Below are 72,089 nucleotides of genomic sequence, written 5' to 3'. Positions count from 1 at the left end.
CAGCACGCAAAAAACACACAGAGAGATCGCAAAGGTCGCACAAAACACTTCACAGAGATCGCGCAGCACGCACAAAACACTCAGAGAGATCGCAAGGCTCGAAAAAAAACCTCAGAGAGATCCCGCAGCACGCACAAACACACAGAGAGAGTGCAGCACGCACAAAACACACAGAGTGGTCGCAAAGCTCGCAAGAAAACCTCAGAGAGATCGCGCACCACGCACAAACACACAGAGAGATCGCAAAGCTCGCAAAAAAACCCTCAGAGAGATCGCAAAGCCCGCACAAAACACTCGAAGAGATCGTGCAGCACGCACAAAACACTCGGAGAGATCGCGCAGCACGCACAAAACACACAGAGAGATCACAAAGCTCGCAGAAAAACCCTCAGAGAGATCGCGCAGCCTGAACAAAACACTCAGAGAGATTGCAAAGCTCACAAAGAAAAACTTCAGAAACAGCGTGCAGTTTGCTGAAAAAAAGCTAATAAAAAAGCTCAGAGAGATCGCGCAGCACGCACAAAACACACAGAGTTCGCAAAGCTCGGAAAAAAACCCTCAGAGAGATCGCGCAGCACCCAAAAAACACTCAGAGAGATGGAGAAGCTCACATAGAAAACCTCAGAGAGATCGCGGAGCACGCACAAAACACTCAGAGAGATCGCGGAGCACGCACAAAACACTCAGAGAGAGCGCAAAACTTGCAAAAAAAAACTCAGAGAGATCGCGCAGCACGCACAAAACACACAGAGATCGCGCAGCATGCACAAAAAACACAGAGAGATCGCGCAGCATGCACAAAACACTAGGAGAGATCGCGCAGCACGCACAAAACACTCAGAGAGATCGAGAAGCTTACAAAGAAAACCTCAGAGAGATCGCGCAGCACGCACAAAACACACAGAGAGATCGCAAAGGTCGCACAAAACACTTCACAGAGATCCCGCAGCACGCACAAACACACAGAGAGAGTGCAGCACGCACAAAACACTCGGAGAGATCGCGCAGGGCGCACAAAACACTCAGAGAGATCGCGCAGCACGCACAAAACACACAGAGAGCGTGCAGCACACATAAAACACACAAAGAGATCGCGCACCACGCACAAAACACACAGAGAGATCGCAAAGCTCGCACAAAACACTTCACAGAGATCGCGCAGCACGCACAAAACACTCAGAGAGATCGGAAAGCTCGCAAGAAAACCTCAGACAGATCGCGCAGCCTGAACAAAACACTCAGAGAGATTGCAAATCTCACAAAAAAAAACTTCAGAAAGAGCGTGAAGTTTGCACAAAACACACAGAGAGATCGAGAAGCTCGCAAAAAAAATTCAGAGAGATCGCGCAGCGCGCACAAAACACTAGGAGAGATCGCGCAGCGCGCACAAAACACTCAGAGAGATCGCACAGCACGCACAAAACACACAGAGAGAGCGCAGCACGCAAAAAACACACAGAGAGTTCGCAAAGCTCGGAAAAAAACCCTCAGAGAGATCGCGCAGCACCCAAAAAACACTCAGAGAGATCGAGAAGCTCACAAAGAAAACCTCAGAGAGATCGCGCAGCACGCACAAAACACTCAGAGAGATCGCAAAGCACGCACAAAACACTCAGAGAGATCGCAAAGCACGCACAAAACACACAGAGAGGTCACAAAGCTCGCACAAAACACTTCACAGAGATCGCGCAGCACCCACAAAACACTCAGAGAGATCGCAAAGCTCGCAAGAAAACCTCAGAGAGATCGCGCAGCCCGCACAAAACACTCAGAGAGATCGCAAAGCTCGAAAAAAAACCTTAGAGAGATCCCGCAGCACGCACAAACACACAGAGAGATCGCAAAGCACGCACAAAACACACAGAGAGGTCGCAAAGCTCGCACAAAACACTTCACAGAGATCGCGCAGCACGCACAAAACACTCAGAGAGATCGCAAAGCTCGCAAGAAAACCTCAGAGAGATCGCGCAGCCCGCACAAAACACTCAGAGAGATCGCAAAGCTCGCAAGAAAACCTCAGAGAGATCGCGCACCACGCACAAACACACAGAGTGGTCGCAAAGCTCGCAAAAAAACCTCAGAGAGCTTGCAAAGCCCGCACAAAACACTCGAAGAGATCGCGCAGCACGCACAAAACACTCGGAGAGATCGCGCAGCATGCACAAAACACAGAGGGATCACAAAGCTCGCAGAAAAACCCTCAGAGAGATCGCGCAGCCTGAACAAAACACTCAGAGAGATTGCAAAGCTCACAAAAAAAAAACTTCAGAAAGAGCGTGCAGTTTGCACAAAACACACAGAGAGATCGAGAAGCTCGCAAAAAAACCTCAGAGAGATCGCGCAGCACGCACAAAACACTAGGAGAGATCGCGCAGCGCGCACAAAACACTCAGAGAGATCGCGGAGCACGCACAAAACACAGAGAGATTGCAAAGCTAGCAAAAAAAACCTCAGAGAGATCGCGCTTGCACGCACAAAACACACAGAGAGATCTCGCAAAAAAAAGCTCAGAGAGATCGCGCTGCACGCACAAAACACACAGAGAGAGCGCAGCACGCAAAAAACACACAGAGAGTTCGCAAAGCTCGGAAAAAAACCCTCAGAGAGATCGCGCAGCACCCAAAAAACACTCAGAGAGATCGAGAAGCTCACAAAGAAAACCTCAGAGAGATCGCGGAGCACGCACAAAACACTCAGAGAGATCGTGCAGCACGCACAAAACACTCAGAGAGAGCGCAAAGCTTGCAAGAAAAAACCTCAGAGAGATCACGCAGCACGCACAAAAAACACAGAAAGATCGCGCAGCACGCACAAAACACTAGGAGAGATCGCGCAGCGTGCACAAAACACTCAGAGAGATCGAGAAGCTCACAAAGAACACCTCAGAGAGATCGCGGAGCATGCACGAAAAACAGAGAGATCGCAAAGCTAGCAAAAAAAACCTCAGAGAGATCGCGCATGCACGCACAAAACACACAGAGAGATCGCAATTCTCGCAAAAAAAAGCTCAGAGAGATCGCGCAGCACGCACAAAACACACAGAGAGAGTGCAGCACGCACAAAACACTCGGAGAGATCGCGCAGCACGCACAAAACACTCGGAGAGATCGCGCAGCACGCACAAAACACTCGGAGAGATCATGCAGCACGCACAAAACACTCGGATAGATCGCGCAGCACGCACAAAACACACAAAGACATCGCAAATCTCGCATAAAAAACCTCAGAGAGAGCACGCAGTTTGCACAAAACACTCAGCGAGAGCGCGCAATTTGCACAAAACACTCAGCGAGAACGAGCAGTTTGCACAAAACACACAAAACACTCGGAGAGATCCCGCAGCACGCACAAAACACACAGAAAGATTGCAAAGCTCGCAAAGAAAAAAAAACTCAGAGAGATCGCACAGTACGCACAAAACACTCAGAGAGAGCGCGCAGCGCGCACAAAACACTCAGAGAGATTGCAAAGCTCGCAAAAAAAAAACCTCAGAGAGATGGCGCAGCACCCACAAAACATTCAGAGAGATTGCAAAACTCACAAAAAAACCTAAGTGAGATGGCGCAGCACGCACAAGTTACTCAGAGATCGCGGAGCACGCACAAAACACTCAGAGAGATCGAGAAGCTCACAAAGAAAACCTCAGAGAGATCACGAAGCACGCACAAAACACTCAGAGAGATCGCGGAGCACGCACAAAACACTCAGAGAGATCGAGAAGCTCACAAAGAAAACCTCAGAGAGATTGCGAAGCACGCACAAAACACTCAGAGAGATCGCGGAGCACGCACAAAACACACAGAGAGATCGCAAAGCTCGCAAAAAAAACCTCAGAGAGATCGCGCAGCACGCACAAAACACTCAGAGAGATCGCGCAGCACGCACAAAACACACAGAGAGATCGCAAAGCTCGCAAAAAAACCCTTAGAGAGATCGCGCAGCTCGCAAAAAAAAAACCTCAGAGAGATGGCGCAGCACCCACAAAACACTCAGAGAGATCGATAAGCTCACAAAAAAAACCTCAGAGAGATCGCGGAGCACGCACAAAACACTCAGGGAGATCGCAAAGCTCGCAAAAAAAACCTCAGAGTTGTAAAAGGCGCTATACAAATAAAGTTGATTTGATTAAAAACCAGTCTGAAGCATTAAATTCTTAAAGGAACCTACTGTACTCGTCTTTTCAAAGTTTATGTTTGGATGTCTTTTCAACTTTAATCCAGGTTTTATTGAATGACATTTATGTACGTGATTTCCACATTGAAATAACGGCTTTAAAAGGACGTCTTTAATGTGACTTTTTTAGTCGTCTTTTCAACGTCTGTGTTTCATTTTCAACCTTAAAAAAACGTTGATTAGACCACAGTCAAGTACGTTATTTCAACATTGAATCAACGGCTAAATGTTTACTGGGATTGCAGTTAGCACACTACACTGATCAGAGCATTTTATTAAACACATATGGAAACATTCAGATGCGTGTTGAAGGGAGGAGATTGTTATTTAAGGATCTACTATCTTAATTTTATTCAACTCTGAATCTACCTCAATCTCATAATATTCAGCAAGCTGGAGCAACTGAGGCTTCTTTAATTTTATCCAGTCCGTTGTCTGCAGATGGGCTTGGATAAAACTTTCCGGATCAAACTGAGACATTTTTGGGAAAAAATTAAAAAAATACCAAAAGCCCCCCAGCCGAAATGAGGACAGACCAGAGACCCCTAACTCTAAGGCTACTAAAATTCAAACACCAAGAGGTAACCTATATTCCCCTATTGGCCTAAAATCCCTAAGTACCACCAAAGTATGACTACAAAACTAAAAGTACTTGACAATTTTGGCCACCTTACCTCAAGTCCTCTCATGGGACTTCTGAAAGAACACATACAACTCAAGAAGCCCCAAGTAGGCCACAATTCCAAGGTTTCTTCCTCGTGTGCTGAGGGAGTTTTCCCTTGCCACTGTTGCCCCTGGCTCGCTCATAGGAGGCTTGGACCCTGATCTCTGTAAAGCTGCTTTGTGACGACTTTTTGTTGTGAAAAGCGCTATATAAATACAATTTGATTTGATTTGATTTGAATTAAATTTTAGTATTAAATAGCTGTTACAAACATTATAATAACAAGCTGAAGGGTCTGAAGATATTGCAGATGCTCATATTTCTTCCCTATGTGTTTTTTCTCCATTCAGTTGACTAGAATTTTAAAAGGCTTATATTAGTGATTTGTGCAAAAATATGTATGGTCTTGCTTAATGTAATTATTATACTGTCTAGATAAAGTTTTATACAGTTTCTTGTGTTGTCAAATACGCTTTTTTTTCAACACACTATATATAGCAGGAAGTTTAAAAAAAAACAGAAGTCTAAAAAAGTGCAGGAACATATGTTTGCAATCTGGAATAAATAATACAAAACATAAATTAATTGTTATACTGACACAATTCCCAAAGTTAAAAGTCTGCATATTAAATACCAAACACAATGTTATTTTCAAAACACACACAGTATATATATATATATATATATATGTCATAGCAAAACTAGCACTAAATGTTAATCCATATTTACAAGCACAATACTGGAGTTTTCTGTTCTTTTTTTTAAATGCTGAAGCAGTTACTTTTTGTTCTTGTTTCATCAGAAAATAACTGTCACTCTGTTTAAGGTGGAACAGGAGAAATTTTTACTGGATGCTAGCTAACATTAGCAGACGCTAACATACAAATATTCTGTAAAAAAAATTATAATAAAATAACAATTAAAATTTAAGCAGTACATTTCTTCGTAGATGTCTTTCAGTAACTGTAAAACATTTATTTAAATTATTTGCAATTTGCTAAGACCTTTACATCCTGAGGTAGTGATAGCTTACAACCTGGTCTCACACCTACTCGTGATATAGTCACATATATAGGAGACTGCAATTCATGCTGAAAATATGCGATATGTCACGAATTGCAGACTACTATATCACGAGTAGGTGTGAGACCGGGTTGTAGCTTAACATTACTGGCTGATGTAACTTTGCTAACTTTGCTGATTAAAACCAATATTTAACAAAAAATATATTCATTAAACACATGTAAAATGTTGTATTCTAATCCAATGATATTTAAAAGAGACCGTTACAAACTGGCTCCAATGGGAAAGCTCCATGGCTGGCGTTGCCAGCTCCCGCACAAGTTATGCACAGGGGCCATGTCTTCATTAATTCAGACTTATTATCCTGGATTTAAGTCCTTTATAGAGTATTTAGTTATTTTTTTATAACGTCTCTTCCTTACACACGTAAACAATCGTACACACACAAAAACGCGTGTATTTGTATAACTAAAAATGTGAGTCTGTAAACAAGTTTTAGTCCCCACACCGAGATTATATCCATCCACACACAGACAAAGAGAGAGTCCACCAGTTTCGCTACACTACACTTTGGTTGGGTTTTTATGTACTGTTTCTAATTCTATATTTTTGTTGTGATATCAGTTATAATTGAATATGTATTTTGTCTTGTTCACCAGTGAAATTTTTCAGTTACTGTAGTTAAAACAGCATTTAACTAATCCATACGGGCCTACTTACATATTCATGATAGGATTTACATCACACACTGTAGCTGACACGAAACATAAATCCTTTGTGAACGTAGTCATCTGAATTATTCATAACATAGTGAGTGAAGCACTGTCCTATGGCTGCGTTGAGCCCTACGTGAGCAGTGTGAAGACAGCAATACTAGTAAGCTGATCCCCATAGCAACTGGAAGTTTGTTTCACAATAAAAAACCTCTGGTGTTTAGTACCTTAAAATTTGTAAACATGCATATTATTATATAACTTCATTCATAACATGCTCTAAAGCTTTTCATAATTTTATATCAAACAAACATCACTATTCTCTCACACTATGTGTGACACATACTGAGATTTGACATTGATAAATTATGTGCATTATTTTAATAGCATACTGCTAAACAATACGGTGTCAATACAAACCCATGGTGAAATTAACTTTCCAGATCCTCCTCTTTCTGTAAACATGTATAATATGTTTAAAGATACATTAAATTACTTATGTTTTATTTAATTATGTGTATCTACTTCTATATACACATTAAGAGAGGATAAATCTCCTTCAAAATGAAATTGAACAAAACATTCTAAATTAAAAAAGGGTTTTTTCAGCAGTTCAGTGGTGGTTGAAGTGAGGGGTTTATATACATGTGTGTGTGTGTGTGTGTGTGTGTGTGTGCTTTTAAGTTTAAAAAAAACCAGAAGTCTAAAAAAGTGCAGGAACATATGTTTGCAATCTGGAATAAATAATACAAAACATAAATTAATAGTTATACTGACACAATTCCCAAAGTTTAAAGTCTGCATATTAAATACCAAACACAATGTTATTTTCAAAACACACACAGTGTATATATATATATATATATATATATATATATATATATATATATATATATATATATATATGTATATATATATATATATATATGCCATAGCAAAACTAGCACTAAATGTTAATCCATATTTATAAGCACAATACTGGAGTTTTCTGTTCTTTTTTAAATGCTGAAGCAGTTACTTTTTGTTCTTGTTTCATCAGAAAATAACTGTCACTCTGTTTAAGGTGGAACAGGAGAAATTTTAACTGGATGCTAGCTAACATTAGCAGACGCTAACATACAAATATACTGTAAAAAACATAATAATAAAATAACAATTAAAATTTAAGCAGTACATTTCTTCGTAGATGTCTTTCAGTAACTGTAAAACATTTATTTAAATTATTTGCAATTTGCTAAGACACATGGAAGACCTTTACATCCTGAGGTAGTGATAGCTTACAACCTGGTCTCACACCTACTCGTGATATAGTCACATATATAGGAGACTGCAATTCATGCTGAAAATATGCGATATGTCATGAATTGTAGACTACTATATCACGAGTAGGTGTGAGACCGGGCTGTAGCTTAACATTACTGGCTGATGTAACTTTGCTAACTGACAAAGCAACACATTTATGATTAAAACCAATATTTAACAAAAAATATATTCATTAAGCACATGTAAAATGTTGTATTCTAATGAAATGATATTTAAAAGAGACCGTAGCAAACTGGCTCCAATGGGAAAGCTCCATGGCTGGCGTTGCCAGCTCCCGCACGAGTTATGCACAGGGATATGTCTTCATTAATTCAGACTTATTATCCTGGATTTAAGTCCTTTATAGAGTATTTAATTATTTTTTTATAACGTCTCTTCCTTACACATGTAAACAATCGTACACACAAAAAAACGTGTGTATTTGTATAACTAAAAATGTGAGTCTGTAAACAAGTTTTAGTCCCCACACCGAGATTATATCCATCCACACACAGACAAAGAGAGAGTCCACCAGTTTCGCTACACTACACTTTGGTTGGGTTTTTATGTACGGTTTCTAATTCTATATTTTTGTTGTGATATCAGTTATATTTGAATATGTATTTTGTCTCGTTCACCAGTGATATTTTTCAGTTATTGTAGTTAAAACAGCATTTAACTAATCCATACGGGCCTACTTACATATTCATGATAGGATTTACATCACACACTGTAGCTGACACGAAACATAAATCCTTTGTGAACGTAGTCCCTACGTTTCATCTGAATTATTCATAACATAGTGAGTGAAGCACTGTCCTATGGCTACGTTGAGCCCTACGTGAGCAGTGTGAAGACAGCAATATTAGTAAGCTGATCCCCATAGCAACTAGAAGTTTATTTACAATAAAAAACCTCTAGTGTTTAGTACCTTAAAATTTGTAAACATGCATAATATTATATAACTTCATTCATAACATGCTCTAAAGCTTTTCATAATTTTATATCAAACAAACATCACTATTCTCTCACACTATGTGTGACACATACTGAGATTTGACATTGATAAATTATGTGCATTCTTTTAATAGCATACTGCTAAACAATACAGTGTCAATACAAACCCATGGTGAAATTAACTTTCCAGATCCTCCTCTTTCTGTAAACATGTATATGTTAAAATATACATTAAATTACTTATGTTTTGTTTAATTATGTGTATCTACTTCTATATATACATTAAGAGAGGATAAATCTCCTTCAAAATGAAATTGAACAAAAAATTCTAAATTAAAAATGGGCTTTTTCAGCAGTTCAGTGGTGGTTGAAATGAGGGGTTTATATATATATATATATATATATATGTGTGTGTGTGTGTGTGTGCGTGCGTGCTTTTAAAATATATAAATAATATATGTATAATGTTTATACAAAATCTCATAAAAAAACATGGTCAAATCCAACACGCTTAGAGACCAACGGCATTCCATACACCTGGACCCCCATGACTACTGACGAAGAACACTCCCAGCTCTGTTTTCTGACTGTGACTCTGAGCCGAGTGTAGTCAATTCACAAAAAAACATTATAAGAACGCAGTACCAAAGCATGGCCCACTGAATTTACTGCTGAAAAAAGATCTTTTTTAATTCAGATTTTTTTTGTTCAATTTAATTTTGAAGGAGATTTATCCTCTCTTAACATATATAAGTATATACACATAATTAAATAACACATGAGTAAATTAATGTATATTTAAACATAGTATACATGTTTACAGAAAGAGGAGGATCTGGAAAGTTAATTTCACTATGGGTTTGTATTGACACCGTATTGTTTAGCAGTATGCTATTAAAATAATGCACATAATTAATCAATGTGAATGAATTACGCCTCAGTATGTGTCACATCCATATGAATAGTGAATAGTGATGTTTGTTTGTTATAAAATTATGGAAAGCTTTAGAGCATGTTATGAATGAAGTTATATAATAATATGCATGTTTACAAATTTTAAGGTACTAAACACCAGTTTTTTTATTGTGAAACATAAACTTCCAGTTGCTATGGGGATCAGCTTACTAATATTGCTGTCTTCACACTGCTCATGTAGGGCTCAACGTAGCCACAGGTCAGTGCTTAGCTCACTATGTTATGAATAATTCAGATGAAACGTAGGGACTACGTTCACAAAGGATTTATGTTTCGTGTCAGCTACAGGGTGTGATGTAAATCATATCATGAATATGTAAGTACGCCCGGATTTGAGGCCTCCCATTGGCGAAAACCTTAAGAAGCGTGTAAACGTGTCAATTTTGGTCACGTTATCACGACAAAATTTTACGTGTCAACACGCAAATTTTTAATAACGTGTTAACGAGCATGTGTTCACACGTTTAGAGCCCAACGGCGTTCTATAAGAGACCAACGCCATTCCATACACCTGGACCCCCATGACTGCTGACGAAGTGACACTGAGCCTGCTGTGGGCCAGCGCTGTTTTCTGACTGTGACTCTGAGTGTAGTCAATTCACAAAAAACATAAGAACGCAGTACCAAAGCATGGCTCAATGTTGCATGTAGGTATTTTAGTATTGAATTCCTCTGTTTTTTCTTACATTTGTTTTAAATTATGCTTCAAAGGAATACATCTACAAATGAGTATGTGCAAGTGTGTAAAGCTCTGATATTTAAGTACCCTTTTCTGAAGGAAAATGAGGGGAATGGATGTGTGAGTTAATTCTAATAGTGAAAATTACTTTATTATTGTTTTTATACTTGTTCTTGTATAATTCAATTTGGAAACAGGTTATTTTCATTTTAAATGGCTTGGCCTGCTCTATAAGTGTGTAGAATTACATGAGGTTTCATAGTTACGGCTGGTAAAATGTAACGCGGATAAGTCCGTTGCAGTGGGCAGACAAGGTGCACTATATTCTGAAGCAACTTTGCGGTTTTATAAGGGTTGTAATTTTGGTTGTACACAAGGGACCAAAACTTGCTATATGTTGCTGAACAGCTTTTGATTTGCTCTACAACATTTCTTGTCGACTTTTCTTAGTAAGATAGGGATATCCAAACTCAGATATTTCTGTAATGGTAATTTTTATGTGTCTCTGTTGAAAGAACTTGTCTGCTTGTTTGTCTGTATATTCATTTCTAATCATCAACAGAACTCACAAACTAAGTGTATGTCAGGTCAGCTCAAGGTCAATGCTTTATTAGAACAAACCACATCTTGTATATCAAACAGATGTCTCTAAGGAAACTAAGCTTGCAGAAACATCGAGTGATTATCTTATGGTTATGACGTATAAACTACCTATATAAATATCTCTGTGAAAACATCTTCTTTGTCCACATTCACATAGTACTCTCTGCTATTGTATGTTGACCACCTTAAGGTTAAATAAACTACTTTCTGATTCCAAATGCTCTGTTAGATTTCAATTCTTAATACTTGTACTTATTTTCTCCATCACAATTTCAAAAATACATATCAAATTCAAATGTGTACACAGTACTCATTTTAAAATGCTTGTGACAATGATACATGTGTACGTTGAACGTTTTCAAATCTATGCCTTCTTTTTTGTACAAGACTCTGTGTATAATCAGTAATGTTGGAATTGAAATGTCCAAAATTGGAATAATCTGAAATATGTAACATGTAACAAGTACTAGCTGCCTGAGTACCATTTTCAAATGACCAATCATATGTTGCATTAACTTAATAAAAAATAAATAAAAAATACACTGACATACTACCATCTGGACACAAATGGGAGTATGTGTCCACAATTCCATTTAGACCTAACAGGTGGTGGTGGGGTCTTAGGTCCGAAAGGCCATTTAGTCGAGAAAATAGCAGTTGCTTACCTCTTCGTAGTACCACACCATCCCAATCCATATATATGATAAGCTGCTTGGTGGACCTTATCGTCCTAGCGCGCGGCGCACCCTAGACGATTTTTTTTGCAGAGCCTGGGGTCGGGTCCTGGGCACACGTGGTGGGAGCTAAAAATCCTCAAAGTTTGGGCCTTTTACCCGCAATTTTGCATCAATCCACCAGGTGGCTCCCGGAACGTCCCGATTCCAATATATTCCATTACATTCCATTACAGGCAAATATATTGAGATTGGGATGGCGTGTATATATATATATCATTCGTTGAAGTGTTTTGTAATGTTTTTAATACTTTTAACATGCCCAACATCCATAGACATTAACATTTTAAAGTGTTGGCTACTTTGATAAGGCAACACAAAAGTATTGTCACAAAGTTTCCAACTATCTTTGATATATTTATAATGCCAGTAAACCGACAAACACGTAACGACAGTGAGCCAGCCTGCCCTTCTGAAACTTTTGTCCGAACGCCTTACTTTCAAATTTTCAAGTTAGCTAACGTTACTGCTGCATTACTTAAGGTGGAAGCGAAAAATTTAAAAGCTTCTGAGCGAACACCAGTCAGAATCCGAATGTTAAACAATACACCTGCATATAGTCAGCACAAAAAGATTGCTCACACATTAAAATCATGCCCAAGATAATGGAACGATGACGTTCAGAAGTAAGTTATAATCCAGCGTCAGGTAATTTAATGTGGAAGCGAAGAGTTGCAATAGAGCTTCTGGGCAACCTCAATGTTAAGAATCAGTAGTTTAAAAGTATACAAGCACATACAGGTGCTGGTCATAAAATTTGAATGTATGCAAGACATGGGTTTCAGCTGTCAACTTTATTGTCATTGTGCAGAGTACAAGTACAGGGCCAATGAAATGTAGTTAGCATTTAACCAGAAGTGCAATATATAACATTATTTACATAAAGTGCAGTAGTGATATTATAGTGATTTTCTTGCCCTGCCCAGGCAGCGTTTATGGTAGATGTCCTCGAAGGAACTTGAAACTGGACACCTGATCCACTGCAGTTCCGTTGATGTAAATGGGGGCGTGAGCTTGATTCCTAGTCCGTCTAAAGTCCATGATGATCTCCTTTGTTTTGAGCATGTTTAGTACCAGGTTATTGTTTTGGCACCACAAGGACAGATGCTGTACTTCATCCCGGTAGGGCGTTTCATTATTGTCTGTAATCAAGCCTATCACCATGGTGTCATCTGTGAATTTGACTACGGTGTTTGAACCATAGGCATGTACACAGTCATGGGTGAAGAGAGAGTACAGAATCGGGCTAAGAACACAACCTTGTGGAACGCCATTGTTCAAGGTGATGGTTGATGAATGAAGGTTGCCTAATCTAACAGATTGGGGTCTGTTAGACAGGGAGTCTAAAATCCAGTGGCAGAGTGATGTGCTGATACCCAGATGGTTGAGTTTGGATATCAGCATAGACGGAATTACTGTGTTGAATGCAGAACTAAAATCGACGAACAGCATACTCACCTATGAGTTTTGACAGTCCAGTTGGGTTAGTGCAGTGTGTAGTGCTGCGTCCTCGGTGGATCTGTTGCTACGATAAGCAAACTGGTGTGGGTCCAGCGTAGCAGGCAGGCAGGATTTCAAGTGAGAAAGAACTAGTCTTTTAAAGCACTTGGAAATTATTGGGGTGAGTGCTACAGGTCGAAAGTCATTAAAGTCTGAAGCAGTAGAATGCTTAGGCACAGGCACAATGATGGCTGACTTAAAGATAGATGGTACAGCTGCCTGGGCAAGCGAAACATTAAAGATGTGAGTGAAGACACCTGCAAGTTCCACAGCACAAGCTCTTATGACACGGCCAGGTACACCATCAGGGCCAGCTGCCTTTCGTGCATTCACTCTGCTCAGCATGCGACTGACATCCGAAGTGGAAAGTACAAGTGGGTTGTCGTCGGTGGAAGATCGTTTATTGAAAATATCAATATCATCTGGTCAAAACGAGCGTAGAAGTTCAGGGAGTGAAGCACTGTTGGTTGATGGAACAAAGCTAGTTGGTTTATAGTCAGTCAGGGCGTGTATTCCCTGCCACGTACGCCGAGGGTCAGAGGAGGTAAAGTGCTCCTCAATCCGGCGTTTGTAGCAGTGCTTGGCTATAGCTATTAGTCTCTTCATATTGCCAGGAACCCCAGTGGGCGGTAAAAAGGACGCTTGTACCCTGAGCGCTTCTATGCTGAGGGATGCCATGGCAAGGACTCTCGGACCACCAGTCTTGTTTTTTTCCCCCTTCTTTTGTACGCATTAGGTTTTTCCATTTATGTGCATCTGCTTTTCTTTTTTTCTTTTTTCTGTGAATCAGGACCGGCGTTTGTAGCAGTGCTTGGCTATAGCTATTCCTCTTCTCAGGTTAGCTCTGGCCAAGCTGTATGCTTCCCGGCATCCTGATCTGAAGGCAGCATCTCTGGCTTTGAGCAGAGTGCGAACCTTTCTGTTCATCCAGAGATTCTGATTAGGGAATGTTAATTGTTATGGCAAACTTAAAATTAATGATTAAGTATCACCAGGAAGGAAGATCAATGCTCAAAGAATTCTTTGAGGAGAAGAGAGGAATAAGACAGACAGTCAAAGATTCTCTCTTATCTCTTGAGTTTCTTGAACAAATCCAAGCCATATATAGGACCCCAGTCACATACACCATTATTACATTATGTCTCGTTCCATCAACCCAAACATCCCCTTATTGGTGCCTCATTATCTTCATTTTTTTTTTTTTTAAATTTGCCATAACATTATTATTGTCTTTTGTGATAACACTCTGTCCACACAGTTGTTGAAGTGTTTCAGGACAGAGTTAGTGTAGGTGTCCAAGTGGATGTGGGTGGATGTGTGATGGCTCGGGCAGCATACTCACTCCAGTCGGTGTGCTGGAACTGTTGCTGAAGGAAGTAGTCAGCCCCATCTATCCAGATCTTTACAGTTCTGGTTGAAGGCTTAATCCTCTGCAAGACTGGAGTGTATTTGGGAAGCAGGAACAAAGAAAGATGATCGCAAAGTCCATGATGGGGGAGGGGTGTTGTTTTGAAGATGGTTAAAGTCGAACCGATGCGTGAATCCGGTGTTTGTGCAGTGAATGTTAATTTCCAAAAGTGTCTGTCTGTCGTATCTGTAGTTCGCAAGAGTTATTTGCGCAAGAAAACTGGAGATAGCTAAGTACAGAAGTATAACATCACTAAAACTGGTAAGACGCTGAGACTCGCAGTGTGATCGCGACGCCATCTTGGTCCTGGGAGACCAAGGACAATTTCCTATGGAAATCAAGGTCCCAGAATCTGGAGGAAGAGAGGAGAGGCACAGAATCCACGTTGCTCGAGGTACCCTGTAAAGTTTCCACAGTCAGTGGCGGTTTGTGGTCCCATGTCATCTGCTGGTGTGGGTCCACTTTATTTTCTGAAGTCCAAGGTCAACGCAGCCGCCTACCAGGGAGATTTAGATTACTTTATGGTTCGTCATGCTTCCAAGCGAGGTGGGTTAGTGCAGTGTGTAGTGCTGTTGAGATAGTGTCCTCGGTGGATCTGTTGCTACGATAAGCAAAGTGGTGTGGGTCCAGCATAGCAGGCAGGCAGGATTTCAAGTGAGAAAGAACTAGTCTTTTAAAGCACTTGGAAATTATTGGGGTGAGTGCTACAGGTCGAAAGTCATTAAAATCTGAAGTAGTAGAATGCTTAGGCACGGGCACAATAAAGGCTGACTTAAAGATAGATGGTACAGCTGCCTGGGCAAATGAAACATTAAAGATGTGAGCGATGTTGTAAAAAATAATTTTATTATTTTGTATTAGTGGACAAATGTCCTTAAATGATTAGTTAAAATTAAGCATTTATAATTGTGTGAAATCTTGTATCTTATATGTACTCATATGAATGATTAACCAGTATCTAGACATGCATTTAAACAGTTTAGAATCTGCACACTAACTGGCATGTTGACTCAGTATTAGCACCTTTCTAAATTCTTAGACTTCTAACATTGAACAGATCTGCACTTAGGAAACACATAAATTACAAGTGTTAGCCAAAAGGGGGAGTTGAACTTTAGGGCATCTCAGTGACCTTAAGTCCATTAGTGACCCCTCTGAATCTTGGTGACAGAAAAGGAGTGTGGGAAACAAAACCTACAGTGTCAGAAGGGCATGATGAGTGTTTTGGGGTCACAGGTGCATGTGAAACTTGCACGCGAGAAACCTGAGTACTAACATGTCTAATTATGCATATTAATATATGTTAATCAGCCAGTAACGCCTTGCCAGCAGGGTATACGTCATTTGGGGTATAAAACTGTGGAGTCAGATGCGATGAGTCAGAACTTTGCGTGGAAAGGGCACTTTGCGTTTCTTATGTATTAGTTCTCCTGGATCCAGTATTGTAATAAATACTTTGATTTGCTTCAAACTTCACTCGACTGGTCTTTGTGAAACTTCCAGAACGAGCACGCCTCCTGAGGAGGAAGGTTATATTCTGGATCTTTTGGAGATCTTCTAAATTTTAATTACTTTGGGAACGGTCCAAAAAGAACATTTGCACTCGCGGCCGCAATTTATTGAGGTGGGTGAGCAGACCCTGTTTTATTCAAATTCTGCATATTGGAATTTCTAAATCAGAGTGGTGCGGAGGCCTGAAGGCGGTCTGGAGTGAGGTAATGAGCAAATCAATTTATTTTAAATATGTTTTTATAATTTGTTATTGGTTTATACTTTTGGGGTTGCTTGGTTATGGAATTTAAAATAGAATAGATGGATGTTGTACCCATCATGGAATTTAAAATAGAATAGATGGATGTTGTACCCATCATGGAATTTAAAATGGAATAGATGGATGTTGTACCCATCTGAGACAGAGTGGTGGCGTCCTCAGCTCGGAACCTGACGAGGTTTCGTGTTAATTGCCTGGTCTAAGGGTAGGCCATGAGAGTTCGTCTCCTCAGAAGTATATTAATATTCACGGATGCTGTACCCGCGAGCGGAAGTTGTCCCCGCCACAGTTTGTTGTATATTTTAATGAAATTTGATTGTGTATTCATGTTTTATGTCTGTTTTGAATGCCTCTGTTATTCTTAGAGGCTGTTATGTGACTGTCGTGTATGTTTTTGCTCGCTAGAGGGCGATGGAGGAGTGTCTTGCTGTGTATGTGTATGTGTGTGTGTGTGTGTCAGCTGAAAGAATTTTTTTTTTGGGAGAAAAAGGAGAAAGTGGGGGACTGATCAACCCCCTTTTCTTCTGCGGTTGCCTTTGAGTGTGTGAATGTGGAGAACTCTCTATGTGCTGTAAAGAGCCATAAATTTTATGTGAGTGTGTTTAGAGAAAAGGGGGGAAGAACATCTCTGCCTAGAGAGTGTCTGAGAGAGAGTGTGTTTAAAGAGAACGGAAAATGTCATAAAGAGAGATTTAGAAATTAATAGGGAAATAAATTTGTAATGGTATAAATTATGAGCTTCGTTCAAGGACAGTTATTTAAAGAATATGAACCTCAATAAAATGAGGGGTTTGTTTATCTATGACAATGAGCCTGAACGGAAGACGTTTTAAAACAAAATATATAAAGTAAATTAAATGAGCTTTCTTGGAGACTATACATTAAGAAAATATAGACAATGAGCTCCAGAAAGATGTTTTTAGATGTTGAGAATAGGTGAAAGGTGAGCAAGGTGTAAAGCTGAGTAATTAATAGGATACATTGGGGTAACTGTAAGGTTTAAACATGGGAATTAAAGGGAAAATTGTTAATTGAACATTTGCTGTAATTTTGAATCTGGTTTCTTTGATATTGGGGTTAATTTAGACTTGTGGTGGATAAAATATATTTTTTATTTTGTTTACTGCTTATTGTCTTAAGAATCTTATTTTCCGGTTTAGTTTGCATTTTTTAACTATGGTAGTTCGTCTAAAAAATTTATTTTCTGCCTCGGTTTCAATTTTTGTTCATCATAACATATTTTGTAACTTGCTTGCTAATTCAGTAGTTCATAAAATTTTGTTTTTGCTTGCTATAATATATCTTGTGATTTCACTGTGGCTTGTTGACTGTTAAGTGTGTCTGGAAATTTGTTTTCGTACCTTAAAAATAGTCTTTTGTTTAATTCTGTGTTGTGAGCTCACTGTCCTGTCTTCCTAGCTTTTTTGTTGAGTACAAATTTTATTTCATATATTGGCGTGTTATTTGCTTCTGACTTATAAGCTTTTTAGGTCCGTGGGTCGGTTTCATACTTCATGTAAATTAGGCTTGACTTGCTTTTAAATTCAATACTGTGTTTGAAGACAAGCTTATGTTTTCTATCCACCTGTGAAATTCTACACAGGGCTGAGGTGGTCATGCTTTTCTTGGCTGAGTTTCTAAACTTGACTATAAAACTTTGGACTTTTTCTTCTATATAAACTAAGGCGGACTGTGCTGAGAGCAGCGGCGGCTGCGTGGGCGATTTGCGTGGGTGCTGGGAAACTGTTTTGGTTCACTCTGAATTGTGATGAAATTTAGCGGTGATAATTGATTTGCAATTAAAGGGTGAACTAGAACGAAGACCAATTCAGGTAAGGTCCAATTTTTTTATCAGCTTCTTACAGACAATATGGCTACTACTAGTGATTCACATAATGAATTAAACGGCATTTACGGCGTGGGGAATTGGGAATGGAAACCGTTTGTACAACAAATTGAAATAATAAATGAGAGGATTAAAACAGGGAGAAATATATTTTAAAAAGCGGGATATTGTGCACAAAAGTGTGCTAAAGAGATTTGAAATGTGGGCTAAAATACACACAGGGGAGAACATTCCTTTAATCACCGGTATTAATCAGTTGAAAAGAGAGCTGGAGGAAATATTATGTCAGGCTGAAGCAGAGGTTAGTAAGGCTAGCCTTTTCCAAAGACCTAAGGCAAAGACAAGTTTAAAAATAGCTTAAACAGACAATGCGGAGCTTCTAAATTTTAAAATGGCATTCCTAAGTCTCATTCCGCAGCTCTTACTTTGAAAACAACAGGTCAGTCTCACTAGAACGCCGTTTCACTCACTGCCGAGAACACGGAAGTGGACATTGAGTATATGAAACACAAGGGGGAGGAGCCTACAGCTCCGCCTCCGCCATACAACATAGGCCTCTTCACAACAGTTGATAATATCCTACCAGTCTTCAGTGTAGAATCGGGTAGAGTGAGTGTTTGGATGAACATCAAGGGAGGGGCTTTACTTCTGAGCAGCCAGCTCACAGAGTCAGAAACAAAAACGTACACACAAAAGATCTATTCCAATTGCGAAAGACACGAGTCAATTTTAAATCAACACAAAGATATTAACACCGACTGTTCTGACATTATAGATGACACGGGAAAGCATGTAGAACAGGATAAACCACGCCTTGTCGATAAACAAACAATAACAACACCATTTAAGAACCCGAGGCCACGTAAAAATAAACAAAATATCAGGATTAAAGCTGATTTAGAGGGACACATAGTAGATGATGAGGACAGTGCGAATGGATGACGTGGTGGTAGACGGATTACTGATTTGAACAAAACATTGCGTGCCATGGAAAAACTTATACTAGAAGAACAGAGACAATTGGACTTAAAACAACAGACTTTAGAATGCGACATGCACAACTCAGACAAAACGGACATTTTGAGACGAAGCACCAGACCCCGACACCTGCCTGACAGGTATACAACTGACACTAACGTCGACAATATGCTTCCATTAGTGGCCACTAGTACAGGAATATATAAATATGTACCATTATCACTGACTGATGCACTGACTTTGGTTGATCAGCTTCCGCCTTTATGTAGTGGAGCGGCTGCCTGGATAAGAAAGCTGGACAGTCTGACAGGTGGCATGACTATAGCACTTGGGGATTTTAGAAACATTATTAAAAGATCAACTACTTCCATGGAAGCAGCTGAAATAGAGAAACAGGCTCTGACATTTACTAAACCTAACTATGATCTTTTCTATATGAACAATTATAAGGAAAAATTAGATAATAAAGACAAGGAGACAGTTAAGTTACAAAGAGACCTACTAACTGTTCAACTAGCAGAAGCCAGGAAATCTATAAATGATAATAAAAAGCAAACAAAGTCTGACACCATGATGCCTATGACTGCACTGCCACATATGCAATCACCACAAATATTTATGAACAAAAACACATACATGTCTACTCAATCTGGGCCACCACAAAACCCACCGTATAATTATGGACCAAGTCCATATTTCCCATTTCAGCCCTACTCATGGGGCAGGGGGCGTGGTAATGGTAGGTGGAGGGGCAGGGTCCGCCGCCGGACTGGGGCGTGTCTAAGATGTGGAGCTTTGGACCACTGGGCAACACAACACTTTTTACCGACAACAGCTATCCACACCAGGTACCACACCACAGGCGGCACCAAAACCGGAGCCATCACATCTTCCTGCTGGCCAATACAGCATGGAGCCGTGGGGTGGACATTGACGGGGCCCAGAGGAGCACCAGGACAGCAGGGCCAGGGCAGAACCCATGCTGTCATTAACTGTGGGGGCCTCCGAACTACTTTTTCTGGTGGACAAGGGAGCCACATGGTCAGCCATCAACAATGTATTACCTGCACATCTGATGAGCGAACACACTGTGCAAGTAAGGGGCTTTTCGGGGAAACCTACATCACTGCCAAAAACAAGACATTTGCCAGTCAGTACTGGTACACAGGCTGTGTCACATTCATTTTTAATTGCACCACAAGCAACCTTGAACATTTGTGGTAGAGACTTGTTGATGAAAATGGGAGTTACTATTTTATGCCAACCAGATGGGATCACAATTACGTGGTTGGACGGACACAAAACTGTGGCAGTGGTGGGGTACACTGACGGTATGTACCTGATGAGACCTCAGCAGGATGAGTCGGTAGACATTTATTGGGGTTTAGTGACTGGACAGACGGACCCGTCACCACGACTCATTGCCTTGTTCCACCAGTGGTCGCCTTGGATTACAGCCATGGCACCCTATGTTCCTCCGCCCGACCCATTCCATGTCACATTGTTCTATGATGTAGGGGGAGATTTAACTTACTATGTAGCTTTTCAAACAGAATTAGAGGGTACACAGTGGTCGGTTGACACCACAGGGATTTGTGTGGGTCCTGAAGGGGTGGCATCTCCTGTTTCACTAACGCCACAACAACATTATTGGTATAAACTGTCTGACACGGCGGCACCACAAATTTCACTAGCACTCCATCCGAGACACGAGGCCAAGCAGTTGGGCCCTATGGTAAAAAGAGCAAATGAGGCCACGGATTGGGTCCGGACCCAGCTGCCTGGTGTCATGTTTTCACAGTCAACACAGACATATCACATCACTGATAACTCACCCATTCAAGTCACATTGCACCATCAATTGCTGCCTAGACACCATGGTTGTGAGGACTGTGATTATCTACAGATGGAGGTATTATTAGCATCACTACTTGACACATTGTGGTCCATAGGACCAGATGATGTAGGATACACTAATCAGACACCTGTCTCTTTTTGTATGAATATTACACAAACAATTTGGATTCCCCAATATAAACACAAATCCAGAGACTGTGTAAGACATGTTAGCATTTTTAGAACTGACTGGTTACAGCAGACAATACATTACTGACTTTGTCGGACGAACATAACCTTTTAGGGACATGGTGAAATCGCTAGGGATGAGAAATTTGTCTGGTAAGCTCAATTGGACGGTGGGGTCTGAACAGGCGTTTATAGATGTTAAATAAGCCTTATCTGTTGCAGTTGACTTAGCCAGACCTGACTATTCATTACTTTTTACATGGATGTTTCTGAAACAGACACTGTGATTAATGGTGTACTGTTTCAGAAAAAGGGGGAACACAGAACTGCTAGCAGTAATTTCAGCATTAAAAGTGGCACATATAGGAAAACAACAAAACACTGGAAAATCTAAAACAATGGTGGCACCCACACATGTCAGCATTAGTGGTTGATTACATCACTAAATGTCAGATTTGTAACACTCAGAACATAACAAAAGCATTTAAACTAGCTCCAGGAAGGTTTCCATTGCCAGATTCTCATGGACATGAGATTCAAATGGATTACACAGATATGATTGACCCCATTAGGAGATATAGATATCTCCTGGTCGTTGTAGATAGATTCTCGGGGTGGGTAGAGGCACTCCCCACTCTGAGGGAAGATGCAAAATCAGTCTGTAAGTTTCTGATTAATTGTTGGATTCTGAACCATGGGTTTCCTAGAAAAAAAATTTTATTTATTTATTTTTTTTTTTTCAGATAACGGGAGTCATTTCACGAGTAAAACACTGCAGTGGGTGGAGCAGTCGTTGGGGCTGCGCCATAGCTATGGTTGTGTGTATCATCCTGCCTCACAAGGTCAGGTGGAGAGGATGAATCAAAATTTGAAAACCAAATTAGCAAAAATCAAACTGGCCACGGGCATGAATTGGTTTGATGCCCTTCCAATTGTTTTAATTAGTGTCTGTAGTTCAGTAAATAGAACAATAGGATTTATTCCTTTTGAATTAGTGAGAGGCATGCCATTTCAGGGCCCCAACAATGCGCTTGCGTCCCCACAGAAACCACCTCAAGCAGAGTACCGACAGCTATATGAAGAACTAAAAGCTGTTTGTAAAGATTTCTCTATACAGGTGCAGGAAAGGAGAGAAGGAGAAGAAACAGAGGAGAAGGATCCAGAAGTGACAGTTTCACCCTGGGTCCTCCTGAAGGTCATCAAGCGGAAGTGGTACGAACCTCGCTGGACAGGACCCTACCAGGTGACAGAGAGAACCAGTTGTGCAGTCCGGCTGAAGGGTAAAGGCTTACAGTGGTACCACCTCACATAGTGCAGAGCCGCACCGACAACTAACATCAAACATTCACTGAAGGAAAACAACACCTCAGAAGAGGCTGATCAAGCAGCCTCAATCAACATAGGGGCAGAATAATCCCCTTAGGCAGGGGCACGACAAGGAAGGTCTATCCTTGCCCCCAGCGCAGCTCCCTACCAACGGATGAAGAATACACTTTAACACATACACATATAGGGCTCATTGTAATCTCTTAGTCCAGAGGGTGAGTGGTAGGACAGAGGTGTCCACTCCCAACAGGAGCGGTGTAATTGCCCGCTACCACCACAATCTGCCATCACGCTCTACCTAAGTCACTCGCCAACCCGGGGGTGACCTAGGCAGACCAATTTAACATTAATTGCTTACCGTTTATCTAAATGTATTGACCTGTCAGTTGGACAGGTCAAAAGGGGGAATTGTTGTAAAAAATAATTTTATTATTTTGTATTAGTGGACAAATGTCCTTAAATGATTAGTTAAATTTAAGCATTTATAATTGTGTGAAATCTTGTTTTGAAATCTTATATGTACTCATATGAATGATTAACCAGTATCTAGACATGCATTTAAACAGTTTAGAATCTGCACACTAACTGGCATGTTGACTCAGTATTAGCACCTTTCTAAATTCTTAGACTTCTAACATTGAACAGATCTGCACTTAGGAAACACATAAATTACAAGTGTTAGCCAAAAGGGGGAGTTGAACTTTAGGGCATCTCAGTGACCTTAAGTCCATTAGTGACCCCTCTGAATCTTGGTGACAGAAAAGGAGTGTGGGAAACAAAACCTACAGTGTCAGAAGGGCATGATGAATGTTTTGGGGTCACAGGTGCATGTGAAACTTGAACGCGAGAAACCTGAGTACTAACATGTCTAATTATGCATATTAATATATGTTAATCAGCCAGAAACACCTTGTCAGCAGGGTATACGTCATTTGGGGTATAAAACTGTGGAGTCAGATGCGATGAGTCAGAACTTTGCGTGGAAAGGGCACTTTGCGTTTCTTATGTATTAGTTCTCCTGGATCCAGTATTGTAATGAATACTTTGATTTGCTTCGAACTTCACTCGACTGGTCTTTGTGAAACTTCCGGAACGAGCACGCCTCCTGAGGAGGAAGGTTATATTTTGGATCTTTTGGAGATCTTCTAAATTTTAATTACTTTGGGAATGGTCCAAAAAGAACATTAATTCTTCAGCGAAGACACCCGTAAGTTCCACAGCACAAGCTCTTAGCACATGGCCAGGTACACCATCAGGGCCAGCTGCCTTCTGTGCATTCACTCTGCTGAGTATGCGACTGACGTCCAAAGTGGAAAGTACAAGCTCACACAAAACACTCAGAGAGCGCGCAGCATGCACAAATCACTCAGAGAGAGCGTGCAACACGCACAAAACACTCAGAAAGAGTGCACAGCACGCACAAAACACTCAGAGAGATCACGCAGTTTGCACAAAACACTCAGAGAGATCGCGCAGCACGCACAAAACAGACAAAGACATTGCAAAGCTCGCTAAAAAAAAACCTTAGAGAGATCGCGCAGCACAAACAAAACACACAGAGAGACCGCAAAGCTCGCAAAAAAAAAACCTCAGAGAGATCGCGCAGCATGCATAAAACACTCAGAGAGATCACGCAGCACGCACAAAACACTCAGAGAGATCGCGCAGCACGCACAAAACACTCAGAGAGATCGCAAAGCTCGAAAAAAAACCTCAGAGAGATCGCGCCGCACGCACAAAACACACAGAGAGATCGCAAAGCTCGGAAAAAAAACGCTCAGAGAGATCGCAAAGCTCGCAAAAAAAACCTCAGAGATATCGCGCAGCACGCACAAAACACTCAGAGAGATCGCGCAGCACGCACAAAACACAGAGAGATCGCGCAGCATGCACAAAACACTCGGAGAGATCGCGCAGCCCGCACAAAACACACAGAGAGACCGCAAAGCTCGCAAAAAAAAACCTCAGAGATATCGCGCAGCACGCACAACACACTCAGAGAGATGGCAAAGCCCGAAAAAAAAACCTCAGAAAGATCGCGCAGCACGCACAAAACACACAGAGAAATCGCAAAGCTCGCAAAAAACCCTCAGAGAGATCGCAAAGTCCGCACAAAACACTCAGAGAGATCGCGCAGCACGCACAAAACACACAGAGAAATCGCAAAGCTCGCAAAAAACCCTCAGAGAGATCGCAAAGTCCGCACAAAACACTCAGAGAGATCGCGCAGCACGCACAAAACACACAGAGAAATCGCAAAGCCCGCACAAAACACTCACAGAGATCGCGGAGCACGCACAAAACAGTCAGAGAGATCGCAAAACTCAAAAAAAAACCTCAGAGACATCGCGCAGCACGCACAAAACACACAGAGATCGCGCAGCACGCACAAAACACACAGAGAGATCGCAAAGCTCGAAAAAAAAACGCTCAGAGAGATCGCAAAGCTTGCAAAAAAAACCTCAGAGATATCGCGCCGCACGCACAACACACTCAGAGAGATGGCAAAGCTCGAAAAAAAAACCTCAGAAAGATCGCGCCGCACGCACAAAACACACAGAGAGATCGCAAAGCTCGAAAAAAAAACGCTCAGAGAGATCGCAAAGCTCGCAAAAAAAACCTCAGAGATATCGCGCAGCACGCACAAAACACTCAGAGAGATCGCGCAGCACGCACAAAACACAGAGAGATCGCGCAGCATGCACAAAACACTCGGAGAGATCGCGCAGCCCGCACAAAACACACAGAGAGACCGCAAAGCTCGCAAAAAAAAACCTCAGAGATATCGCGCAGCACGCACAACACACTCAGAGAGATGGCAAAGCCCGAAAAAAAAAACCTCAGAAAGATCGCGCAGCACGCACAAAACACACAGAGAAATCGCAAAGCTCGCAAAAAACCCTCAGAGAGATCGCAAAGTCCGCACAAAACACTCAGAGAGATCGCGCAGCACGCACAAAAGACACAGAGAAATCGCAAAGCTCGCACAAAACACACAGAGAAATCGCAAAGTCCGCACAAAACACTCACAGAGATCGCGGAGCACGCACAAAACAGTCAGAGAGATCGCAAAACTCAAAAAAAAACCTCAGAGACATCGCGCAGCACGCACAAAACACACAGAGATCGCGCAGCACGCACAAAACACACAGAGAGATCGCAAAGCTCGGAAAAAAAAACGCTCAGAGAGATCGCAAAGCTTGCAAAAAAAACCTCAGAGATATCGCGCCGCACGCACAACACACTCAGAGAGATGGCAAAGCTCGAAAAAAAAACCTCAGAAAGATCGCGCAGCACGCACAAAACACACAGAGAAATCGCAAAGCCCGCACAAAACACTCAGAGATATCGCAAAGCACGCTCAAAACACTCGCAGAGATCGCGGAGCACGCACAAAACAGTCAGAGAGATCGCAAAGCTCGAAAAAAAACCTCAGAGAGATCGCGCAGCACGCACAAAACACACAGAGAGATTGCAATTCTCGCAAAAAAAAAGCTCAGAAAGATCCCGCAGGACACACAAAAAACTCAAAACACAGAGAGATCGCAAAGCTCGAAAAAAAAACCCTCAGAGAGATCGCACAGCATGCACAAAACACACAGAGAGATCGCAAAGCTCGCAAAAAAAAACCCTCAGAGAGATCGCGCAGCCCGCACAAAACACTCAGAGAGATCGCGCAGCACGCACAAAACACTCGGAGAGATCGCGCAGCACGCACAAAACACTCGGAGAGATCGCGCAGCACGCACAAAACACTCGGAGAGATCGCGCAGCACACACAAAACAGTCAGAGAGATCGCAAAGCTCGCAACAAAACCCTCAGAGAGATCGCGCAGCCCGCACAAAACACACAGAGAGATCGAGAAGCTCACAAAAAAACCTCAGAGAGATCGCGCAGCCCGCAAATAACACTCAGAGAGATCGCGGAGCACGCACAAAACAAACAGAGAAATCGCGCAGCACGCAAAAAACACACAGAGAGTTCGCAAAGCTCGCTAAAAAACCCTCAGAGAGATCGCTCAGCACGCACAAAACACAGAGAGATCGCGCAGCATGCACAAAACACTCAGAGAGATCGCAAAGCTCGCAAAAAGCAACCTCAGAAAGATCGCGCAGCACGCACAAAACACACAGAGAGATCGCAGCACGCACAAAACACACAGAGAGATCGCGCAGCACGCACAAAACAGACAAAGAGATTGCAAAGCTCGCAAAAAAAACCTCAGAGAGATTGCGCAGCATGCTCAAAACACACAGGGAGATCGCAATTCTCGCAAAAAAAAGTTCAGAGAGATCGCGCAGCACGCACAAAACACACAGAGAGATCGCGCAGCACGCACAAAACACTCGGAGAGATCGCGCAGCACACACAAAACACACAGAGAGATCCCGCAGCACACACAAAACACTCGGAGAGATCGCGCAGCACGCAGAAAACACACAGAGAGATCGCGCAGCACGCACAAAACAGACAAAGAGATTGCAAAGCTCGCAAAAAAAACCTCAGAGAGATCGCGCAGCATGCACAAAACACAGAGAGATGGCAAAGCTCGCAAAAAAAACCCTCAGAGAGATCACGCAGCACGCACAAAACAAACAGAGAGAGAGTGCAGCACGCACAAAACACACAAATACATTGCAAATCTCGCATAAAAAACCTCAGAGAGAGCGCGCAGTTTGCACAAAACACTCAGCAAGAGCACGCAGTTTGCACAAAACACTCAGCGAGAACGAGCTGTTTGCACAAAACACACAAAACACTCGGAGAGATCGCGCAGCACGCACAAAACACACAGAGATATTGCAAAGCTCGCAAAAAACACTCAAAGAGAGCGCGCAGCACGCACAAAACACTCAGAGAGATCGAAAAGCTCACAAAAAAAACCTCAGAGAGATCGCAAAGCTCGAAAAAAAACCTCAGAGAGATCGCGCAGCACGCACAAAACACAGAGAGATCGTAAAGCTCGCAAAAAAAAAACCCTCTGAGAGATCACGCAGCACGCACAAAACAAACAGAGAGATCGCGCAGCACGCACAAAACACACAAAGACATCGCAAATCTCGCATAAAAAACCTCAGAGAGAGCGCGCAGTTTGCACAAAACACTCAGCAAGAGCACGCAGTTTGCACAAAACACTCAGCGAGAACGAGCTGTTTGCACAAAACACACAAAACACTCGGAGAGATCGCGCAGCACAAACACACAGAGAGATTGCAAAGCTCGCAAAAAACACTCAAAGAGAGCGCGCAGCGCGCACAAAACACTCAGAGAGATCGAAAAGCTCACAAAAAAAACTTCAGAGAGATCGCGCAGCACGCACAAAACACAGAGAGATCGCAAAGCTCGCAAAAAAAACCCCTCAGAGATATCGCGCAGCACGCACAAAACACTCAGAGAGATCGCGGAGCACGCACAAAACACTCAGAGAGATCGAGAAGCTCACAAAAAATCCTCAGAGATATCGCGCAGCACGCACAAAACACTCAGAGAGATCGCGGAGCACGCACAAAACACTCAGAGAGATCGAGAAGCTCACAAAAAAAACCTCAGAGAGATCGCGCAGCACTCACAAAACACACAGAGAGATCGCAAAGCTAGCAAAAAAAACCTCAGAGATGGCGCAGCTCGCAAAAAAACCTCAGAGAGATCGCGGAGCACACACACAACACTCAGAGAGATCAAGAAGCTCACAAAGAAAACCTCAGAGAGATCGCGGAGCACGCACAAAACACTGAGAGAGATCGCGGAGCACGCACAAAACACACAGAGAGATCGCAAAGCTAGCAAAAAAAACCTCAGAGATGGCGCAGCTCGCAAAAAAACCTCAGAGAGATCGCGGAGCACACACACAACACTCAGAGAGATCAAGAAGCTCACAAAGAAAACCTCAGAGAGATCGCGGAGCACGCACAAAACACTGAGAGAGATCGCGGAGCACACACACAACACTCAGAGAGATCAAGAAGCTCGCAAAAAAACCTCAGAGAGATCATGCAGGACACACAAAAAACTCAGAGAGATCGCGCAGCACGCACAAAACACAGAGAGATCGTAAAGCTCGAAAAAAAACTTCAGAGAGATCGCGCAGCACGCACAAAACACACAGAGAGATCGCGCAGCACGCACAAAACACTCGGAGAGATCGCGCAGCACGCACAAAACACTCGGAGAGATCGCAGCACGCACAAAACACACAGAGAGATCGCAGCACGCACAAAACACACAGAGAGATCGCAGCACGCACAAAACACAGAGAGATCGCAAAGCTCGCAAAAAAACCCTCTGAGAGATCGCGCAGCACGCACAAAACACACAGAGAGAGCGTGCAGCACGCACAAAACACACAAAGACATCGCAAATCTCGCATAAAAAACCTCAGAGAGAGCGCGCAGTTTGCACAAAACACTCAGCGAGAACGAGCTGTTTGCACGAAACACAGAAAACACTCGGAGAGATCGCGCAGCACGCACAAACCACACGGAGAGATTGCAAAGCTCGCAAAAAACCCTCAGAGAGATCGCAAAGCCCGCACAAAACGCTCAGAGAGATCGCAAAGCTTGCAAAAAAAAACCTCAGAGATATCGCGCAGCACGCACAAAACACTCAGAGAGATCGTGCAGAACGCACAAAACACACAGAGAGATCGCAAAGCTCGCAAAAAAAACCCTCAGAGATATCGCACAGCACGCACAAAACACAGAGAGATCGCAAAGCTCACAAAAAAAACCCTCAGAGAGATCACGCAGCACGCACAAAACACACAGAGAGATCGCGGAGCACGCACAAAACACTCAGAGAGATCGTGCAGCACGCACAAAACACACAGAGAGATCGCAAAGCTCGCAAAAAAAACCCTCAGAGATATCGCACAGCACGCACAAAACACTCAGAGAGATCGCGGAGCACGCACAAAACACTCAGAGAGATCGCGGAGCACGCACAAAACACTCGGAGAGATCGCGCAGCACGCACAAAACACACAGAGAGATCGCGCAGCACGCACAAAACAGACAAAGAGATTGCAAAGCTCGCAAAAAAAACCTCAGAGAGATTGCGCAGCATGCTCAAAACACACAGAGAGATCGCAAAGCTCACAAAAAAAACCCTCAGAGAGATCACGCAGCACGCACAAAACACACAGAGAGATCGCGGAGCACGCACAAAACACTCAGAGAGATCGTGCAGCACGCACAAAACACACAGAGAGATCGCAAAGCTCGCAAAAAAAACCCTCAGAGATATCGCACAGCACGCACAAAACACTCAGAGAGATCGCGGAGCACGCACAAAACACTCAGAGAGATCGCGGAGCACGCACAAAACACTCGGAGAGATCGCGCAGCACGCACAAAACACACAGTGATCGCGCAGCACGCACAAAACACTCAGAGAGATCGCAAAGCTTGCAAAAAAAACCTCAGAGATATCGCGCAGCACACACAACACACTCAGAGAGATGGCAAAGCTCGAAAAAAAAAACTCAGAGAGAGCACGCAGTTTGCACAAAACAGCGAGAACGAGCTGTTTGCACGAAACACACAAAACACTCGGAGAGATCGCGCAGCACGCACAAAACACACAGAGAGATTGCAAAGCTCGCAAAAAACACTCAGAGAGAGCGCGCAGCGCGCACAAAACACTCAGAGAGATCGAAAAGCTCACAAATAAAACCTCAGAGATCGCGCAGCACGCACAAAAAACTCAGAGAGATCGCGCAGCACGCACAAAACACAGAGAGATCGCAAAGCTCGCAAAAAAAACCCTCAGAGATATCGCGCAGCACGCACAAAATACTCAGAGAGATCGCGCAGCACGCACAAAACACTCAGAGAGATCGAGAAGCTCACAAAAAAAACCTCAGATAGATCGCGGAGCACGCACAAAACACTCAGAGAGATCGCGCAGCACTCACAAAACACACAGAGAGATCGCAAAGCTAGCAAAAAAAACCTCAGAGATCGCGCAGCTCGCAAAAAAACCTCAGAGAGATCGCGGAGCACACACACAACACTCAGAGAGATCAAGAAGCTCACAAAGAAAACCTCAGAGAGATCGCGGAGCACGCACAAAACACTCAGAGAGATCGCGGAGCACGCACAAAACACACAGAGAGATCGCAAAGCTAGCAAAAAAAACCTCAGAGATCGCGCAGCTCGCAAAAAAACCTCAGAGAGATCGCGGAGCACACACACAACACTCAGAGAGATCAAGAAGCTCACAAAGAAAACCTCAGAGAGATCGCGGAGCATGCACAAAACACTCAGAGAGATCGCGGAGCACGCACAAAACACACAGAGAGATCGCAATTCTCGCAAAAAAAACCTCAGAGAGATCGCGCAGCTCGCACAAAACACTCAGAGAGATCGCAAAGCTCGAAAAAAAAACGCAGAGAGATCGCAAAGCCCCCACAAAACACTCAGAGATCGCGCAGCACGCACAAAACACACAGAGAGATCGCGCAGCACGCACAAAACACTCGGAGAGATTGCGCAGCATGCACAAAACACTCGGAGAGATCGCGCAGCACGCACAAAACACACAGAGAGATCGCAGCACGCACAAAACACACAGAGAGATCGCACAGCACGCACAAAACACACAATGATCGCGCAGCACGCACAAAACACTCAGAGAGATCGCAAAGCTCGAAAAAAAAAACCTCAGAAAGATCGCGCAGCACGCACAAAACACACAGAGAAATCGCAAAGCTCGCAAAAAACCCTCAGAGAGATCGCAAAGCCCGCACAAAACACTCAGAGAGATCGTGCAGCACGCACAAAACACTCGCAGAGATCGCGGAGCACGCACAAAACAGTCAGAGAGATAGCAAAGCTCGAAAAAAAACGCTCAGAGAGATCGCAAAGCTTGCAAAAAAAACCTCAGAGATATCGCGCAGCACGCACAACACACTCAGAGAGATGGCAAAGCTCTAAAAAAAAAAGCTCAGAGAGATCGCGCAGCACGCACAAAACACATAGAGAGATCGCAGCACACACAAAGCACACAGAGAGATCACGCAGCACGCACAAAACAGACAGAGAGATCGCAATTCTCGCAAAAAAACGTTCAGAGAGATCGCGCAGCACGCACAAAACACACAGAGAGATCGCGCAGCACGCACAAAACACTCGGAGAGATCGCGCAGCATGCACAAAACACTCGGAGAGATCGCGCAGCACGCACAAAACACACAGAGAGATCGCAGCACGCACAAAACACACAGAGAGATCACACAGCACGCACAAAACACACAGTGATCGCGCAGCACGCACAAAACACTCAGAGAGATCGCAAAGCTCGAAAAAAAAAACCTCAGAAAATCGCGCAGCACGCACAAAACACACAGAGAAATCGCAAAGCTCGCAAAAAACCCTCAGAGAGATCGCAAAGCCCGCACAAAACACTCAGAGAGATCGCGCAGCACGCACAAAACACACAGAGAGATCGCAAAGCTCGCAAAAAAAACCCTCAGAGAGATCGCACAGCATGCACAAAACACACAGAGAGATTGCAATTCTCGCAAAAAAAAGCTTAGAAAGATCCCGCAGGACACACAAAAAACTCAGAGAGATCGCGCAGCACGCACAAAACACAGAGAGAGATCGCAAAGCTCGCAAAAAAAACCCTCAGAGAGATCGCACAGCATGCACAAAACACACAGGGAGATCGCAAAGCTCGCAAAAAAAAAACTCAGAGAGATCGCGCAGCCCGCACAAAACACTCAGAGAGATCGCGCAGCACGCACAAAACACTCGGAGAGATCGCGCAGCACGCACAAAACACACAGAGAGATCGCAAAGCTCGCAAAAAAAACCGGTAACACTTTAAAATACGGGTGCACAAATAAGCATATATTAATACGTCATGAATGATCTCCTCATAGTATATTAATACATACATTAATGCTTAATATATCAGGAACTAACAAAGAATATACATTAATGACCACATTACTCATACATAAATCGCCATTAGCAAGTGTAAACATTAAGTATCAACATCTCGTTAATTCAATCTCTTAATTAACACTATGACTTGCCTTATTAATTAACACCCTTTACATATTGGATCTATTTGGATACTGTGTGTTACATATCTTTGTGCATTGATGTAGGCAAATTTATAGCCAGGGACATAAGCAATGATTAAGTGATTATTATGAGTTTATTACGAGTTTTGTAATTACTTATATAAAGTCACTTGACTTTAGGTTTGTTATTGGCCATATTAATTAATTAAATAATTAGCCTAACCCACTTATAGAGTAACATGGCAGAAAAAATAACCATAAGGAAAATTAGTCACAGGTTTTTGTTTCTGTTTAAAAAAAATATCTCAAAATTTGGCCCTCATGGTTCATATAGTATGTGTAATAAGTTGTGCCTTATTTATAATCTGGTAACCATTTTACACACCTACCTTGTTGGTACCATTCTGATGTATAGTTCATTCTGGTGTTGTGTTCCATGTCAATGACAAGAGTTCAGTTTCAGGCCTTTTTCATGTGGTTCTTGACTTTAGAAGTGCTACTGTTCATATAAAATAAAAAAATCAACTTTCAACTTCCAATGATAATGCCCACATTCAAGATGTAATTACGCATGACTTAATGCCTTAATACTCATTACTTAATACCACTACAGGTCATTAGTTACTGCATTTACATATGATTATGTGCCCCACCAAGTAAAGTCATGACATAATACATATTTATAAGTCATCAGTTAATATATTGATATATCATTCATTTACAGTATGCATTAATAACTGTTAACATTGTGTTTATCAACGTAAAGCATTTGCTAAAATACTATTTCCAAATATGTTTCTTAGAATACAAAACATGAGGTAATGAACTGAGAGACAATGTAACATTTTTTACTTTTTATTTACATTTTTACGTCATCTGTCATTCAGAACACAGAAGTTATTCTTGTACTATACAGAAAATACCTGTAAACTTGCACAAATTATTTGGTAGAAAGACTCATCTTTAAACAAGAAACTATGGCTAATCCTTCTGTACATTCTCAAACATAAAAATGGTACCTTTATGCGTGTGAAAAAAACATCCAACAATAAAACACAAATCACAGGTAACTTATTCAAAGCCTGCATTATAAACATGAACATGGTACCTTTACTTCAAACCAGTGAATGATTATGGCTATGACAAAACCTGCATTTCAAATAAAATAAAAGATAACTCCTTCAGTAGGTTCTTAAGAATTATGAAGGGAATTTGTCTTTAAACAAAATAAACAAAAAAACAACAACATTTTTTTACTTAAATCAGACCCATCAAATAAAACATTTATTATCAGAGACAATCTTCCAAATGCACTTAGTTTCCTTTAATGTCAAGGAGATCCCCTCTCTCTTTCAGTGCACTTATCCTGGTTTGATTTGGCTCAAGTAAACACTGGTCTTCACAAAGCTTAGCAAACTTTTGCAAGTTGCTACCCTTTTTGAAATTAACTCTCAAGGCACGGAACATTTCAGGATTAACCACTGCCAACTCTGCTATAGAGACCTGGTTAACGATTGTGTTTCTGTCCACATGTGTCCTGCAGTATGCCTCCGTCTTCGTCAAACCTTGCTTCACCAGCTCCAAAACTTTGTTGTACCGCTTGATGGAATCTTCAGGTGTTCTCACTGAAACATATGTAAACATACCCAACACACACACACAATGTACAGTTATGATTTAAACAATTGTAAAATACATGACATTGACTTCTACCCATTTTTAAACTGAAACAAAGAGTCCATGCTAGGTATGCATGCTATCCCAGAAATGTATTGTATGTTCTGTGTCTCATTTGCATTTTAAGTTGTATAGCCAGAGGTGTGTAGTTGAAATCATGTGGAAGTTATGATACACTTTATTGCAAAATGCATTAGCTTGTTACTGCACTGGTATGCAGTGTAATGCTGGAACAGTAAAGGGCCATCCACAAACTGTTCCCACAAATTTGGGAGCAAAAAATTGTCCAAAATATCTTGGCGTGCTGAAACATTAAGTGTTCCTTTCACTGGAACTAAGGGGCAGAGACAAACTCCTGAAAAACAGCCACACACCATAATCCCCCTCCACCAAACTTTACATTTGGCACAATGCAGTCAGACAAATCCCGTTCTCCTGGCAACTGCCAAACTCAGACTCGTCCATTGGATCGCCAGACGGCGAAGCATGATTCACAGAGAGTGATTGGAATACCTGAATTCAATTATTTGGATAAGTTAGTGAATACTTTTGGCAATACAGTGTATTTTATTACCTCGTTGATTTTATTACTGAAATGTACCTGCTGGACTAATCACAAAATCCAAGTGATTACAACAAATCTTTTTATCCAGAACTTTTGTAAACTACCCACCTCTGGTTATAGCTCAGTTATTGGCAATGTTAACATACCTCGGCTGAAATAATCAGTCTTCAGTTTCTTTGATTTCTTTTTCTTTTGCTTCTTCTTTTTGAGTGAGGCCTCTGAATCCTCTGAATCAGAAGACTCTGATGAGTCTGTAGAAGTTGGGGTATGCTGAGGTGCAGACAACCAAAGAGTTGATGGCTGAGGTGCTGCAGATGACTGGAGCTGATGCAAATCACCTAGCTTCAATTTCAGAGCTACGACAGAAAGCATTTAAATTATATTGGGTTTTTGTCCAACCAGCCATCTACACTTAATACTATTATTAATGGTCCTTATGATGCATCATTCTTTAGTTCATGAAACTAATACAAACTAAATGCAACTTTAGAAACACAATCTCAGAAATTTGCAGTGGAATGGTCATTTCAATTTTAATTCTTAATGCAAACATGCCATTAAAACAACTGTAACACCCGGTAACAGCAAGATTCTCCCTCTGCATCATTTTTTATGAATTATTGTAATGTTTTATTTTTTGCTCATCCAATGATTTATCAATTTAATAACTGATAAGCTTTCATGATTAAGGCAGTGCATTCTGACTAATTTTGATATTTGAATATCTGGAAAGATTAATGAACAAATTTCCAGTTCAATGCAAGCAAAGAAAAATGGCAAAAACATGAAAATATGTTTAACCATTCAAAAATAATACATGAAATGGTATTTCTCATATTGGATGTGTGGCGGAGACTCCCACTTCAGGTAAAGACTGAAACAGCTAACCTGTATAATTCTGGACATGGACTCATCTTCGTCTTTTACACAAAGAATTTTCTCCATAATGAACAATGTGCCAAAATGTTATTTTGTCAGAGAAATATATTTTCACTGTTTCTGGACCTAGCTAATGTAAGCTAATGTAGTTAGACTAGTTACCAATAAAGCTGGGTTAGAGCCTGATGTATTCATTATCTTTGCATTCTCAAACAAGTCTTAACTACACATACTTGGCAATGTGTTTGTGACAACTTGAACAAACATGTTTACTTATGTAATAAACTCAAGCTAAACCTTCAAAAGTGGCATCACTGAATTGGCCTGCCTAATTTCTCCATTTCCTATGATGAAACATAACCCTGTGCACGAATGTCAGCCACAAGTGATGACAAGAAGAGGATAAGAGCCATGAGAGAGGGTGGGAAGATGAGGAGAGACATGAGTGGCACCCAAGCCCCAAGAACTGCTTCCCGAGTCTTGCTTCCAGTTTCACGGCAAGGCCACCGTACAATGTATGACATTTTATCCTATAGGCCAAGCAGAAGACTGGGGGTAGCAACAGGGAGGCAAAGCAATGGACGGTCTTTCCCTCTTGGCTAAGGTGCTCACAATGTCCTAAATGAGAGCCAGCTGATGCTGGTTTGGCTTGGGTAGCATGAGTGCCTTTAAAAGAAGCAGAGAGGTAAGAGCAACAAAAGCACATACTGACAAGCTAAAACGCTTGTGTTTAAAGAAAACACAGAAAAGTCTAGGTAGAAGCCATTAAAAAATGGCAGTTTTTTTTGGTTTGGTTTCTTTGTTTTGTGTGTGATAATAAAGTTAAAATGACCGTTGAAACCCACAACCCTAACTCCAGTGTCCTTCCTCCTCCCAAAGTAGCACAGGCCATGCTACAATTAGATATTCAAATATTATAAACAGGTAGAATGCACATTTTGAGGGTGCTGACTTGGAACGCAATAATTTACATAGTTTGCATACTTACTGTCCTCAAGCCTCTCACGAAGATAATTTCTTTCTTCTACTAAGGATGCAACCTTTTCTTCCAGACTAATGATCTTCACCTTCTGCATCTCTAGTGTCTGTTTTGCGTTTTGAAATGCAGATTGGACAGTAGGAGCAGCTTGAAAATCAAATCAGAAAAAGTCAGGAATTTCAGTTTTAGTTTTTTTGCTAACATACCATAATGAAAAAAATCATGTCAAGTATACTATTAAAAATGATGGTCATTCAAGGGTCCTATAGAAAAGTAAATGGTTCTATATAGAACCATGAACACTCAAAGAACCCTTTGTATGATTAAAGGGCTCTTCAAATTTATGGAGAATGTATTGCAGAGTGTTTGATACAGAACCTTTTTGAAAAATGTTCTATGTAGCACCAAACAGTGTGTTGCTATTGTTACGATGTCATGTTTTTAGTAATAAGAACCCTTCTCAAAAAGTTCTATAACAAACCCTTTACAGCACATTGTCCATCAATGTGAAGAACACTTTCATATTGCAAAGAACCCTTTAATTAAGCAAACAATTGATTTTAAGAGTGAAATTAGGTCACTAGTCAAATTATCTGCTATTTGTTATTTCCAGCATGAATAAACATACAAAATAAACACATATAGTAATTCCTACAAAAAGGTACTGGCTTCCTTGCAAATCAAAATGCAGATTATGTTAATATCTTCTCACAATACAAATTCACTTGTTCTATTAATTTCATATCACCGTCTTCTAGGTGATCAACTGAGAAAATATACATACAAGTTTGACTTTCCTTGACAAAAACATGTCATGGAGTTAATAAAGTGATATTATATTAAACTGGCCACAGTTGTCTATACTGACTAAAAAAATCACACTGCTCTGAAATACAGAAAATGCCAGTACGTTTATCAGCATGTTCTGCAGTCTGCTTCACCGCTTTCCTCCCTGAGGTGGTGGGTAGATCTGAAACAATTTAAAATGTACAAATATGTAAAACAAACACACACAAAAAAAACACTATTATTGTTTTTATTATTATCAATGATGGTGTGATTATTTGAACACTTCACCTAATTGTGGATTTTTGATAGTTTTAGAAGAACGGCTGCTAATTCTTACACAGACTGTGAGTCTCAAACAATTCAGCATTTTTACTCTTGTTGGAACCATATCTTGAAAAGTTGTCTTACTAATGCTGCAGTGTTAACTAACTTTGACATCTGTGTACAAATCAACTAGGTGAAGAAACTGACAACCACTGGATACTGTTAACAGGCTCTCTTTATCTGATCTTATTTCAAAACTCTATATTGGTACTATAATCTGTCATTATTAGACTAGCCTGACAAAATCAGCTGTTAACAACTAATGATCAATGCTAAATGAGAGCAGGTGAGATAACAAGAACTTACCAGCTCTCAATCTTAGCATATGTCTTTTTTTTGTATATTTTATGAATGCATATTTTAACTGTCTCTAGTCTTGACTGTATTCCTAAACAAAAAGAAAGTGTATAGCCTAGTGTCACTTACAGAATGATTCAGAAAAGCTTCCAATAAATAAATATTTATCTTCATCATCATCATCATCATCATCTTTTCCGCTTTTCCATTTCAGGGTCGCGGTATAAATAAATATGTTTAAAATTTATTTATTACTCAGTATACTATTGTATTATTCAAAAATTCTACCGGCAACATTATTAAAATTCATTCAGCACCCAAACCTGCCAAACTAGTCCGCGGGAATTTCACTCCACAAATCTAGCTATAAAGATTTGCAGTCCAAGACAAATGCTATGCTAACAATAAGCAAATTTAAGTTAACCTACCCGGTTCTAAAACTTCTTTCCGAACATGTTTTGGGGCAGGTACCTCTGCAGTATGTAAAAAAGACAAAAAGAAATGAGGTTAAAATAAGTTGGGATGCTGCAAGCTGTAACTACATGCTAAATACCCTTGGCTAGAAGCAAATATTATAATTATAATTGAAAAGTTTATGAAAAACTATTAAAAGTGTGTATGCAAATATTAAAACATTTCTAAAGCTACAACACACCAAATGGAAAAGTAAACAAACATTAGCAGTAGTATACAGTGGTGTGTTGAACATTCCATCATGTCCAAAGCTAGCTAGCTATGTCAGAATTAACTAGAACTAGCTGGAGAGTTTACAATTTCAGACTAGCTAAGCTACTACGTTAGGAAAAGGGGAAAACACTTTCAAAGTGTTGTGTACTCTACGACAACTTATGACACAAATTTCACTCGTTTACTAACCATATACATCGCTGGTATATTTTGCTGACGCTTTGCCAGACCGTTTTATTCTCCTGCTCGCCATTTCCTCACTGCACTCCGCAGGAACTTGGCGCGCTTCTGCTGCGGGGCGTACAGTTTCTAGCTCACTTTTTTTTGTCGCGGGGGTTCATGATTGGTAAAACAGTGGCGGGTTGTCTTTCCAATCGAATATGAAGCTCGGGTGGGTCTTGGAGATCTTTGGTGTTATCCCAGTTTGTAAAAACTTCCAGAGTAGGTGCCGTTCCATTAATTTGTACTTTTCTTAAAATATGTATAATGCTTACACTCCTCTCCATTATATCAGTGGTACGCACGCCGGGGTTTCTCTCCTGCTTTAGTATAGAACGTGAATGTAATGAACCTAACCAGAGAATTATTACGCCTTCTAATTCGTGTCCCTGGTAGAAGAAACACTAAGCTCATCAAATGGCTGCAGAAAAGAAAGCTGCTAGCAAATGCAGTCAAGTGCCCAAGATGTAGTCAAGATATGAAGATGAAAAAACGAAATGATACCTCAGATGGCCTTGTGTGGTGAGTTTTCTTTTTGTTTTAAATATTACTTTATTGCTTTTTTCTTCTATGTACTAGATGGACATTAAGAAAATGTTGTGGTAAGCTACCGTTCTTTAATAAGTTAATTAGGAATTTTATGAATATGCCTTTACCTTGGTGTACCTAATACATAGCTAGTAGTTAAATTAAAATTTGCAATATGTAACTGTAACATCAAACTGCACCCAACAGGGTAAAAAGAAAATCAAGTACTGACATTTTTCATATGCAGCAAACCCAACAAGCAAAAACACATGCTTTGGGTCTGTTTTAGATGAAAATTCTAGTGTCTTTAGAGCAGTAAAAGCACCGAATGCTATATTTTTTTAATGTTATATATTGACAGCTAATTTAAAGATTTTTTTCTACATAAGGTTTATTTAAGCAACACTCAAAATATATTTTTTTTTGTATTCCCATCATGAATTTGCCCAGCATAAGAGACATGTAAGTCATGTGTACATATCCTCATTCCAATAATATATTATATAAACTGAATTTAAGTACCTTGTGCCAGAAAGTATCCCTTGTTTTTAAATCCAAATGTTGACAGGTATGGTTTGCAGTAGATTTTGGATCATTTAAAAGTTCTGTAAATACCCTGATATTACAAGGAACATATACATTATATAGTGAAACTCTGGAACTGAAATGCAAAAGCTCATTTTGGATTAAATAAATTAATATAAAAATGTATAATTATTTGTAATTACATCTTTTTATTTTTTACTAGACCTTTAAAGGGAATGCCGGCATAAAAGTCATAGAGGCAAAAAATACAGCCGGACTCTGAGAGTGGGATCTTTTTTTGAAAAATCCCATATCAGCTTGTTGTCATGGATGACATATGTTTACAGGTAAGTCTAAAATAATGGAATGTGTAATTCAGTGATTTGATTGTAATAGATGTTGACATACAGTACACCAAAACCTGATGGTTAATCTTTCACACTTTCACATACTATTTTCTGATTAGTTTCTGTATAGTTTATATTAAACTCAAACTATTGTTTCTATAGTGTAGGAGAACAGTCTTTGTTTAAAAATAAATATACACTGCTCAAAGTGGAGATGATAAAATGGATGAACAAAGAATATAGATATTTGTATATTGTAGCAATGTAATGCAATCCATAAATTCAACCTCACCAAAATGTGACTATGTTGGCAATGGAATATATCTGTTCAGTGGTTAGAGATGAGTTTTTCTGTAGGTTTCTTAGTGTCGTTTTTTGGCATTGAATTTTGGGTTTCTCTAACATAAAAAGTTTACTTTGAAAAATCACACATGAACATTAAAAATACCTGATGAATGGACTTTGCAGGTTCTCTCAAGGCTTGCACCTTAGGCAGGTGGACATGATGCAAGACGGAATTGCAAAAAGCTCTAGGACACTGTCCAAGATGGCTTCGGTTCTAAGGAATATCTGCCACCGTGCAATGAAACGGTATACCAGAAAACATGGGCAGATAATTGGAGGTGAAAGAGAATTTGCTGTTCTGGATGAAAGCAACTTTTGCCACAAGCGAAAGGTGAGTGAATGAGATTCATCTTAAACTTGGTATATTTATTTTTCTTCTTATAAGACTTGGGGTAGTTTTGCTAAAACATATTTGAATACCTTGAATATTTGAATACATTAAATTCATAGGTCAGGCCTGGTGATCATAACAGTCAGTTGTAACAGTCCCCAGTGATGGTAAACTAGGGCTGTAACTATGCATTGAGATTGTTATACTCCTAGTAAACCTAACTTATTGCTGGTTTAAAAATGATTTATTTATTTATGTATTTCATGCAAACTCTAGCAAGACACTAGTATTTACACATATTAACATATCAGACATGTTCTACGTGCTACGTGAAATTAAATCTTACATTAATACCATAGTTATTGTATCTAACATATGAGATTGCTCTATAAATACTGTTAAGCTGTGCTGATTGAATATGGGAGCTGCATTCTAGGTTCTGGGAAAAACAGTAAGTCAGGTCTTGTAGGTGAAATGTAGGTTTCAATAAGTTATTTTTCTGGAAACAACAGCAAATGTACAGAGATAAGGATAATAGCACTTGCAGCACTTTTTTTTTTATTTTAGACAGTTTCAGACATGAGAGTAAACAGTAAAAATCATGCCTGAGTTGTTGAATAAAAGGCAAAGAAATAAACCCACCACTCAATCGTCCAGTTTGGTTGTAAAAAAAATTTAATCAGTCATAACAAAAATCATGAGCAGTGTATCTTTGTACATCCCTAAATAAAGATGAATTAGTTAGTTTTTATTCACTTCCAAAAGTCCTGCCTAATGTTTATGACTGCACAGAGAGTTTGTCCCAAAAAGTACAAACAAAAACACAAGAACACAAGAAGTCACTCTGGCCTCAATCCAACAGGCCTACATGATCTTAATCCATTAATAAAATCTTATTCCAACAGTATGGTCGAGGAAGGATTGCCCCCACTTGGAGGAGAAAGAAGTGGGTGTTTGGTATGCTTGGTGTAAAGAGGGAACAGCGCCATCCAGTCTTGCGCCTTGTGAAGAGAAGATCACGGTATCATCTTGTTCCGATTGTCGTTAAACATGTGCATCCAGGTACTACACTGATCAGTGATGAATGGAGAGCGTACCCAGAGGTGCTTTGACGGTATTGGGCTACACACATTTTAGCGTTAATCACTCTCAGTGGTTTGTAGATCCTCACACTGGAGCCCATACCCAGCATCTTGAGCGAGCAGGGTTGACCTACAAAACAAGAATCTGGAGGCTACGAGGCAACAGGACAGAGCAAATGCTAAAACAACACCTTTCAGTCACTGAGTGGACATACTGGCTAGGTGAGAAACATAGACATGGTCCCCATGGGCGCTTGCTTAAGGATATTAGGCATCAGTTTCCTGTGTAAAGATGGAGGATTCTGAAATTGTGGCCTCTTGTTCTTAAATAGAATAATTGGCTTTAGTATTTCTAATAACTTAAACAATTAACCTTTGGTTTTTGCTTTTTGAAATGTATGACTTTTTTACATTATTTAAATGAATAAAGGCAGTTATGTTTTATGTTTGAGAATGTACAGAAGGATTAGACATCATGTTCATGTTTATAATGCAGGCTTTGAATAAGTTACCTGTGATTTGTGTTTTATTGTTGGATGTTTTTTTCACACGCATAAAGGTACCATTTTTATGTTTGAGAATGTACAGAAGGATTAGCCATAGTTTCTTGTTTAAAGATGAGTCTTTCTACCAAATAATTTGTGCAAGTTTACAGGTATTTTCTGTATAGTACAAGAATAACTTCTGTGTTCTGAATGACAGATGACGTAAAAATGTAAATAAAAAGTAAAAAATGTTACATTGTCTCTCAGTTCATTACCTCATGTTTTGTATTCTAAGAAACATATTTGGAAATAGTATTTTAGCAAATGCTTTACGTTGATAAACACAATGTTAACAGTTATTAATGCATACTGTAAATGAATGATATATCAATATATTAACTGATGACTTATAAATATGTATTATGTCATGACTTTACTTGGTGGGGCACATAATCATATGTAAATGCAGTAACTAATGACCTGTAGTGGTATTAAGTAATGAGTATTAAGGCATTAAGTCATGCGTAATTACATCTTGAATGTGGGCATTATCATTGGAAGTTGAAAGTTGATTTTTTTATTTTATATGAACAGTAGCACTTCTAAAGTCAAGAACCACATGAAAAAGGCCTGAAACTGAACTCTTGTCATTGACATGGAACACAACACCAGAATGAACTATACATCAGAATGGTACCAACAAGGTAGGTGTGTAAAATGGTTACCAGATTATAAATAAGGCACAACTTATTACACATACTATATGAACCATGAGGGCCAAATTTTGAGATATTTTTTTTAAACAGAAACAAAAACCTGTGACTAATTTTCCTTATGGTTATTTTTTCTGCCATGTTACTCTATAAGTGGGTTAGGCTAATTATTTAATTAATTAATATGGCCAATAACAAACCTAAAGTCAAGTGACTTTATATAAGTAATTACAAAACTCGTAATAAACTCATAATAATCACTTAATCATTGCTTATGTCCCTGGCTATAAATTTGCCTACATCAATGCACAAAGATATGTAACACACAGTATCCAAATAGATCCAATATGTAAAGGGTGTTAATTAATAAGGCAAGTCATAGTGTTAATTAAGAGATTGAATTAACGAGATGTTGATACTTAATGTTTACACTTGCTAATGGCGATTTATGTATGAGTAATGTGGTCATTAATGTATATTCTTTGTTAGTTCCTGATATATTAAGCATTAATGTATGTATTAATATACTATGAGGAGATCATTCATGACGTATTAATATATGCTTATTTGTGCACCCGTATTGTAAAGTGTTACCAAAAAACCCTCAGAGATATCGTACAGCACGCACAAAACACTCAGAGAGATCGCGGAGCACGCACAAAACACTCAGAGAGATCGCGGAGCACGCACAAAACACACAGAGAGATCGCAAAGCTAGCAAAAAAAACCTCAGAGAGATTGCGCAAACCTCGCAAAAAAACCTCAGAGAGATCGCGCAGGACACACAAAAAACTCAGAGAGATCGCGCAGCACGCACAAAACACTCAGAGAGATCGTAAAGCTCGCAAAAAAAAACCATCAGAGAGATCGCGCAGCCCACACAAAACACTCAGAGAGATCGCAAAGCTCGAAAAAAAACCTCAGAGAGATTGCGCAGCACGCACAAAACACACAGAGAGATCGCAAAGCTCGAAAAAAAAAACCTCAGAAAGATCGCGCAGCACGCACAAAACACATAGAGAGATCGCAGCACGCACAAAACACACAGAGAGATCGCGCAGCACGCACAAAACAGACAGAGAGATCGCAATTCTCGCAAAAAAAACGTTCAGAGAGATCGCGCAGCACGCACAAAACACACAGAGAGATCGCGCAGCACGCACAAAACACTCGGAGAGATTGCGCAGCATGCACAAAACACTCGGAGAGATCGCGCAGCACGCACAAAACACACAGAGAGATCGCAAAGCTCGAAAAAAAAAACCTCAGAAAGATCGCGCAGCACGCACAAAACACATAGAGAGATCGCAGCACGCACAAAACACACAGAGAAATCGCAAAGCTCGAAAAAAAAAAACCTCAGAAAGATCGCGCAGCACGCACAAAACACACAGAGAAATCGCAAAGCTCGCAAAAAACCCTCAGAGAGATCGCAAAGCCCGCACAAAACACTCAGAGAGATCGCGCAGCACGCACAAAACACACAGAGAGATCGCAAAGCTCGCAAGAAAACCCTCAGAGAGATCGCGCAGCACGCACAAAACACTCGCAGAGATCACGGAGCACGCACAGAACAGTCAGAGAGATCGCAAAGCTCGAAAAAAAAACCTCAGAGAGATCGCGCAGCACGCACAAAACACACAGAGAGATTGCAATTCTCGCAAAAAAAAGCTCAGAAAGATCCCGCAGGACACACAAAAAACTCAGAGAGATCGCGCAGCACGCTCAAAACACAGAGAGAGATCGCAAAGCTCGCAAAAAAAACCCTCAGAGAGATCGCACAGCATGCACAAAACACACAGGGAGATCGCAAAGCTCGCAAAAAAAACCCTCAGAGAGATCGCACAGCATGCACAAAATAGACAAAGAGACTGCAAAGCTCGCAAAAAAAAAAACTCAAAGAGATCGCGCAGCACGCTCAAAACACACAGAGAGATCGCGCAGCACGCACAAAACACTCAGAGAGATCACGCAGCATGCACAAAACACTCGGAGAGATCGCGCAGCACGCACAAAACACACAGAGAGATCGAGAAGTTCACAAAGAAAACCTCAGAGAGATCGCGCAGCACGCACAAAACAGACAAAGAGACTGCAAAACTCGCAAAAAAAAAACTCAGAGAGATCGCGCAGCATGCTCAAAACACACAGAGAGATCGCAATTCTCGCAAAAAAAAGCTCAGAGAGATCGCGCAGCACGCACAAAACACACAGAGAGATCGCGCAGCACGCAGAAAACACTCGGAGAGATCGCGCCGCACGCACAAAACACACAGAGAGATCGCGCAGCACGCACAAAACACTCAGAGAGATCGCAAAGCTCGCTAAAAAAAACCCTCAGAGAGATCGCGCAGCACGCACAAAACACAGAGAGATCGCGCAGCACGCACAAAACACTCAGAGAGATCGCGCAGCACACACAAAACACACAGAGAGAGCGTGCAGCACGCATAAAACACTCGGAGAGATCGCGCAGCACGCACAAAACACTCAGAGAGATCGAGAAGTTCACAAAGAAAACCTCAGAGAGATCGCGCAGCACGCATAAAACAGACAAAGAGACTGCAAAGCTCGCAAAAAAAAAAACTCAGAGAGATCGCACAGCATGCTCAAAACACACAGAGAGATCGCAATTCTCGCAAAAAAAAAACTCAGAGAGATCGCGCATCACGCACAAAACACAGAGAGATCGCGCAGCACGCACAAAACAGTCAGAGAGATCGCAAAGCTCGAAAAAAAAACTCAGAGAGATAGCGCAGCACACACAAAACACAGAGAGATCGCAATTCTCGCAAAAAAAAGCTCAGAGAGATCGCGCAGCATGCACAAAACACTCGGAGAGATCGCGCAGCACGCACAAAACACACAGAGAGATCGCAAAGCTCGCTAAAAAAAGCTCAGAGAGATCGCGCAGCACGCACAAAACACACAGAGAGATCGCGCAGCACGCTCAAAACACACAGAGAGATCGCAAAGCTCGCTAAAAAAAACCCTCAGAGAGATCGCGCAGCACGCACAAAACACAGAGAGATCGCGCAGCAAGCACAAAACACTCAGGGAGATCGCGCAGCACGCACAAAACACTCGGAGAGATCGCGCAGCACACACAAAACACACAGAGAGAGCGTGCAGCAAGCACAAAACACTCGGAGAGATCGCGCAGCACGCACAAAACACTCGGAGAGATCGCGCAGCACGCACAAAACAGTCAGAGAGATCGCAAATCTCGAAAAAAAACCCTCAGAGAGATCACGCAGCACGCACAAAACACACAGAGAGAGCGCAGCACGCACAAAACACACAGAGAGAGCGCAGCACGCACAAAACACTCGGAGAGATCGCACAGCACGCACAAAACAGACAAAGAGACTGCAAAGCTCGCAAAAAAAATAACTCAGAGAGATCGCGCAGCACGCTCAAAACACACAGAGAGATCGCTATTCTCGCAAAAAAAAGCTCAGAGAAATGGCGCAGCACGCACAAAACACACAGAGAGATCGCGCAGCACGCACAAAACACTCGGAGAGATCGCGCAGCACGCACAAAACACACAGAGAGATCGCGCAGCACGCACAAAACACTCAGAGAGATCGCAAAGCTCGCTAAAAAAAACCCTCAGAGAGATCGCGCAGCACGCACAAAACACAGAGAGATCGCGCAGCACGCACAAAACACTCAGAGAGATCGCGCAGCACACACAAAACACACAGAGAGAGCGTGCAGCACGCATAAAACACTCGGAGAGATCGCGCAGCACGCACAAAACACTCAGAGAGATCGAGAAGTTCACAAAGAAAACCTCAGAGAGATCGCGCAGCACGCATAAAACAGACAAAGAGACTGCAAAGCTCGCAAAAAAAAAAACTCAGAGAGATCGCGCAGCATGCTCAAAACACACAGAGAGATCGCAATTCTCGCAAAAAAAAAACTCAGAGAGATCGCGCATCACGCACAAAACACAGAGAGATCGCGCAGCACGCACAAAACAGTCAGAGAGATCGCAAAGCTCGAAAAAAAAACTCAGAGAGATAGCGCAGCACACACAAAACACAGAGAGATCGCAATTCTCGCAAAAAAAAGCTCAGAGAGATCGCGCAGCATGCACAAAACACTCGGAGAGATCGCGCAGCACGCACAAAACACACAGAGAGATCGCAAAGCTCGCTAAAAAAAGCTCAGAGAGATCGCGCAGCACGCACAAAACACACAGAGAGATCGCGCAGCACGCTCAAAACACACAGAGAGATCGCAAAGCTCGCTAAAAAAAACCCTCAGAGAGATCGCGCAGCACGCACAAAACACAGAGAGATCGCGCAGCAAGCACAAAACACTCAGGGAGATCGCGCAGCACGCACAAAACACTCGGAGAGATCGCGCAGCACACACAAAACACACAGAGAGAGCGTGCAGCAAGCACAAAACACTCGGAGAGATCGCGCAGCACGCACAAAACACTCGGAGAGATCGCGCAGCACGCACAAAACAGTCAGAGAGATCGCAAATCTCGAAAAAAAACCCTCAGAGAGATCACGCAGCACGCACAAAACACACAGAGAGAGCGCAGCACGCACAAAACACACAGAGAGAGCGCAGCACGCACAAAACACTCGGAGAGATCGCACAGCACGCACAAAACAGACAAAGAGACTGCAAAGCTCGCAAAAAAAATAACTCAGAGAGATCGCGCAGCACGCTCAAAACACACAGAGAGATCGCTATTCTCGCAAAAAAAAGCTCAGAGAAATGGCGCAGCACGCACAAAACACACAGAGAGATCGCGCAGCACGCACAAAACACTCGGAGAGATCGCGCAGCACGCACAAAACACACAGAGAGATCGCAAAGCTCGCTAAAAAAACCCTTAGAGAGATCGCGCCGCACGCACAAAACACACAGAGAGATCGCGCAGCACGCACAAAACACTCGGAGAGATCGCAAAGCTCGCAAAAAAAACCCTCAGAGATAGCGCAGCACGCACAAAACACACAGAGTGGTCACAAAGCTCGCAAGAAAGCCTCAGAGAGATCGCGCAGCCCGCACAAAACACTCAGAGAGATCGCAAAGCTCGAAAAAATACCTCAGAGAGATCGCACAGCACGCAATAAAACCCTCAGAGAGATCGCAAAGCCCGCACAAAACACTCAGAGAGATAGCGCAGCACGCACAAAACAGTCAGAGAGATCGCAAAGCTCGAAAAAAAACCTCAGAGAGATCAAAAACCTCGCAACAAAACCCTCAGAGAGATCGCGCAGCCCGCACAAAACACACAGAGACATCGCAAAGTTCACAAAAAAAAAAAAACCTCAGAGAGATCGTGCAGCCCACACAAAACACTCAGAGGTTTTGCAAAGCTCAAGAAAAAAACTTCAGAGAGAGCACGCAGCACGCACAAAACACACAGAGAGCGCAGCACGCACAAAACACACAGAGAGATCGCAAAGCACGCACAAAACACTCAGAGAGATCGCGCAGCACACACAAAACACTCAGAGAGATCGCGCAGCACGCACAAAACACTCAGAGAGATCGCAATTCTCGCAAAAAACATTCAGAGAGATCGCAAAGCTCGAAAAAAAACCTCAGAGAGATAGCGCAGCACACACAAAACACAGAGAGATCGCAAAGCTCACAAAAAAAACCTCAGAGAGATAGCGCAGCACACACAAAACACAGAGAGATCACAAAGCTCACAAAAAAAACCCTCAGAGAGATCGCGCAGCACGCACAAAACACTCAGAGAGATCACGCAGCATGCACAAAACACTCGGAGAGATCGCGCAGCACGCACAAAACACACAAAGAGATCGAGACGTTCACAAAGAAAACCTCAGAGAGATCGCGCAGCACGCACAAAACAGACAAAGAGACTGCAAAGCTCGCAAAAAAAAAACTCAGAGAGATCGCGCAGCATGCTCAAAACACACAGAGAGATCGCAATTCTCGCAAAAAAAAGCTCAGAGAGATCGCGCAGCATGCACAAAACACAGAGAGATCGTGCAGCACGCACAAAACACTCAGAGAGATCGCGCAGCACGCACAAAACACTCGGAGAGATCGCGCAGCACACACAAAACACACAGAGAGAGCGTGCAGCACGCACAAAACACTCGGAGAGATCGCGCAGCACGCACAAAACACTCGGAGAGATCGCGCAGCACGCACAAAACACTCAGAGAGATCGAGAAGTTCACAAAGAAAACCTCAGAGAGATCGCGCAGCACGCATAAAACAGACAAAGAGACTGCAAAGCTTGCAAAAAAAAGCTCAGAGAGATCGCGCAGCATGCTCAAAACACACAGAGAGATCGCAATTCTCGCAAAAAAAAAACTCAGAGAGATCGCGCATCACGCACAAAACACAGAGAGATCGCGCAGCACGCACAAAACAGTCAGAGAGATCGCAAAGCTCGAAAAAAAAACTCAGAGAGATAGCGCAGCACACACAAAACACAGAGAGATCGCAATTCTCGCAAAAAAAAACTCAGAGAGATCGCGCAGCACGCACAAAACACTCGGAGAGATCGCGCAGCACGCACAAAACATACAGAGAGATCGCAAAGCTCGCTAAAAAAAGCTCAGAGAGATCGCGCAGCACGCACAAAACACACAGAGAGATCGCGCAGCACGCTCAAAACACACAGAGAGATCGCAAAGCTCGCTAAAAAAAACCCTCAGAGAGATCGCGCAGCACGCACAAAACACAGAGAGATCGCGCAGCACGCACAAAACATTCAGAGAGATCGCAAAGCTCGAAAAAAAACCTCAGAGAGATAGCGCAGCACACACAAAACACAGAGAGATCGCAAAGCTCACAAAAAAAACCTCAGAGAGATAGCGCAGCACACACAAAACACAGAGAGATCGCAAAGCTCACAAGAAAAACCCTCAGAGAGATCACGCAGCACGCACAAAACACACAGAGAGAGCGCAGCACGCACAAAACACTCGGAGAGATCGCTCAGCACGCAAAAAACACACAGAGAGATCGCAATTCTCGCAAAAAAAAGCTCAGAGAGATCGCGCAGCACGCACAAAACACTCGGAGAGATCTCGCAGCACGCACAAAACACACAGAGAGATCACAAAGCTCGCTAAAAAAAGCTCAGAGAGATCGCGCAGCACGCACAAAACACACAGAGAGATCGCGCAGCACGCACAAAACACACAGAGAGATCGCGCAGCACGCACAAAACACACAGAGAGATTGCAAAGCTCGCTAAAAAATCCCTCAGAGAGATCGCGCAGCACGCTCAAAACACACAGAGAGATCGCAAAGCTCGCTAAAAAAAACCCTCAGAGAGATCGCGCAGCACGCACAAAACACTCGGAGAGATCGCGCAGCACGCACAAAACAGTCAGAGAGATCGCAAAGCTTGAAAAAAAACCTCAGAGAGATCGCGCAGCACGCACAAAACACAGAGAGATCGCAAAGCTCGCAAAAAAAAACCTCAGAGAGATCACGCAGCACGCACAAAACACACAGAGAGAGCGCAGCATGCACAAAACACTCGGAGAGATCGCGCAGCACGCACAAAATAGACAAAGAGACTTGCAATTCTCGCAAAAAAAAGCTCAGAGAGATCGCGCAGCACGCACAAAACACACAGAGAGATCGCGCAGCACGCACAAAACACACAGAGAGATCGCGCAGCACGCACACAACACACAGAGAGATTGCAAAGCTCGCTAAAAAAACACTCAGAGAGAGCGCAAAGCTTGCAAAAAAAACCTCAGAGAGATCGCGCAGCACGCACAAAACACACAGAGATCGCGCAGCACGCACAAAAAAACACAGAGAGATCGCGCAGCACGCACAAAACACTAGAAGAGATTGCGCAGCGCGCACAAAACACTCAGAGAGATCGAGAAGTTCACAAAGAAAACCTCAGAGAGATCGCGCAGCACGCACAAAACACACAGAGATCGCGCAGCACGCACAAAACACTCGGAGAGATCGCGCAGCACGCACAAAACACACAGAGAGATCGCAATTCTCGCAAAAAAAAGCTCAGAGAGATCGCGCAGCACGCACAAAACACACAGAGAGAGCGCAGCACGCACAAAACACTCGGAGAGATCGCGCAGCACGCACAAAATAGACAAAGAGACTGCAAAGTTCGCAAAAAAAAAAACTCAGAGAGATCGCGCAGCACGCTCAAAACACACAGAGAGATCGCGCAGCACGCACAAAACACACAGAGAGATCGCAATTCTCGCAAAAAAAAGCTCAGAGAGATCGCGCAGCACGCACAAAACACACAGAGAGATCGCGCAGCACGCACAAAACACACAGAGAGATCGCAAAGCTCGCTAAAAAAACCCTCAGAGAGATCGCGCAGCACGCACAAAACACACAGAGAGATCGCAAAGCTCGCTAAAAAAAGCTCAGAGAGATCGCGCAGCACGCACAAAACACACAGAGAGATCGCGCAGCACGCTCAAAACACACAGAGAGATCGCAAAGCTCGCTAAAAAAAACCCTCAGAGAGATCGCGCAGCACGCACAAAACACAGAGAGATCGCGCAGCAAGCACAAAACACTCAGGGAGATCGCGCAGCACGCACAAAACACTCGGAGAGATCGCGCAGCACACACAAAACACACAGAGAGAGCGTGCAGCAAGCACAAAACACTCGGAGAGATCGCGCAGCACGCACAAAACACTCGGAGAGATCGCGCAGCACGCACAAAACAGTCAGAGAGATCGCAAATCTCGAAAAAAAACCCTCAGAGAGATCACGCAGCACGCACAAAACACACAGAGAGAGCGCAGCACGCACAAAACACACAGAGAGAGCGCAGCACGCACAAAACACTCGGAGAGATCGCACAGCACGCACAAAACAGACAAAGAGACTGCAAAGCTCGCAAAAAAAATAACTCAGAGAGATCGCGCAGCACGCTCAAAACACACAGAGAGATCGCTATTCTCGCAAAAAAAAGCTCAGAGAAATGGCGCAGCACGCACAAAACACACAGAGAGATCGCGCAGCACGCACAAAACACTCGGAGAGATCGCGCAGCACGCACAAAACACACAGAGAGATCGCGCAGCACGCACAAAACACTCAGAGAGATCGCAAAGCTCGCTAAAAAAAACCCTCAGAGAGATCGCGCAGCACGCACAAAACACAGAGAGATCGCGCAGCACGCACAAAACACTCAGAGAGATCGCGCAGCACACACAAAACACACAGAGAGAGCGTGCAGCACGCATAAAACACTCGGAGAGATCGCGCAGCACGCACAAAACACTCAGAGAGATCGAGAAGTTCACAAAGAAAACCTCAGAGAGATCGCGCAGCACGCATAAAACAGACAAAGAGACTGCAAAGCTCGCAAAAAAAAAAACTCAGAGAGATCGCGCAGCATGCTCAAAACACACAGAGAGATCGCAATTCTCGCAAAAAAAAAACTCAGAGAGATCGCGCATCACGCACAAAACACAGAGAGATCGCGCAGCACGCACAAAACAGTCAGAGAGATCGCAAAGCTCGAAAAAAAAACTCAGAGAGATAGCGCAGCACACACAAAACACAGAGAGATCGCAATTCTCGCAAAAAAAAGCTCAGAGAGATCGCGCAGCATGCACAAAACACTCGGAGAGATCGCGCAGCACGCACAAAACACACAGAGAGATCGCAAAGCTCGCTAAAAAAAGCTCAGAGAGATCGCGCAGCACGCACAAAACACACAGAGAGATCGCGCAGCACGCTCAAAACACACAGAGAGATCGCTATTCTCGCAAAAAAAAGCTCAGAGAAATGGCGCAGCACGCACAAAACACACAGAGAGATCGCGCAGCACGCACAAAACACTCGGAGAGATCGCGCAGCACGCACAAAACAGTCAGAGAGATCGCAAAGCTTGAAAAAAAACCTCAGAGAGATCGCGCAGCACGCACAAAACACAGAGAGATCGCAAAGCTCGCAAAAAAAAACCTCAGAGAGATCACGCAGCACGCACAAAACACACAGAGAGAGCGCAGCATGCACAAAACACTCGGAGAGATCGCGCAGCACGCACAAAATAGACAAAGAGACTTGCAATTCTCGCAAAAAAAAGCTCAGAGAGATCGCGCAGCACGCACAAAACACACAGAGAGATCGCGCAGCACGCACAAAACACACAGAGAGATCGCGCAGCACGCACACAACACACAGAGAGATTGCAAAGCTCGCTAAAAAAACACTCAGAGAGAGCGCAAAGCTTGCAAAAAAAACCTCAGAGAGATCGCGCAGCACGCACAAAACACACAGAGATCGCGCAGCACGCACAAAAAAACACAGAGAGATCGCGCAGCACGCACAAAACACTAGAAGAGATTGCGCAGCGCGCACAAAACACTCAGAGAGATCGAGAAGTTCACAAAGAAAACCTCAGAGAGATCGCGCAGCACGCACAAAACACACAGAGATCGCGCAGCACGCACAAAACACTCGGAGAGATCGCGCAGCACGCACAAAACACACAGAGAGATCGCAATTCTCGCAAAAAAAAGCTCAGAGAGATCGCGCAGCACGCACAAAACACACAGAGAGAGCGCAGCACGCACAAAACACTCGGAGAGATCGCGCAGCACGCACAAAATAGACAAAGAGACTGCAAAGTTCGCAAAAAAAAAAAACTCAGAGAGATCGCGCAGCACGCTCAAAACACACAGAGAGATCGCGCAGCACGCACAAAACACACAGAGAGATCGCAATTCTCGCAAAAAAAAGCTCAGAGAGATCGCGCAGCACGCACAAAACACACAGAGAGATCGCGCAGCACGCACAAAACACACAGAGAGATCGCAAAGCTCGCTAAAAAAACCCTCAGAGAGATCGCGCAGCACGCACAAAACACACAGAGAGATCGCAAAGCTCGCTAAAAAAAGCTCAGAGAGATCGCGCAGCACGCACAAAACACACAGAGAGATCGCGCAGCACGCTCAAAACACACAGAGAGATCGCAAAGCTCGCTAAAAAAAACCCTCAGAGAGATCGCGCAGCACGCACAAAACACAGAGAGATCGCGCAGCAAGCACAAAACACTCAGGGAGATCGCGCAGCACGCACAAAACACTCGGAGAGATCGCGCAGCACACACAAAACACACAGAGAGAGCGTGCAGCAAGCACAAAACACTCGGAGAGATCGCGCAGCACGCACAAAACACTCGGAGAGATCGCGCAGCACGCACAAAACAGTCAGAGAGATCGCAAATCTCGAAAAAAAACCCTCAGAGAGATCACGCAGCACGCACAAAACACACAGAGAGAGCGCAGCACGCACAAAACACACAGAGAGAGCGCAGCACGCACAAAACACTCGGAGAGATCGCACAGCACGCACAAAACAGACAAAGAGACTGCAAAGCTCGCAAAAAAAATAACTCAGAGAGATCGCGCAGCACGCTCAAAACACACAGAGAGATCGCTATTCTCGCAAAAAAAAGCTCAGAGAAATGGCGCAGCACGCACAAAACACACAGAGAGATCGCGCAGCACGCACAAAACACTCGGAGAGATCGCGCAGCACGCACAAAACACACAGAGAGATCGCGCAGCACGCACAAAACACTCAGAGAGATCGCAAAGCTCGCTAAAAAAAACCCTCAGAGAGATCGCGCAGCACGCACAAAACACAGAGAGATCGCGCAGCACGCACAAAACACTCAGAGAGATCGCGCAGCACACACAAAACACACAGAGAGAGCGTGCAGCACGCATAAAACACTCGGAGAGATCGCGCAGCACGCACAAAACACTCAGAGAGATCGAGAAGTTCACAAAGAAAACCTCAGAGAGATCGCGCAGCACGCATAAAACAGACAAAGAGACTGCAAAGCTCGCAAAAAAAAAAACTCAGAGAGATCGCGCAGCATGCTCAAAACACACAGAGAGATCGCAATTCTCGCAAAAAAAAAACTCAGAGAGATCGCGCATCACGCACAAAACACAGAGAGATCGCGCAGCACGCACAAAACAGTCAGAGAGATCGCAAAGCTCGAAAAAAAAACTCAGAGAGATAGCGCAGCACACACAAAACACAGAGAGATCGCAATTCTCGCAAAAAAAAGCTCAGAGAGATCGCGCAGCATGCACAAAACACTCGGAGAGATCGCGCAGCACGCACAAAACACACAGAGAGATCGCAAAGCTCGCTAAAAAAAGCTCAGAGAGATCGCGCAGCACGCACAAAACACACAGAGAGATCGCGCAGCACGCTCAAAACACACAGAGAGATCGCAAAGCTCGCTAAAAAAAACCCTCAGAGAGATCGCGCAGCACGCACAAAACACAGAGAGATCGCGCAGCAAGCACAAAACACTCAGGGAGATCGCGCAGCACGCACAAAACACTCGGAGAGATCGCGCAGCACACACAAAACACACAGAGAGAGCGTGCAGCAAGCACAAAACACTCGGAGAGATCGCGCAGCACGCACAAAACACTCGGAGAGATCGCGCAGCACGCACAAAACAGTCAGAGAGATCGCAAATCTCGAAAAAAAACCCTCAGAGAGATCACGCAGCACGCACAAAACACACAGAGAGAGCGCAGCACGCACAAAACACACAGAGAGAGCGCAGCACGCACAAAACACTCGGAGAGATCGCACAGCACGCACAAAACAGACAAAGAGACTGCAAAGCTCGCAAAAAAAATAACTCAGAGAGATCGCGCAGCACGCTCAAAACACACAGAGAGATCGCTATTCTCGCAAAAAAAAGCTCAGAGAAATGGCGCAGCACGCACAAAACACACAGAGAGATCGCGCAGCACGCACAAAACACTCGGAGAGATCGCGCAGCACGCACAAAACACACAGAGAGATCGCAAAGCTCGCTAAAAAAACCCTTAGAGAGATCGCGCCGCACGCACAAAACACACAGAGAGATCGCGCAGCACGCACAAAACACTCGGAGAGATCGCAAAGCTCGCAAAAAAAACCCTCAGAGATAGCGCAGCACGCACAAAACACACAGAGTGGTCACAAAGCTCGCAAGAAAGCCTCAGAGAGATCGCGCAGCCCGCACAAAACACTCAGAGAGATCGCAAAGCTCGAAAAAATACCTCAGAGAGATCGCACAGCACGCAATAAAACCCTCAGAGAGATCGCAAAGCCCGCACAAAACACTCAGAGAGATAGCGCAGCACGCACAAAACAGTCAGAGAGATCGCAAAGCTCGAAAAAAAACCTCAGAGAGATCAAAAACCTCGCAACAAAACCCTCAGAGAGATCGCGCAGCCCGCACAAAACACACAGAGACATCGCAAAGTTCACAAAAAAAAAAAAACCTCAGAGAGATCGTGCAGCCCACACAAAACACTCAGAGGTTTTGCAAAGCTCAAGAAAAAAACTTCAGAGAGAGCACGCAGCACGCACAAAACACACAGAGAGCGCAGCACGCACAAAACACACAGAGAGATCGCAAAGCACGCACAAAACACTCAGAGAGATCGCGCAGCACACACAAAACACTCAGAGAGATCGCGCAGCACGCACAAAACACTCAGAGAGATCGCAATTCTCGCAAAAAACATTCAGAGAGATCGCAAAGCTCGAAAAAAAACCTCAGAGAGATAGCGCAGCACACACAAAACACAGAGAGATCGCAAAGCTCACAAAAAAAACCTCAGAGAGATAGCGCAGCACACACAAAACACAGAGAGATCACAAAGCTCACAAAAAAAACCCTCAGAGAGATCGCGCAGCACGCACAAAACACTCAGAGAGATCACGCAGCATGCACAAAACACTCGGAGAGATCGCGCAGCACGCACAAAACACACAAAGAGATCGAGACGTTCACAAAGAAAACCTCAGAGAGATCGCGCAGCACGCACAAAACAGACAAAGAGACTGCAAAGCTCGCAAAAAAAAAACTCAGAGAGATCGCGCAGCATGCTCAAAACACACAGAGAGATCGCAATTCTCGCAAAAAAAAGCTCAGAGAGATCGCGCAGCATGCACAAAACACAGAGAGATCGTGCAGCACGCACAAAACACTCAGAGAGATCGCGCAGCACGCACAAAACACTCGGAGAGATCGCGCAGCACACACAAAACACACAGAGAGAGCGTGCAGCACGCACAAAACACTCGGAGAGATCGCGCAGCACGCACAAAACACTCGGAGAGATCGCGCAGCACGCACAAAACACTCAGAGAGATCGAGAAGTTCACAAAGAAAACCTCAGAGAGATCGCGCAGCACGCATAAAACAGACAAAGAGACTGCAAAGCTTGCAAAAAAAAGCTCAGAGAGATCGCGCAGCATGCTCAAAACACACAGAGAGATCGCAATTCTCGCAAAAAAAAAACTCAGAGAGATCGCGCATCACGCACAAAACACAGAGAGATCGCGCAGCACGCACAAAACAGTCAGAGAGATCGCAAAGCTCGAAAAAAAAACTCAGAGAGATAGCGCAGCACACACAAAACACAGAGAGATCGCAATTCTCGCAAAAAAAAACTCAGAGAGATCGCGCAGCACGCACAAAACACTCGGAGAGATCGCGCAGCACGCACAAAACACACAGAGAGATCGCAAAGCTCGCTAAAAAAAGCTCAGAGAGATCGCGCAGCACGCACAAAACACACAGAGAGATCGCGCAGCACGCTCAAAACACACAGAGAGATCGCAAAGCTCGCTAAAAAAAACCCTCAGAGAGATCGCGCAGCACGCACAAAACACAGAGAGATCGCGCAGCACGCACAAAACATTCAGAGAGATCGCAAAGCTCGAAAAAAAACCTCAGAGAGATAGCGCAGCACACACAAAACACAGAGAGATCGCAAAGCTCACAAAAAAAACCTCAGAGAGATAGCGCAGCACACACAAAACACAGAGAGATCGCAAAGCTCACAAGAAAAACCCTCAGAGAGATCACGCAGCACGCACAAAACACACAGAGAGAGCGCAGCACGCACAAAACACTCGGAGAGATCGCTCAGCACGCAAAAAACACACAGAGAGATCGCAATTCTCGCAAAAAAAAGCTCAGAGAGATCGCGCAGCACGCACAAAACACTCGGAGAGATCTCGCAGCACGCACAAAACACACAGAGAGATCACAAAGCTCGCTAAAAAAAGCTCAGAGAGATCGCGCAGCACGCACAAAACACACAGAGAGATCGCGCAGCACGCACAAAACACACAGAGAGATCGCGCAGCACGCACAAAACACACAGAGAGATTGCAAAGCTCGCTAAAAAATCCCTCAGAGAGATCGCGCAGCACGCTCAAAACACACAGAGAGATCGCAAAGCTCGCTAAAAAAAACCCTCAGAGAGATCGCGCAGCACGCACAAAACACTCGGAGAGATCGCGCAGCACGCACAAAACAGTCAGAGAGATCGCAAAGCTTGAAAAAAAACCTCAGAGAGATCGCGCAGCACGCACAAAACACAGAGAGATCGCAAAGCTCGCAAAAAAAAACCTCAGAGAGATCACGCAGCACGCACAAAACACACAGAGAGAGCGCAGCATGCACAAAACACTCGGAGAGATCGCGCAGCACGCACAAAATAGACAAAGAGACTTGCAATTCTCGCAAAAAAAAGCTCAGAGAGATCGCGCAGCACGCACAAAACACACAGAGAGATCGCGCAGCACGCACAAAACACACAGAGAGATCGCGCAGCACGCACACAACACACAGAGAGATTGCAAAGCTCGCTAAAAAAACACTCAGAGAGAGCGCAAAGCTTGCAAAAAAAACCTCAGAGAGATCGCGCAGCACGCACAAAACACACAGAGATCGCGCAGCACGCACAAAAAAACACAGAGAGATCGCGCAGCACGCACAAAACACTAGAAGAGATTGCGCAGCGCGCACAAAACACTCAGAGAGATCGAGAAGTTCACAAAGAAAACCTCAGAGAGATCGTGCAGCACGCACAAAACACACAGAGATCGCGCAGCACGCACAAAACACTCGGAGAGATCGCGCAGCACGCACAAAACACACAGAGAGATCGCAATTCTCGCAAAAAAAAGCTCAGAGAGATCGCGCAGCACGCACAAAACACACAGAGAGAGCGCAGCACGCACAAAACACTCGGAGAGATCGCGCAGCACGCACAAAATAGACAAAGAGACTGCAAAGTTCGCAAAAAAAAAAACTCAGAGAGATCGCGCAGCACGCTCAAAACACACAGAGAGATCGCGCAGCACGCACAAAACACACAGAGAGATCGCAATTCTCGCAAAAAAAAGCTCAGAGAGATCGCGCAGCACGCACAAAACACACAGAGAGATCGCGCAGCACGCACAAAACACACAGAGAGATCGCAAAGCTCGCTAAAAAAACCCTCAGAGAGATCGCGCAGCACGCTCAAAACACACAGAGAGATCGCAAAGCTCGCTAAAAAAACCTTCAGAGAGATCACGCAGCACACACAAAACACACAGAGAGATTGCAAAGTTCACAAAAAAAAAAAACCTCAGAGAGATTGCACAGCCCACACAAAACACTCAGAGGGTTTGCAAAGCTCAAGAAAAAAACTTCAGAGAGAGCGCGCAGCACGCACAAAACACAGAGAGATCGCGCAGCACGCACAAAACACACAGAGAGAGCGCGCAGCACGCACAAAACACACAGAGAGATCGCAAAGCTCGGAAAAAAACCTCAGAGAGATCGCGCAGCACGCACAAAACACACAGAGAGATCGCAAAGCATGCACAAAACACTCAGAAAGATCGCGCAGCCCGCACAAAACACACAGAGAGAGCGCAGCACGCATCTAACACACAGAGAGATCGCGCAGCACACACAAAAGAGACAAAGAGACTACAAAGATCGCAAAATAAAAACTCAGAGAGATCGCGCAGCACGCACAAAACACTCGGAGAGATCGCGCAGCACGCACAAAACACTCGGAGAGATCGCAAAGCTCGCAAAAAAAAACCCTCAGAGATAGCGCAGCACGCACAAAACACACAGAGTGGTCACAAAGCTCGCAAGAAAGCCTCAGAGAGATCGCGCAGCCCGCACAAAACACTCAGAGGTTTTGCAAAGCTCAAGAAAAAGAGAGCACGCAGCACGCACAGTCTCAGACAATACCTAATTTCATATGAATTGAGTTTAGATATTAAAAAAAATGTACATGCCCACATTACTATATAAAGCGCTCACTAACCCCATCTACATCCCCTAAATTTACTGAAAACATCACTGATTTATTGACCTCAGTCAGTAGTCCAGCGGACCCACTGGAGCTGGACAGACTAATGGACTACTTAGATAACACACTTCCATCAACTTTAGATAGTGTAGCACCACTTAAGCGTAAAAAGCTACGACAGAAAAAACTCCCTGGTATAATGAAGAAACACTCACCTTAAAACGAACCGTAAGGAAATTAGAGCGGAAATGGCGGTCAACTAAACTGGAAGTATTTCACTGTGCCTGGAAAAACAGCCTTATCGAATTTAGAAGGACGCTCATCAATGCACGTTAAGCACATCTGTCCTCACTGATTGAAAATAATAAAGACAATCCTAGAGCACTCTTTAATGTAATCTCTAAACTTACAAACAATCGGGCAGCTACTGATCCACAGATCCCAGCTGTTCACACCAGCAATGCTTTTATGGACTTTTTTAACAATAAGATTGAACATATTAGACAAACAATAAATACCATATTACTAAATCCAGCCTGTCTGTCATCTGGTGTGGATGATATAGAACAAAACATAGAAGAACGACTAGAGGACTTTGACCCACTACCACAGCTAGAACTGGAGAAAATCATCTACTCGTCAAATTGTATGACCTGCACACTTGATGCAATACCAACAAAACTATTTAAAGAAGTATTACCAGTCATAATTAATCCTCTTTTAACAATCATAAATTCGTCCCTTATACTGGATCACGTACACAAAGCATTTAAACTAGCAGTTATTAAACCCCTGATCAAGAAACCGAATCTTGATCCTAGTGTACTATCCAATTACAGACCTTCTCTTCATATTTAAGATCTTAGAAAAAGTTGTGGCCCAACAACTTCCCTCATACTTGCATAAGAATAACATATATAAAAAATTTTAATCTGGTTTTAGGCCACACCATAGCACCGAAACGGCTTTAGTTAAGGTAGCAAACAACCTTCTTCTCACCTCTGATCGAGGCTGCGTATCCATGCTAGTTCTACTCGACCTCAGTGCAGCTTTTTATACAAGTGATCATACTATTCTGCTAGAAAGATTAAAAAACATGGTTGGAATAACAGGAACGGCCCTATCATGGTTTAAGTCTTATCTCACAGATCGCTACCAGTTTGTAAAAGTAAATAATGTTTCTTCTATGCAAAAAAATGAGATCTGGAATTCCCCAAGGCTCCATCCTAGGACCTTTACTATTCATATTATACATGCTGCCACTGGGCAGAGTTATTAGCAGGCATGGCATTACCTTCCACAGTTATGCAGATGACACACAGTTATACATATCAGCCAAACCAGATGACAAACCTACACTAAAGAAAATGGAGGACTGTGTTAAAGAAGTGAAGCATTGGATGTCATACACTTTCCTTCTGCTAAACAGCGACAAAACCGAGGTTCTCCTTCTAGGTCCAAATCCTGCTATAAATAAGGTATCAGACTTAATACATAATTTTGACTTCCCTGTTCTCCCTAGCTCATCAGCTAAAAATCTGGGTGTCATAATTGATTCAGATCTATCATTTGATCAGCATATAGGTAAAATTACAAAAAAAGCTTTTCTACATCTTCGGAACCTCGCTAAGTTAAGAAATTCCTTACCCCTCCCAGATGCAGAAAAAATTGTTCACGCTTTTATTACATGAAGATTAGATTATTGCAATGCACTTTTATCAGAATGCTCCAGCAGAAACTTGAGTAAACTCCAGCTAATTCAAAATGCTGCAGCCAGGGTCCTCACTAAAACTAGAAAATTTGATCATATCAGCCCAGTCTTCCAGCTAGTGTTCGGGACGCAGACACAGTCACTATGTTTAAGTCTAGGCTCAAAACACACTTGTTCAGTTTAGCCTTTGGCAACTAACCTCTGTCTAGTTTAAGGTTGTCGTTTCAGGAACTCATGGACATGGGGAATCAGGGTAAACGCGGATGATGTGCTCACAATTTCTCTTGTTTGGAGCTGAAGGATGTCCTTGCCTGAGCTCCTTCTGGTTTCCCTCCTCCTAGTCTGTTACAGTCAGATCTGTCACATGCTCTTTTTCTCTGCTGCACTCAACTAAACTAACTGCTTCCCTTTACTATTTTCTGAGAAAATGGTGGCCCACTGATGGAAGATTGTTTGCTGGATTCTCCTGCGGCCCAGACCAGACCAGACCAGCTGCTCACCTCCATCTACTGCTGCCAGCCTCTGACCACTCACCATGATCAACTACACTGAAGTAGAAATGGACTCTGACTGAAAAGCAACACTGACTGATTCTTCCAATCTGATGCACTATTATTATGCCCCAAGACTGATGTCACTATTATGATTATTATCATTATTATTAAAATCCAATCTATAGTTTGATCAGAGGAGGATGGGTCCCCTTTGTGAGTCTTGGTTCCTCCCAAGGTTTCTTCCTCCAGCCTTGAGGGAGTTCGTCAGTTGTAAAAGGCGCTATACAAATAAAGTTGATTTGATTAAAAACCAGTCTGAAGCATTAAATTCTTAAAGGAACCTACTGTACTCGTCTTTTCAAAGTTTATGCTTGGATGTCTTTTCAACTTTAATCCAGTGTTTATTGAATGACATTTATGTACGTGATTTCAACGTTGAAATAACGGCTTTAAAAGGACGTCTTTAATGTGACTTTTTTAGTCGTCTTTTCAACGTCCGTGTTTCATTTTCATTTTCAACCTTAAAAAAACGTTGATTAGACCACAGTCAAGTACGTTATTTCAACATTGAATCAACGGCTAAATGTTTACTGGGATTGCAGTTAGCACACTACACTGATCAGAGCATTTTATTAAACACATATGGAAACATGCAGTGTCGTGCTGAAGGGAGGAGATTGTTATTTAAGTTTAAGTGAAGATGACTGGACTGGAACGACAGCTCTAAAATGAATGAACTCTGAGTGAGAAACCGGATGGTGGCAGAACCGAACCGATGTAAAAACACAGAAGAAGAAGACGATGAAGATACGCACTCTTTTCAGTGACCGCGGCGCGCGAGCAGCTCTCACTAGCCTCAGGGAACAGCTTCATCCCATAAATATGTCAATTTAACCTTCTATTTTTGGATACATATGTATTTTGGTATCGCCCAAATGTAGTCAACATAGTTAATGTTATGTACGTTATTCTATCAACTGCTATATGGTACATACGTAATATTGAACCGTTTTTAGTTTTTTTTCCAAATGACAAACTTTAGCTAACCTGTTTAACTCTAGCTAGCTCTTTTTTTCCCCTCTGACATAGAAAACATTTAAATGACATGACAATCGCTCATACATGAGTATTTTAATTTGAGTAATTATGTGGTTTGATGGCGTATTTTACAAGACGATGTGAGCATTTTTTATGTCACAGAACCGCTTCCCTCAGTATAAGAAATAAAATAAGAAATAAAACTGCTTAAACACATTAAGAAGACATAAAGTAGTAGCTAAATACATTCTCAATCTCAGTGCTGGTTTTTTGGTGTAATGTAATATTTTGAATATATAATTTCACATACACTAATTTTTTGTTAGTGAGTAGCAGTGAGTTTTGGCTGGTGATTAATGGGTTGCAGAAGGTTATATGAAAGCTATAGAAGCTTATTTACTGAGAGAAAAAATAAACAAAAGCATGTGAAGTAGTTTATTTTTGGAGCTGTGAAGTTAGTACATTTTTTTCAAAATTAACTATGAACATGAACTAATTCATTTTCTTTATGTAATTATGTAAAGATGGACTGTAGTAAAAAAATGAATAGGGCAGTGAAAAATGGTGGGCAGGGAGAAAAGCAAATAGGAGGTTAATTTAAGTTATTTAGACGAGATCTTTAGCATCAGTTGTAGCATGATCGTTTGTACTATAACCTCATAATCTTTTACATTTGAAGTTCTGTAGTTAATGAATTTGCATGCATAAGCAGTTTACAGTTACTCAGGAACGAGGCGTACAAAACTCAAAGAGCACGCACAGAACTCAGAGAGCATGCGCTGAACTCAGCGCTCACGCACAAAGTCATGGAGCACAAACGTCAGAGCTGGATTTTTTGTTTGCAAGTTATAAGTTTTACATTTGAGATGATTTTTTTGTGCATTCTTTTTGGCACAAATCAGATTCCATACAGGATTTATTAAAAATAATCAACAAGCTTGCGTCATCATTTGGAACGATGTGGATGCTTTGAGAATTAAGAATAGGCTCGCGCAGCATTTTGGAAGGTTCCGGATGCGCTAAAAAAAAAAAAAAAAAAAAACCCATCTAGCAAGGTAGAGGTGGGCCCATTCTGGCTCAGGCTCGTCACTGTCGGCTGGCTGCCGTCTCGGCATGAATGCGGCACGCCGTGTCTGGCCCAATTCTGCAGCAACAGCCCTTAATGTGTCCCAAAACCTGTACATTTTGTGGTTGTTTGGACATATAATGAGCCCATTGGTTTAATTCCAATATGTTCAACACTGGGCGGCACGGTGGCGCAGCAGGTAGTGTCACAATTTCACAGCTCCAGGGACCTGGAGATTGTGCATTCAAGTCCTTGTCTGTGAGGAGTTTGGTGTGTTCTTTCAGTGTCCGCATGGGTTTCCTCTGTGCTCCAATGGGCCAAAAAGTGCAGCATCACCTCTATTCCGTCCCAAAACCAGTAAATTTTGTGCTTTATTGGGTGTATAACAGGCCCATATGTTTAATTCCAATATATTCAACACTATTAACTCTATTGAGAGAAAATCCCAGTTACATCAGTTCTAATATCTCAGCTTTGGGATGAGATAGGCTGAAAATAATCACACCCCTGTGTAAGTCGAGGCCTCCTTAAACAACAATGTGAGTTTGGAGGAAATCTGAGATGGTCAAACATTTAGTGTAAAAAAAAAACAACAAAAAAACAAAAAACACAAATGTGACCTCCTCAGATCTTCTTGAAACCCACACAGTGTGTCAGGGAAGTCCTGATGAAGACAGTGGTATGGTTATTTTTGCCCTAACACATCCCAAAGCTGAGATATGGGGACTATACATAAAATATATAGCCTTTTGACAGTACCTGACAGGCTCAGGCTGTAAGAAGAGATTAATGTAGAATTTTTTATTAATATCCTGACTATGGATTTTTCTATAAACAGCATGACCCTAAAGCAATAAAGGAAATGGAAGACTTTGGCTTGAAATAGGCCAGAAAGTGCAGAAACACCTCTGTTGTGTCGCAAAACCTGTAAAGTTTGTGTTTTATTGGACGTATAACAAGCCCATATGTTTAATTCCAATATATTCAACACTATTAACTCTATTGAGAGAAAATCCCAGTTACGTTAGCCCTCAGCTTTGGGATGAAAATAATCACACCCCTGTGTAATTCAGGGTCTCCTAAATCAACAACGTGAGTTTGAAGGAAGTTTGAGACAGTCAAAAATTTAGTATAAAAAAAAACACAAAGGGGTACCCTTTAGTTTTTTTTTGGGTGAAAACTGTGACCTCCTCAGATCTTCTTCAAACCCACACCGTGTGTCAGGGAAGTCCTGACAAAGACAGTGGTGTGGTTATTTTCGCTGTACCATATCCCAAAGCTGAGATATGGAGACCTCTTCTAGTCCATAAAATGTATAACTGTATATATCAAGATGGGATTCCTATTTCCAGTCAAGCTAGGTAAACACATGAGTAGAGGGTTACCTTTAAGTTTTACGTTTGATATTATTTTTTTTTTTTTTGTGATTCTTTTTGGCACCCATCAGGTTCCATACAGGATTCGCTAAAAATAAACAACAAGCTTGCGTCACCACTTGGATCGCTCCGGTTGCTACGAGAATTGAGAATAGTCTCGTGCAGCTTTTTGGAACCTTCAGCACATGCTAAAAATAAACAGCATGCTCACGTCATCATTTGGAACGCTCCGTTTTCTACAAGAATTAAGAACAGGTTTTGCAGCTTTTTGGAATCTTCAAGATGCGCTAAAAATAAACAGCAGGCTCACGCCACCCTTTTTAACGCTCCGGTTGCTACGATAATTAAGAATTGGCTCGCGCAGCATTTTGGAATGTTACAGATGCGCTAAAAAAATAAAGATTAGGCTCGCGCCTCTTTTGTAAATGCTCCATGTGCTGAGTGAAGTATAGAATAGGCTCGCGCAGCTGATTATGGAATCAGATTTGTGCCAAAAATGAATCGCTCCATGGCTTTAGTGTGTGTGTTCTGAGTTCTGCGTGTGCTCTCTGAGTTTTGTGCACCAGCAGCACGAGTTCTGTGCACGAGCTCTCTGAGTTTTGTACACTGGATCCTTGAGTTTTGCAAGCAGTTTTGGCAAAAAGCTCTCGTGTGGGCGGGTTTTCTCAGGGGTGCCTTCCCATTGGCTAATGAGTTTTTGAGTGACAACTCAGTGCCAAAGGCATTTTGGACTGCACATGCGTACACCTCTTTGCAGCTCAGCAGCGGAGAGACAGGAAAGATTTTAACATTAAAGAGTGAACAACTTTACACACACACAAATTCTCTTTGTACTTTATTGTTTTAAAACGATGAAATACCTGCAAACTTCGACAATCAATGCAGATATTGAGGTAATGTTCTGTCTAAAACAAAGCATTAAAGATTTTACTGTGAGTACAAACCTGTTTGTCCCTCATTACCAGATACTGATCTGAGGTAAATGCACACCGATGTCTGTTTACTCAGGATGAAACAGAATAAATGAGCGCTTATTTGTTTATTTGTAAATTATTATTCATGAGTGCTTGAGCCCCTGTTCAGAAACCTATCGTGTACTAACATAGTGGTTCTTCGCTCTTCCATAATCGCTGTTAGATGATTTAAATGCCCAAATTTTATTTTGAAGATCACAGTTTTGAACAAATGCCATGTGTGCATTTTGTTACAGGAGGTCTCAGAGAACAGAGAAACATCACAGACAAGAGTGTTCCTGCTCCTTTAATGAATACAAATTTGCTTAATATCTAGCTCACACATTACTTCCTGGAAAACACCAGATGTAAAGTTTGAACCACGATCTGATTGAATCTCACGAGGCAGCCCAAACCGAGAAAAGAACTGAAACAAACACTCAATTATAGTTCTTGCCTTAATGTTTCTCAAGGGTACAGCCTCCGGAAATCTAGTACACACATCCAATATAGTGAACAGATACTCATAACCCCTTTTTGTCTTGTGCAAAGGTCCAACACAATCTATCGTCACTCGCAAAAATGGAGAGTACACAATGGTGCACAAGGCACTTTCTGATATGGCTTTCCGGCTAGCTGACAAGCATGACATGTCCGACAGTAGGACACTACATCTCGATGCATCTTTGGCCAATAAAAATAACGCAAGACTCTCTCTTGGGTTTTACGAATACCCACATGCCCTGCCATGGGTGCTTCATGTGCCAGGCGCAACACTTCAAACCTAAAACTCTTCAGCAACACAATCTGCTCCACAACACTCTGAGGCCAACTCAGGGTCCTCCTTGAGCTCCTTGATTAAGGTTTCCCTATTAAACTGAGCTGCATCCGATTAACCTAGTTTTCCAAAGAAGGTATCTCCAAGCTCAAATGCTGCCTCCTCCAGCCCTCTCTGTGGAACCACCCCCTTGGGGCGAGACTGGACACGGGTAACGACACAGGCTGAAAACACCTCAGGATACTCGCTGGCCAAAGCCTCTGTTTCTGGTACCTCACATGGCATGTGACTAATTAAAGGGGTTACCGACACTTGAACCCAAGCAAGATCATTCCCCAATAGCATAGAAACTCCAGGGACTGGTAATGATGGCACTACTGCTACATTAACATAGCCATTTACCAAGTTAAAGGTTAGGTATACTTTATGCAATGGCATGTGTTGTGAAAAATAATTTTATTACTTTGTGTTAGTGGACAAATATCCTTAAATGATTAGTTAAAATTAGAAAGTATAATTACATATTCATTGTATGAAACCTTGTATTCATATGAATGATTAACCAGTATTTTAACCCTGCATTTAAACAGTTTAGAATCTGCACACTAACTGACATGCTGACTCAGTGTTTACACCTTTCTAATTTCTTAGATCTTTAACAGATCTGCACTTAGGCTTGTAGTATAAATTCCAAGTGTTAGTTAGGACAGTTGAACGTTAGGGCATCTCAGTGACCTTAAGTCCATCAATGACCTTAAGTCCATTAGTGACCCCTCTGGATCTTGGTGACAGAAAAGGAATGTGGGTAATAAAACCTACAGAGTCAGAAGGGCATGATGAGTGTTTTGGGGTCATAGGTGCATGGGAAACATGCACGCAGAAACCTGAGTACTAACATGTCTAATTATGCATATTAATATATGTTAATCAGCCAGAAACGCCTTGCCAGCAGGGTATTCGTCATTTGGGGTATAAAAACTTTGGAGTCAGATGGGAAGGTCAGAACTCTGCGTGGAAGGGCACTAGGTTGTGTTTCTTATGTATTAGTTCTCCTGGATCCAGTATTAAAATAAATACTTTGGTTTGCTTTGAACTTCACTCGACTGGTCTTTGTAACGCTTCCGGAACGAGCACGCCTCCCTCAGGAGAGGGGGTGTATTTTGGATCTTTTGGAGATCTTCTAAATTTTAATTACTTTGGGAACGGTCCAAAAAGAACATTTAATTCTTCAATTGGTGACCCCGGACGTGCGGAAGTGTGAGAACAAGACCGACTTCGGACTCCTTTCCACTCGCGGCCGCAATTTATTGAGGTGGGTGAGCAGACCCTGTTTTATTCAAATTCTGCATATTGGAATTTCTAAATCAGAGTGGTGCGGAGGTCTGAAGGCGGTCTGGAGTGAGGTAATGAGCAAATCAATTTATTTTAAATATGTTTTTATAATTTTTTATTGGTTTATACATTTGGGGTTGCTTGGTTATGGTATTTATAATGGTTTAGATGGAAGTTGTGCCCATCATGGAATTTATTATGGTTTCGATGGAAGTTGTGCCCATCATGGTTTTTTATAATGGAATTTAAAATGGTATAGATGGATGATTGGTTCCCATCTGAGACAGAGTGGTGGCGTCCTCAGCTCGGAACCTGACGAGATTTCGTGTTAATTGCCTGGTCTAGGGGTAGGCCGTGAGAGTTCGTCTCCTCAGAAGTATATTCATGCGGTGAAATAATTTAAATAAAAGAGCGGAAGTTGTTCCCGCCACAGTTTGTAGTGTATTTTAATGCAACCTGATTGTGTATTAGTGTGTTCTATGTTCTAAGAGGCTGTGTTATTTTTTGGGGCTGTTATGTGACTGTCGTGTATGTTTTTGCTCGCTGGAGGGCGATAGAGGAGTGTCTTGCTGTGTATGTGTATGTGTGTGTGTGTGTGTCAGCTGAAAGAATTTTTTTTTGGGAGAAAATGGAGAAAGTGGGGGACTGATCAACCCCCTTTTCTTCTCCGGTTGCTTTTGAGTGTGGGTGTGAAGAACCCTCCATGTGCTGTACAGAGCCATAAATTTTATGTGAGTGTGTTTAGAGAAAAGGGGGGAAAGGACATCTCTGTTTTTAGAGTGTCAGTGAGAGAGTGTGCTTAATGAGAACGGAAAATGTCATAAAGAGAGATTTAGAAATTAATAGGGAAAGAAATTTGTAATGGTATAAATTATGAGCTTCGTTCAAGGACAGTTATTTAAAGAATATGAACCTCAATAAAATGAGGGGTTTGTTTATCTATGACAATGAGCCTGAACGGAAGATGTTTTAAAGTAAAATATATAAAGTAAATTAAATGAGCTTTCTTGGAGACTATACATTAAGAAAATATAGACTATGAGCTCCAGAAAGACGTTTTTAGAGGTTGAGAATAGGAGAAAGGAGAGCAAGGTGTAAAGCTGAGTAATTAATAGGATAAATTGGGGAAACTGTAAGGTTTAAATATGGGAATTAAAGGGAAAATTGTTAATTGAACACTTGCTCTAATTTTGAATATGGTTTCTTTGATATTGTTAATTTAGGCTGGTGGTGGATAAAATATATTTTGTTTACTGCTTATTGTCCTAAGAATCTTATTTTTCCGGTTTAGTTAGTATTTTTCAACTATGGTAGTTCGTCTAAAAAATTATTTTCTGCCACGGTTTGAATTTTTCGTTAATCATAACATATTTTGTAACCTGCTTGCTATTTCTCTAGTTCATTAAATTTTGCTTTCACTTGTTATAATATATCTTGTGATTTCACTGTGGCTTGTGGACTGTTGAGTGTGGCTGGAACCTTGTTTTCGTTTTTAAAATTTAGTCGTTGGTTTAATTCTGTGTTGTGAGATACTAGTCCTGCTTTTCTTGCTTTTTCTATTTACTATAAATTGTATTTCGTATATTGGCGTGGTATTTGCTTCTGCCTAACAAGCTTTTTCGGTCCGTGGGTCGGTTTCATACTTCATGTAAATTAGGCTTGACTTGCTTTTATATTCAATACTGTGTTTGAAGACAAACTTATGTTTTCTATCCACCTGTGAAATTATTCACAGGGTTGAGGAGGTTCTGCTTTTCTTGCCTGAGTTTGTAAACTTGACTGTAAAACTTTGGACTTTTTCTTCTATATAAACTAAGGCGGACTGTGCTGAGAGCAGCGGCGGCTGCGTGGGCGATTTGCGTGGGTGTTGGGAAACTGTTTTAATTCACTCTGAATTGCAATGAAACCTAGCGGTGATTATTGATTTGCAATTAAAGGGTGAACTAGAACGAAGACCATTTCAGGTAAGGTCAAATTTTTTAATCAGTTTCTTACAGACATTATGGCTACTACTAGAGACTTACATAATGAATTAAACACCATTTACGGCGTGGGGAATTGGGAATGGAAACCGTTTGTGCAACAAATTGACATAATAACTGAGGGATTAAAACTGGGACAAATACATTTTAAAAAGCGGGATATTGTGCACAAAAAGTGTGCTACAGAGATTTGAAACATGGGCTAAAAATACACACGGGGGAGAAAACTTGTTTAAATACCGGTATTAATCAGTTGAAAAGAGACCTGGAGGAAAGATTATGTCAGGCTGAAGCAGAGGTTAGTAAGGCTAGCCTTTTCCAAAGACCTAAGGCAAACAAAAGTTTAAATATAGCCAAAACGGACATTGCGGAGCTTCAAAATTTTAAAATGGCGTTCCTCAGTCTCATTCCGCAGCTCGTGCTATTGAAGACACCAGGTCAGTCACCTTCGGACGCTCTATCACTCACTGCCGAGATGCCGGAAGTGGAAATCGCCTATACAAACCACAAGGGGGAGGAGCCTACAGCTCCTACAGCTCCGCCTCCCCCATATAACATAGGTCACGTCACACCAGTTGATAATATCCTCCCTGTTTTCAGTGTTGATTCCGGCAAAGTGAGTGTACAGACAGACACAAGAGGTCGGGATTTTGCTTGTGAGCAGCCAGCTCAAAGTGACAAACACACAAACGCACATACTGACGACCCATTCCAATCGCGAAAGCCACATGAGCCAATTTTAAATACATACATGCATATTAAC

The 72,089-nt window shown here is 42.4% G+C and overlaps 1 protein-coding gene and 1 long non-coding RNA gene across 2 annotated transcripts; one reads left to right on the top strand and one right to left on the bottom strand.

Annotated features, from left to right (window-relative positions):
- Nucleotides 1-34,015: 34,015 nt before the first annotated feature.
- LOC136677646 (uncharacterized) lies at nucleotides 34,016-37,432 on the bottom strand. The gene is made up of 3 exons (XM_066655236.1): nucleotides 36,818-37,432; nucleotides 35,097-35,306; nucleotides 34,016-34,333 (listed from the first exon to the last, which is right to left on the bottom strand). Exons 1-3 carry the CDS (start codon nucleotides 36,903-36,905, stop codon nucleotides 34,023-34,025), a joined length of 609 nt encoding a protein of 202 aa, XP_066511333.1. The 5' UTR covers nucleotides 36,906-37,432; the 3' UTR covers nucleotides 34,016-34,022.
- Nucleotides 37,433-39,593: 2,161 nt separating this feature from the next.
- On the top strand, nucleotides 39,594-41,125 carry LOC136677998 (uncharacterized). The gene is made up of 3 exons (XR_010796452.1): nucleotides 39,594-39,646; nucleotides 40,411-40,524; nucleotides 40,993-41,125. It is a non-coding gene; the product is annotated as an uncharacterized lncRNA (long non-coding RNA).
- Nucleotides 41,126-72,089: the final 30,964 nt, after the last annotated feature.

The sequence above is a fragment of the Hoplias malabaricus genome, chromosome Y, assembly GCF_029633855.1.
Source record: "Hoplias malabaricus isolate fHopMal1 chromosome Y, fHopMal1.hap1, whole genome shotgun sequence".
NCBI lineage: Eukaryota > Metazoa > Chordata > Actinopteri > Characiformes > Erythrinidae > Hoplias > Hoplias malabaricus.
This window is presented reverse-complemented; position numbering and strand designations above follow the sequence as displayed.

What these genes read in the sequence shown, in the direction of transcription:
- LOC136677646 (XM_066655236.1), bottom strand. Translation starts at nt 36,905, where the DNA reads ATGCAGAAGGTGAAGATCATTAGTCTGGAAGAAAAGGTTGCATCCTTA. An exon ending in TCGTGAGAGGCTTGAGGACA is followed by an intron (nt 35,307 to 36,817) that starts GTAAGTATGCAA and finishes TTTCTGTCGTAG; the next exon opens with CTCTGAAATTGAAGCTAGGT. An exon ending in GACTGATTATTTCAGCCGAG is followed by an intron (nt 34,334 to 35,096) that starts GTATGTTAACAT and finishes CATATGTTTCAG; the next exon opens with TGAGAACACCTGAAGATTCC.